Below are 63,047 nucleotides of genomic sequence, written 5' to 3'. Positions count from 1 at the left end.
ATATTAGAATATAGATTGCATATATTGCCCTCAGCCCTCCTGGCTGCTCCGTGCTCTCAGTGGGGGAGATGCTTGCATTGCCCCTGGGACCACCAGGCTCTGGGACCCCCAGCGCAGCCCCGTGTCACCCCTTCTCGGCCAGGTACCGGCTTTCTCCTGCTTTTTTCCACCATGGCTGCAGGGACAAGACCCTTCCCAGAATGGGGATGACACCATGTCCAAGAAAAACTACTTGAGGACCAGCCTGGGGGACAGAGGCATCCCCTTGGAGGACAGTGACCCATGAGGGATGTGCCCCAACTGGTCGGGGCTGGCAGCGGGGGGCTGCGGCGGTGAGGACCTCCCTCCTTCCCCCAGTGTTTCCCCCTTGGCCCCAGAGGCTGGGAACATCTTGCTGTGATTATTTTGGGGGGGTTGTGGGGCAGCTGGTCTCGGCCCATGAAGGGGCGAGGGCGGGAGGGGGGGATGGAGCAGCCCCAGCCCCATTTATAACCCTCTTCCTCCTCCTTGTTCGGGGCCAGACCTTATTCTTGAACTGTCTGGCTTTTCCAGGGGAGACGGCTTTCCCTCAGTTCACGGCATTAAATAATTAAATGGAGGGAATAATCGTCGGTGAAACCCCCTTGGGTTCGCACTTCCTCGGGCCCTGTGATTGCTGATATTTTTTTGGGTGAAATATGACCTTTTTTATGATCAAAGGGGATCAGAGTTCCAAAGGAAAGTTAAAAAAAAAAAAAAAAAAGGGAAAAAAAAGAAAAGAGGGCAAGCATTTTCTTTTTTCCCAATCCTAGCGGTCTGGTAAAGTTTCTTTAGACATGCAAAGATTTACACACCTTTCTGCAGGGTGCCTTAAATTACCCTCCGACTCTTTACACATTTCCATGAGCAGAGCAAGAACAGTAAGTCATTGAGAAATTAACTGGCCTTTCAGTAATATCCCCTGTCGGCCTTTCAGAAGGAGAATGTCTAATGACTTTTTTGAAGTAGAGGTCAGGGTTTGCTTTTTTTAAATAAAACAATCTGTATTAATGCAATTTCCTTTTTAGCTGTAGGATTTGCCTCTTTTTTTTTTCACCATCATTTTTTTTTTAACTCCGCCAGCCACACAAGGCATCTGAAGCGAGACCCAGTGTTTGAAACCCACCCTCCTGGCATTTCCTAATTCCCTTGTGCAAGCTCTTCTTTTTTTCTTTTTTTTGGTAAAAAGTGTGTTTTAAGTGATTAAAACTGGACCTCGCAGCTGGCAAGGTGACTCTTGGCCATGCTTAGGGCAAAGCACGGGTGGTTCGGAGACGAAGCCAAGCGGCTTTGCTTTGCCTGACACTGAGCGCCTGGGTTTTGCTGAGCAGGGTTTGTGCTCAAAGCCTGGCTTTGCTGAGCCAGAGCTGCTGGGCTGATGAACCAGAGCGGCACCGAACGGGCAGGACCATGCCAAGCTCCTTGGGGTGAGGGTCCGGCTGGCCAGAGCCTGCCAGGCTTGCAGTTTGCAGCCCTTGGGATGAATGTATTTATGTTTGCCAGTCCTTCCTCTTCCTCTCTTAAAAAAAAAAAAAAAAAAAAAAAAAGAAAAGATATTTTTTGGTTATCTTGCTTTGTGTCCTCCTAGGGGTTTCCTGATATTTCTCTCATGCTGTGATAACATCTCACGCTTCCACAGCGTTCACCACGGCACAGATCCGGACGTGCTTTGCCAGCCCCAGCCCTCCTCCTCGCCCCCGAAACAGCAGCGGCGGCTGGGGTGGGACGGTGCAGCATCCTTGGAGCACTGCTCGGGCTCGTGCCGCTCCCTTCGGTACCCGAGTGCTCGTTTTCCTTAATGTTTCCCAAATCTGGCCCTATGGATATTATCGTGCAGAGAAACTGGACCGCCTTACCCACATCCCCGATGGGTGGAAGGGGTTTTCTTACAATGGAGATGCACGTCACCCTAAGGAGGATGTACAGAGTAAAGAGATAGTAAGGCGTAGAGTATGGGAGATGGTGGGGGTTTGATGGTGCCTGACTGGCTCTCGCGGCGGGTGGCTGGGGGTCAGTGGTCCCGTGGTGCCGGGGAAGCAGGGCTGCCTGCCGCATCTGCTTAAATCGGAGCCGTGCCCAGCCCCGTGTCCTGCCTGGGGCTGGGGACCAGAACATCCCCATCCTGCCCCCCGCACCGAGGGCATCGGGACGGGCAGGGCTCAGGGCAGCGCTGCCCGCAGGGGTGACAGGCCGGTGACAGACCTGCTGGAGGAGCCCCCCCATGCCCTGTCCTGAGGGTCCCGGCTAGGAATGGTATTTCTCTATCCGCTGAGCAATTCCTCCTTCTCCCTCCATCCCTGCCAGACCCCCGAAAGCACAGCGTGCCCTGGGCTAGCTCCTTTCCTCCTCCTCTCCCTCCAGCTCTCACAACTCCCCCCGTTCCCTCCTAGCTCCTTGTCTCTGCAGTCGGTGGCATTATAAAACACCCCAGCCAGGCCCTTGGTGAAGGTTTTTTTCTCCCAGCTTTCTTATTCCTTCTGTTTCTGCCTCTTTCTCTTGCTCTTTCTTTCTCTCCCTCTCTTTCTTTCCCTGCCAGGAATCCCAGTCCCAGATGAACCAATACTCCGTGGCTCTGCTATTTCCCTTTTATTCCCCCCCTCCTTCAACAGCGAGATGGGAAAAGAGTGAACTAAAAAAAAAAAAAAAAAAAAGAAAGAAAGAAAGAAAGAAAAAAATCAAAGCTGCACATATTGGATCCAGATGTGCTTACAGCCCTTTCCAGCAATTTAATTAAATTCCCCCAGACAGCCAGGAGGATTTCTTAATGATCAAATTTCCCTGGCTTTCCTCCTAAAATGCCCCTCTTTCTTCGGCTGGCTGTTGCTCTGTCTCCCTGATGGATAGCCAACTCGCATTCTTCCTAGTCCGCCCCGCCAAGGCGATGGGGAGGAAGGGGGCAGATCCCGACGCTGTTATTTTAGCCGGGCACTGGAGCACCCCGGCCGACCGCACCAACGATGTCCCTATTTGCAAACCAGATTTTTTCACCCGAAAAATGTGGGGATGGGGAGTCACCTCCCCGGAGGCCGTGGCTCCTGGCACAGCCATGACAGGACCAGGGCAGGGATGCTCCGGGGAAGGGCTCCCATGTGCCCAGCCCCTCACCTTTCCCTCACCCTCCCACGCTGATGGCCAGGGAAGGGTTTCAGCCCTTGGCTCTCTGGGATTGACACCTCCCAGGGCTGGTTTTGAGCCGGATTTGGCCCCACACTGCACCCCCAAAGCCTCCTTTGCAGCCGGGGGGGTATTGGGATGGGGGCTCACGGGGGTACGGCTGGACTGGTGGGGCTCTTTGGGGTCACCTCTCATCCCCAGGGCCAACACGGCTGGGCTCAGAGGTGGCAATGGGGTGACCCACGCTCACCAGCCCTCCTTTCCCAGTCAAGGGTGGGGACTGCAGGGGGTTTTCCCCCCAAAACGGTGTCTGATGGAGGGTGGGACCCTGCACGGTCCCCACCAGTGCCACGCAGCTGGAGACAGTGACTGCACCCACTGCTGCCACCCCAGCTGCGGAGGATCCAGGGTTTTTACTGGACCACGGAGGGTTTGGGCTTTACCCAGACCGGGAGGGTCCAGGGTTTGCCCAGGCGCCAGCAGCAGCGAGGAGGCACTCAGGACCAGAGTGAGGGTCTCGGCTGCCCAGCCCATCCGATGTGGGGTCCGCCTGGCCGAGCTGCGCTGGTTTGAAGCCAGCTCATATGGGTATAAAGCATCCTCCGTGCGGAGGGAGAAATCCTCACTCCCTTTTGCTCCTCCTGCTGCTTTTCCCCTCCGTTCCCTGACCAGGGCACTTGGATGGGATTATTTCCACTCCCACTCAGGATGGTACCAGGATGATGCCCCCCCAAACCCCACCCACGGGGGCTACTGGCCTGCAAGGGGGGTCCACGCCAGCTGCCCAGCAAGGTGCCACCGCATGGCACCAGTTCCCCGTGGCACCAGAGCCAGCAGCCACTCTGCAAAGGACTTGGGACCCACTGCCCGGCCACGAAGGCAGGCTTGGGGCCTGGGGGCTGCGGGCATTGGGGTCCCCCGCCATGACACCCCACTTTGTGTGGGGACGGGAAGGGTTGGGAAGAGGGGGAAGTGTGACAGCATGTCAGAAAAATGCCCAGCCGGTATGGCAACCTCGCTCCCTCTGCCCCTGGGCCACGGCTGCCTGCTGAAATCTGGAAGCGCTCCACCAGAATAAAATAAATACGTAAATAGGAAACCCAAGGCAGCTTCAGTTATTGCCGGTTCTCCGGAGCTCCTTGCATCTGGAAATTCCACCAGAATAATCATAAAAATAATGATGATGATAATAATACCAATAAATTTTGGGCTAACGCTTCCTCCAGCAGCTCTTTTGGCAGGAGAGGGTCCGAGTGTGCTGCGGGCAGCAGCCCCCCGAGTCCCCCGAGTTCTGGGAGGGGGTCGCAGCCACTCGGTGGCACCTCCCCAGCACCCCCAGCCCCTCCTGGGTGAGTATCCCCAGTGGCAGTGGGTGCTCCCAGGAGGGCAGGGTGCTGGTTGGGGAACTGGGCTGGTGCATGAGGTTGCAGGAGCACATCACCCACCCACCCCCCACGAGTGGCAGAGCCGGAGCTGAAGCCATCACGGGCCTCGGGGGGGGGGAATGCAGCTACGTGCAGAGGTGTGCGTGCGTGCACACCTGGCCTGTGCACTTGCGTGGGTGCCTCCGTGTTTGCAGGTGTGCACGGCGCGCGTGCCAGCAGCTGTGCACATCTGGGGGGTGGGGAGGGTTTGGAGAAGTTGTGCACGGGTGGGTGCCCGGGGGGTGCCCGTGGACCTTGGGGGTGGGGGGGGTGGTGGGGGGTGGGTGTGCACCGGGGGGGCGGGGCCCGGGCCGGACCCGCCCACGCCGCCCCGCCACCATCGTTCCCGCCCACCTGCCGCGCGCGTTCCCGCCCCCGCGCGCTCCCGGCGCGCCGCTCCCGGACGCCTGCTGCCCCCTGCCGGCCGCGCGGCGCCCCGCCCCTCTAGTGTGACCCCGCCCCTCCGGTTTGATCCCGCCCCTCCAGTGTGACTCCGCCCCTCCGGTGAGGTCCCGCCCCTCCCAACGAGGCCCCCGCCCCTCCCGGCACAACCGGCGGCTTCCGCTTCCGGCGGCGGCGCCGGGGAAGGTGAGGGGTGGTGGGTCGTGGCGGTCTCAGCCCCGGGGCGGTTCCTGTGAGGGGAGGGTGGTTGCTGGGGTCTCCGGTTCCCCTTCCCGTGGAGTTTGGGGGTCCTGCGGGTACTCCCGGACCTCCGGGGATTCGCTCCGTGGGGTGCGGCGGGGTTAGGGGCTGCTGGGGCCATCCCGGCGGGGTCCTGGCCCCCCGCCCCGGGGGTACTGAGGGGTTTATAGGCCTCTGTGCTTGACCCCCGTGGGTCGCGGTGAGATTTAGGGGCTTCTCGGTCCCCTCCCCGGGGTTGCCGCCCTTTGTGCTGGAGGGGTTGGTGGCCCCCGTGCTGGCTGCTGGGGGTCGCGGGGGGTTACGGGGCCCCCGGCCTTGCGGGGGCTGCTCCAGCCCTGCCTTTCCCCCAGGCAGGGGTCTGCTGGTCACAGGCAACCCCGGAGCCCCTCTCCGCTCTGGCTGCCCTCCCCTTGGCACCCCCAGTGTGTGGGGTCTAGCGGCAGAGCCTTCGCAAAGGGGGTTTGCCCTGAGTCTGGGCTCCGCCTGGCGTGTTTTCTTCCTGCACCCAGATAACTCCAATTTGCGGCTCTGCGTGCAGGAGATAATTGGAATACACCTCCGTGGTGTGTGGGAGGAGAGCATTGCGCTGATCTTTGTTGTCTTTTAGAAATGCATAAGCAGGGAGGGAGGAAGGCTGCGGTTTTTTTCTAAGTGCAAAACTGCTAGAAAGGCTTGTTTGTTTTAAAAGGAAGGAAAAATCCTTTGGAAACCAGGCAGCGCCAGGGTCTGTCCACCAGAGTCCTGTGTGGGGGAAGACACCACTGCCATGCTGGAGGCCCCTGGACAGTCTGTGTGCAGAGCAGAGCACGATGCCTTTCCTGCACGGCTTCCGCAGGATCATCTTCGAGTATCAGCCCCTGGTAGACGAGATCTTGGGGTTGCTGGCGATACAGGATGCGGAACAGCAGAGCACCCTTGAGAGGTAACTGGACGGGGCTGTGAGCAGAGCTCTGGGGCTAAACGGCCACTTGGTGTTTTAGGGGGTGATGGCTGGAGCTCAGTGATACAGCCAAGGTCAGACACAGCACTGGCTGGGAGCAAACCCCAGCTCATCCCACAGACCTTCCTCTTGCTACTATTCTTTGGGAGCGTGGGGGCGGAGCAGAGCAAACACAGGGACTACGTGTGTTCCCCAGGAACAGCCCTTTCTGGCTGACCCATGGCAGTAAAACCTAAACTAGGGTTCAGCTGTGACCCTGACACTACTGCTTAACCCTACAGCCAACAGATTAGAGACCTGGTGATTATGTGACAAGAGGGGAGACTAGGGATTTTTCTTCTTTTCTGGTGCTACGCTGACCCTTGCACACCCCTGAGACATGTGCTGTTCAGCTGATTAACTGGTTGTTTTTGTGTGTCTTAAGCCCTGCCTGTCTGGGCAATGACAGGAGCCAGCTCTCGGCTGTGAGACGAGTCTTGGAGCGGGAGACTCACTCCCCGTTTTATCAGGAAGGTGTGAGCTATGCCTTGCTGAAGGTCACTGAGCTGGGGCTTGTCCCTGCCGCAGAAATCCTCCTGGAGTTTGGAGCTGATCTCAGCTTTGAAGGTAAGGCTGGTGGGAAGGGGTCTGGGCCTGGCCAGGAGGAACCAGCTGGTGAGAAGCTGCCCTGGGAGACAGTGATAGCTGGGGCAGAAAGAGAGGGTGCTGCCAGCTTAGATCCCCGCTCCTTGCTGGGATAGCATGGATCTGCCTTGTGGCAGCCCTTGTCCAGCCACAGCAATGGACTGGGGGATGGCCAGGGGCTTGGGGGCCAGTTTGCAGCTTTGAGAGCTTTTGCCAGAGATGGAGCCATTGCAAAAGCAGGACCTGGGGTGTCTGTGACAGTCTTGTTTTCATGGGCATCACGACATTCTCGGGGCCCTGCCCAGCTGCCTCTTTCTGCTTTTGGTGGGTATTGGGGCCGTTATGCGAAAGCCCTTAGTTCTCTCTGACTCTTGTGGTTTTGTCCTCAGATCCAGTCACCTACTACACCCCCCTGCACATCGCAGTGCTCCGCAACCAGCCGGATATGGTGGAGCTCCTGGTGCACCACGGGGCAGACATCAACCGGAGAGACCGGGTACGGATTTAGCTGCCTGGGCACAGCTAAGCTGCGCCCCATTGAGACTTAGCTGCAAGGGACTGGAGTGTGGGGTCAGCCCTCCACGCTCCCCACCTCCCACTGCTTCCCCTTGGCGACCTCTTGTGCCTGTTGCCTGTAGCGTTCTGATGCTGTGGCAGAAGTTCAGGGTGCCTTTGGCCGAGCAAACCTCCCTCTGCCATGGAGCGATAGGTGGGAGAAGCCTGGGGTAGACAAACCTTTCCCTGTGGGTACACCGGGGAAGGTTCACTTTGATTTTTGTGGGATGGGTTAAAATATGCTCTTATGCTGGCCATGATGAAGCCCCAGTAGCGACTCTCTGGAGGCACTCACAAATAGTCTTTAATACTTGTGGTTTTTTTCCTCTTGCTCTATGCAGATCCATGAGAGCAGTCCTCTCGACCTGGCCAGTGAGGAGCCCGAGCGGTTGCCATGCCTCCAGCGGCTGCTTCAGCTGGGGGCTGATGTCAACGCAGCTGACAAAAATGGTCTGTGTGCCCCGTCTGGCTCCCCCAGCCCAGGTTCTCCCAGCAGTTGGCCATTATGAGTGGGCTAGAGCAGGGCACGGGGTCCGGGTCTTTTTGTCTTGCTGCTGCAAGTGCTCTCTGGTTACAAACTGGTTTGGAATTTGGGTGCAGGCTGCAGAACCTCCCTGGTGCTCTGTGTTTTCTCTTTGTATGCTGGCTGTGTCAGGTGTAGAAAGGGGCTGAAACCAGCTCTGCACAGTCCCTGGGAAATGGGATGGGGCTGTGCCTCCATAGCCCCGTGGTGCCCATATGCTCTAAAACTCACTGTACCGTGGCACACGTGCCCTCTGGGGCCACCACCAGCCCTGCACATGTGGCCTGTGACCATGTCCCCACAGCTGTGCACCATCATGGGGACAGTGGAAGCCTGCCAGAAGTAGAAGGGTTGTCTCTTCCCATGTTTGGCCACCTGGTTGGTGGGGTGGATTGTTTTCCTTCCTGCTCTTTGGGGTGTCACCCTATTTTCATCTGACTGACTGATGGCTGCATTGCAGGAAAAACAGCACTGTTGCACGCCTTGGCCAGCAGTGACGGTGTCCAGATCCACAACACTGAGAGCATCCATCTCCTGTTGGAAGGAGGTGAGGGCAACCTTCTCCCCTCTCTGCACACAATCTCTCCAGGCCTAGCGCTGGCCGATTCTTTGTACGGCACTGGGCACTGCCCTCCCAACTCCTTTATGTTCCCACTTCAGCAAGAGTAAAGCCCAGCAGTGCCAGAGTTAGTGCTGTCCTGGTCTCATTGTCTGCAATGCCAGTTACATTCTTTGTCCCTTCCTCCAGGTGCAGACGTCAGGGCCACCACCAAAGATGGTGACACTGTCTTCACCTACGTTATCTTCCTGCTGGGAGAAATGGTGTGCAGCAGCACCGAGGAGGCACAGGTGATCAATCGCTTCTGCTTTCGTGTCACACAGCTGCTGCTGGCTCACGGTGCCAACCCCAGTGAGTGCCCGGCCCCTGAGTCCCTCACCCACCTCTGCTTCAAAAGCTTCAAACGCCACTTCCCACTGCTGCGTTTCTTGCTGGAGTCAGGTGCTGCCTACAACTGCTCCCTCCATGGTCCCTCGTGTTGGTCAGGCTTCCACATCGTCTTCGAGTGCCTCTGCTCACACCTCAGCGTCTCCGAAGATGACAGCTTGTCTACAGACCTTATCCAGAAGGGTCAGACTCTGCTGGAGCTCATGATGGCCAGTTCACAAGCCATCCAGCTGCCCAGCAACTTCGAGGTCAACACCAGCAGCTGTAGGTACCATGGGGAGAAGATCAGGACTCTCTTCTGCTCTCTGAAGCAGCTGGAGCGCTCCCCACAGGCATTGAAACATCTCTGCAGGGTGTTTATTCGGCAGCGCCTTAAACCGTGGCCAGTAGATGTTAAAATCAAGGCTCTACCTCTTCCAGACAGGTTGAAGTGGTACCTCCTCATTGACCACACTGCTGCTGGGCATGAGGACCTCTGAGCCTGACTAATGCCTCTCCGTGTCCTCCCTCCACAGTTGTGGTGCTCCTACAGCCACCACATCTCTGCTCTGGGCCAGTTTTCTCTGCTGCAAGAGGTGTTGCTGTCCACATGCCCATGGCTTGGCCGGTGCTGCCCACAGTGTCCCTCTCTGCTGTGTTTTGGGGGGTATGCTTTTTTGGGCATGATGCCACGTGCATGTCTGTGGAGGCCTCATTGCTCTGGGGCATGTTGTGGGGAGGCAGGCAGAGCCCTGTGGCTCCCTGGAGGTGAAGAAAGCCCTTGGACATCAGGGACCCAGATACTTGGGCAGAAGGCTGGTTTGTGTGGATTTTAAGAAAAGTCCTGGTGGGCTGTGGGGCAGCTGGAGTGGTGTGACCGGACAGGCAGCTTGTCCCTTCTTTTTGCAGCCCTGCCAGGTCTGGGGTGGGTGAAGCAGTGCCTTAGGCGACTGGCGGAGTTGTAAGATGCCTTGGGGTGCTGGGAGAAGAGGTGTTCCCTGTGCTAGGAGAGTGCTGGCATCAGTGTCCTGGTTTCCTGCCTCTTGTCCTGGTGGTGGGAGCAGCTGTGGTGGAGGCAGGTCCAGCATCTCCCTGTGGATGTGGATGCCTTCCTTGCTCACGCAAGCTTCTGAAACCAGGGGCGAGGGTGAAGGAGAGCAGGGCTGGCAGTGGTGGCTGGTTGCTCTGCACCCTCTGAGTTTCTGCTGGAAGAGCCCCATCCTCCCGGCACGGAGGACTGTCCAAGGACATCTCGGAGGTGCTGGGCTCTAAAACAGACAAATGGATGTTTCTTAGCTTTGTGGTGCTTTCCCTGTGCAAGGATGAGGAGCAGGCAGTTAACTCTGCTGAGAGCCTTGTGCCTCCCTCCCTGTTCCTTTGCTATTTCCCTTGCTGACTGTTCCCAGGACGTTGGTCTCCAGTGCCTCCTTCCCAGGAACAAGAAGTTGCAGCAGGACTTGGGGGTTTTCTTTCCAAACTGCTACTGGAAGCTCCAAACTCTGGAGGTCCCGTGTCCCAGCCTTGCCACAGCTGTCTGTCTCCCCTTCTAGGCATCTGCTTCCTCGTGACATGCCAAAGACTGGCCACGGAGCTGAGCCCCCCACGTTTTTGTTGTTTTGGGTTTTGTTTGTCATGGGGGACAGATGCAGAAGAAGATGAAAAGAGGAAAAAAACCCTATTCCGAGTAGGTACAGTTTATAGCAGGTGGATCTGGGATTCACTGGCAGTTTAGCTGCAGAAGGGTTCTCTCCCCCCATTGCCTTCCTGGCAGCATCTGAGTTTTACCTTCTCCCACCCTGTGGAACTGGAGCTATACATCTTGATGAATTGATGTTTAAAAATAATAATAATAATGTGATCAAATATTCCCCTGGTGTCTGGAATGGGAAATGAGCAATTAAATGAGGCCTTTTGTAATAATGACAAGGGGCTTGTTTCTTCTGCAGGAGCAATGGGGTGGAGGAGATGGCTCTGCAGGGATGGGTGGAATCACATGTGAGCCTGGCTGGAGGGACGGGCTGCAGTTGGGGTCTGCCTGTTGGCTCACCCACCTGGCAAACGGTTGTGCCAGTGTTGGCCAAGTCGTGTTGGGTTAGGTTGGCACAAGCCAGTGGCTGGAGTTGGGCAAAACGACATGGTTATGGCCAAGGGGGAGATGGGAGTGTTCAAAGCTGGGTGATGGTGTGGGGTGTTGGGAAAGCAGCTGTAGTGTCGCAGCATTTGAGTGGGAGGTGCTGGGCATCACATGAGTCTGTGGTAATGGGCGGGGGGGGGGGGGGCCGGGGGGCAGTTCAGAGCAGGTTCCCCATTAATGCCCAGAGCACACCAGCTCTCTCCCAGGGTTGCAGGGCTTTGTCTGAGTTACCCCTATCCCTGGAGGAGGATGTGAGGGACCCAGGATTGCATCCACCTCCCTTTTTTCTGCACATGTGGGAGACCTGCTCCTGGGTTTAAAGGAGAGGCCTGCATGAAGCCCCAGAACCTGCTGCTGCCTCCCCAACCCACCCTAAGGAAATGGCAGAGATTTCTCCCATTTGCCTTGCCCAGCTTGTTGCTATGAACAGCAGCAAGTTCAAGAGTGGGTAAAGGTGAAACACCCAAGCAGGGAAGGGAGCCCAGACCCTCATAGAGGTGCTCTGAGCTCTTGGTCACTAACAGGAGCCATGTGTAACTGCGGTCAGCAACCTGCTGGTGCCCACAGAGCAGGCCTTTTGCTCCTATACAGAGCCCCCAAAGGTGGCATCAAGCCAACGCTGCATCCGACAAAGCCCACGTGCGGAAGTGCAACAGCAGGAAAATGTATTTGGCAAACACCTCTTTTCACAAACAGCAGCAACTTGGAAGACAAAGCCCCATCCTTGCCACCAGCCCCGGAGAAAGGGAGTCGTGACACCCTCGCTGCTGTCCACCACCCCGCAGTGAAGGCACGGTCCTCACCCCTCCCGGCCCTGGCAGGAACCACCGTGCTGGCCCGTGCTCTGAGCTGGCCCTGGAGAGACTTTCTCCCACTGCCGGCTGCCTTCATCTCATGGCGAAGGTGTAGACGTGGTAGATCTCATCAGGGAAGTTCTCCTGGCGCTCCTCGGCCAGGAGGTGCAGCCCAGCTCGGCGGATGATCTTACGGACCACATCCAGGTCCCGGCAGACGCTGCTGTCCACATCGTCCATGATCACGCCCTCCTGAGCCATGTTGTCCTTGATGACCACGATGCCATTGGGCCGCAGGCCAGCACGGCAACGCTTCAGGAAGTCGGAGAGGTGGTTGTCGGTGAGATGTCCTGGAGGGGCAGAGCAGGGGAGTTAGAGGGCATGGGGTAACGGGCACAGGAGGAGGGGAGGACACTGGGAGGTTGCAGTTGGGATCGAGGCAGCCAAATACTGGAGCTGTTTGCAGGTGAAAGCTTTAGTTTGAGGTTTCCAACTTGTGTCCCACAGGCTCTATCCAACCCACAGCTCTGCCCTGGCCTCCAAGGGCTTGGGGGGAAAAGACCCCATAGTGCAATGCCCTTGTAGTGCCCACGGAGGGTAGGTCCCCAACTTGGCCTCCCACCCGTGCTGTGATGCTCATCTTCAATGCAGACCTCAAGCTCTCCTGCCCAAAGCTCTCCCCAGTGCGTGGGGCACGTGCCCCTTGGGGGAAGGTGGATGGAGGACAGGCTGGCGAGACCCCGCAAGCGAAGCAACCCTCACCAATGACCCACTGGATCCAGATGACATCATAGGAGTTTGGCTCGGGGCTGAAGTCCTGGAGGCCGCAGCAGAAGTAGTTGCGCACCCGCCTGCCCTCCTCTCCCAGGTAGCTCTTGGCCTTGGTGAGGAAATCCTCCGTCACGTCCACCATGTCCACCGTCTTGAAGAGGGGCAGCAGCAGCCGCTTGGTGATCCGGCCAATGCCCGCCCCGCAGTCCAGAGCACGGGTTGTCCCTGTCCGGTTGGGGCCATCCTGGAACAACAACCATGAGGGGCTAAATCCACTGTGAGGTACCCATAGAGGAGAAATGGGGCAACCATGTGGACAAGACTGGGGTATGGGGGACCCACTGCAGGGCAAAGCTTTCCCAGCACACACGCAACAGAGGATCCCATGGAGCAACTCGGAAGGAAGAGCCCAGCTCTGTGCTGGGAGAAGGATGGGCCTTTGGGAGCATGACAGACCGTGCCACCTACCCGCAGAAACCGCTGCAGGAACTTCCTGGAGCTGTTGATATCGATGCTGGAGATGTGGCCATAGCCTCCCAGCATGCCATCCACCGTGGCAGGCACATCCTTCCAGTACTTCTCTGCTTTGGAGTAAAACTCAAACTCATTCTCCACCACCTCGCTTGTCATGCTGGCTGAGGGGCACGTGCCCGCGCAGGACTCGCTGCTCCTCCAAGACAGGGGAGAAACCACCAGTCAGGTCTGAAAGAGCCGCAGGTACCACGTCCCCCCCAGTCAGGGAGGCAGGCGTCAGCTCTGTGAGTACCCCAATTTCTATTTATCACCCCTTCCCCCTCCCCAGGACTATTTCAAACCCTAAAAACCTTCAGCTGAGAGCAAGAAGGAACAAAGATCTAAATTCTGGTATTTTCTGGAGATCAACAAGCCCAAAATCCCTTCTTGGGCAGGAATGCCTCAGCCAGACCAGGCATCCCAGAGCCTTGCTCAGCAGTACACCCAGTTATATATTTAATTTTTTTTTAAGACTGACCCACCCTTTTCACCTATTCTGCCACTTCTTCCCCCGTCTTAACGTTTTACAGATTACATGTTTATCTGTGGCGACAGCCCCATCAGTCACCTCCAATTACATGTGGAGTTGCTAAAAGTTATCCTAAGCACCTACCTGAGGATTGTAAATCTCAGCCGTGACCATAAGTTAGATATTTGCAATATAATAAAGTCAAGGTATAATCAGCAATACAAGCTATAAATCCCCCCCAGACATCTCATAATTCAAGCCACTGTGGATTTGATTAACTGCGCTGGGGATTAGAAACTAGATTTAAGGTGGCCGAAGGGTAAATTCAAGGACTTCAAACACCTTTACAAATAAAGAAATATATAGTGTTCGTGGCTTGAATTTGCTGGCAAATATCCCATTAGACACAAAACCTTTTCTATGGCAGCTTAGGCAGTTTCGGTGGCCCCGCGTGGTCTTGAACAGCCCGGGGACGGAGCAGGGGGATGTGGCATCTCACCTTACAGATCACCGGTTGAAATCCAGTTTGGCTCAGTGAGGCTGGGAGCCAGTCTGCGCTGTGATCTAGGAGAAGAAAAGATGGGATTTTAGTCCCAAATCACTCCTCTGGTCCCGGAAGTGTGCAACAAGGCCTACTGCAGTCCCAGGGAGCTGGAGGTAAGAGCTGCACCAACCCTGCAGGCACCCTCCTGGGGCACTTGGGGGGCTGGAGCTGGTGCTGCCCCATAGCTCAGAAGAGTCGAGGCTGAGCCATGGGGGCAGCCAGTGCGTGGAGGGTTTTGGCCCCACTTTTAAGCAATGCTGCTGGCTGATCTCATGGGTTGGGACCCTGGTTCGCCCTCCTGGCAGTGATGACACCCTTTCCTTGCCCCCAGGTTCAGCTGGGTGACCCCCTGGTGATGTTTTTCAGGGTGTCATGGGCTCCTGGCACAGGTTGAGAGCACCCAGCAGGACGACCCTACCCACCAGTGTGGACCCCAGTACTGGCAGCTCCCCACTGCCATGAAAGGCCCCAAAATGTGGCAGCTCCTCAGCTGACGTGGGAGCAGGTGAAGGCAGGCGCTCGCCCCGCAGCCCCACTGCTGGGAGAAGGTCACACCAGCCCTCCCCTCTTTTGGGGGGTGTTTGGGGGGGTCACCCCAGTGTGGGGCCCATTCCCCAATCCCTCGGACTGTTTGGAGGTTGGGGGGGCAGCAGGGAAAGGGGGTGGGTGGGAGGAGGGTTCCCCAGGACGAGCCGGGGCGGGGTGTACCGCCACGGGGGGCAGTGGGGTCCCATCCCGGGGGCTGGGGGGGTGGGGGGTGCGAGGGGACGGTTCCTGGTTCAAGGCCTAAACCAACCATTTCCCCGGCACCCCCATCGGGGCTGGGGACCCCCCCTCCCTCCCGCGTTCGAGGGCTGCGGCGTGGGGAGCCCCGCAGGCCTCCGGCCCGCCGTGGGGGGGGGGGGCCGAATCCGACCCCGGCAGCTCCCCCGGCCTCTCCCAGCCCCCCCCACCCCACCGCTGCGGGTACGGAGCAGCCCCGGGGGCTGGGGGGCCCGGTCCCGTTCGCTCCCTCAGGCTGGGCAGCCGCGACCCCCGGCTTCGCCGCCCCCCTCCCCCGGTTACCTCAGCCGGCGGCCGCGCTCTGTCCCCCCCACCCCCCCTCCTCCCGCCCTCGCCGTGACGGGCGGCCGCGGGCACCAACCAGGCGGCGGCGCTCGCGGTGACGTCAGCGTGAGGTCACCTCGGGGGGCGGGCCCTCTCCCGCTCTCTTACCGGCTGTCCGCGGGAGGGCGCCCCGGTGGGGAGGGGGGGGGAGGTCCGCTGTGGGGCGGACTGGGACGAACTGGGATAAACTGGGGAGGAGCGCGGCGCGGTGCAGGGGGGCAGGAGGGCCCCGTCTCGCCGCGGTGCGGGGCTCGGCGCCCCCCTACCCCCCCCCCCACCTGTGTCCGTACCGTGTCACGGTGCGACCCCGGCGCTGCCCGCGGGCTCCAGCGGGACCCCGCCACGACCCTCAGACCTGGCACCGTGGGGCGGTCAGGAGCCCGGCGGCGGTGGCACCGGGATGGCGGGACCCGGGGCAGGGCGGCGGGGTCGGGGTGAGCAGGACAAGGCAGACGAGGGGGTGTCGGGGTCGGGCTGTGCCCGCTTGCCCCGTCCCCCGACCCCCGGCCCGGCCCTGGCTGCTGCTGCCCCGTCCCTATCCCGCCGTTGTCCTCGTCCCGTTGCCGGTCCCGTCCCGCCGCGGCCGCGCGGGGGCGCTGTTGTCCCGCCGTTTCGCCGCCGCCGCCGCGGGAAGTTCGCTGCGGGGGGGGGCGGGAACCGGGGGGGGAGAGCCGGAGCCGGCCCCGCACATACCCCTGCGCCCACCCCGGCACTGACACCCCACCCGCCCCGCACCGGGTTCCTACCCCCCCCAACCCGGTACTGACCCCTCACTTATCCATCGCCCACCCTGCGCCCCGGGGAACGGGGAGGCGGAGCGGGGGGGGGGGGCACCGGTCCCGCGGTTCCCAGGCGCTGGTTCCGATTCTCCCGTGTCCCGTCCGGCTCCGTCCTACCGCGCCGACACGGGGAGCTGAGGCCTGGCGGGCTCATCGCAGCTGTGACCCTCTCCGCATTGCCCGGGATGCGGCTGAGACCGTCCCCTTTGGGGGCAGCTGCCCCCCTCCCGCCCTCCCCTCTGGTGGTGGTCTCCGGTCGAGGAGCAACAGCCCACCCCGTTGTGTCCCGTCTGTACCCCCAAACGACACCCCCCCACCCCCCCCCCCGACTCCCGTGGATGGGGACCCGCGACGCCCGAGACCTTTGGAAAGGGATCGCAGTGGGGACAAGTGACAAAACTGGGTTGGCTGCAGCCACGTCCCTGGGGAAAAGAGGCCGGTGTGGATTCTCTGGTGTCTAATACAGGGTGAGTCCTTCCCTCACCTTCCCCCAGACCCGGACTTGCACAAAACCTGTAGGAATAAAAAATCTGCTTGAAATCACCCAAAGCGGTCAGAAGGTAGCAGCAACAGGGACAACGCTGCACGGGCACAGGGGAAGCAGGGGTTCGTTTCACCCCCAGCCAGCACCCGCTTATACCCCAAAATGCCCCAATGGCCCCAGCAAGGATTTGCTGTCTCCAAAACAGAGCTGCTCACCCCACGGCCATCCAAAAATTCATCACACAATCAGGATGTGGCCTCGGTGCCAGAGCCCCTCGCCATCCTTCCACAGTGCCTCTGCGGAAAGCGAAGGGAGACCCCCACCTTTGGGCAAGCAGCTGTCACTCTGGGACAGATTTTGGGCACCCAGGTGCCCCGAGTGCCTGTGAAAAGACCCAAGAGTGCCAGGGACGGCAGCGACCCAAGGCGGGGGGCTGATGGCAGGGGCTGGGAACACACGTTTGGTCGGCTGCGGAGCTGGGGATGCAGCGAGAGCATCTCTGAGCGCAGTAAGCGCTGCTTTTACCCCCTTTTGCTTTCCAGATTTTAAGGAAATGAGATGATCTGTCACTGCGTAGGGGACACTGAGCACAGGGCAGCAGTGCCTGGCTGCTCCCGGGATGGGGTGGTGTTTGGGGAGGTGCATGGGGGTGAGCGTCTCCCAGGCACAGGCACCTGAATGACCAAACCCCACCGGTGGCCGTTGCATCGCTCTGGTTGCCACCAGCGTTTTCAAGCAGGCCACGGGCATCCGCGTCCCATCCATGCCACCTATTTCCCATGGAAGGGTGCACTATTTGCTCCCCCTGCTTCTCCAAAAAAGACATTTTTCTCCTTTTTTTTTCACCGGACTGCACTGGGGCTCCTGAACATTGTTTCCACTGAGCTCCAGCCACCCCCTCCATCTTTCCCTGCTGCCAAGGCCTTTTGCAGTGGCAGAAAGGGGACCGTTCTTCTGTCCCGTCCCGTCCCATTCCCGGGGCTGGGCGTCCACGTCGGCCCCTCAGGTTACAATGAAACCTGCAGCAGTTGCCTTGAACCGGGGACCAATCTTCCTTGCGAATGTTCCCTTCGATTCTATATTATTATTATTATTATTAAGGCAACAGAGTGTGGCTGAAAATTAAGAGAGGAAAAAGAAATCGGTTGAGCGTCCCTCAGCTCACCACACTCCTGAGCCCAGCAAAGGGCTGGGGACAAAGGTGCCACCACTCTATTGAGTCCCACTTTCTGCCGGAGAAGGGTCCAGCCTTGGAGCCAGTTTGTGCAAAGCCAAGTCTGCAAAAACGTGGCAGCAGCAACAGCTCCAGCCACGCCGCAGAGCCACCCGCTCGCCTCCTCGGCTCAGCTGCCTCCCCGTGGTCGCTGCTGCCGGGAAATGCTTTTCCTCTGACCAGTTTCAATCTTGTCACTTGGTAATTCCCTCTGCGACGAGACAGAAAACACCCCCCAGACCCCCTTCTCCAGCCCATTTGTTTCCCTGCACACCCTCCTCCTGCTCCCGCTCACTCGCCGCCTTTCAAGGTAATCACCGGCGCTGCAATTGCTCTTCAGGAATACTTTTTTTTTCTTTTCCCCAGGTGCTTAATCACCCTTATTACCCTTTTCTGATTAATTAATTCTAATTAATTTTGCACTATCATTTTTGAGAAGAGGTGACCAGGACAGCGCATGTTGTTGCAGGTGATTTGCAAGGCAGGTCCTGCAGCGCCGGCACAGCCCTTCTCTCGGCAGCGTTTAACCCAGGTGCGGGTGGGCGCCTGCTGCCCCGTTTGCTGCCATTAATGGCAATTAATAGAGCAACGAAGCACTCCGAGGCCCTGGGAAGAACCCCGAGGTACTTTGCTGGGACCCACGAGGGATGTTCCCACCTCTTTTGCTCTGCTGAGGCAGTGGGGTTTGACCCCGGCCAAACCTGCCCCTGCGTCCACGGTTGCCCAGGTCCTTCAGCCATCTCCGCTGTGCCGTGGCAAAGACTTGGGAAGTCAGAATAAATCAGGTCAGGGCTTCTCCCCACTCACCAAGAGCAGCCAAGACACTCAGAGGGGTGGCAGAGACACGCGTCCCTTTGTGCCAGCCGTGCTCCATCATCTCTCATCTGCCAGCACTGGTGCCAGCCCTGCACCGGGTACCGGCGTCACCCTGGGGCCGTCAGAGCTGAAACCCAACATGGTTTGGGTGATCCTGCCCTTAAAATAAATACAGATGCCTGGGGGTCAGAGGTCATCCGTACCTCAGCCCCAGTGCCCGGCAAGGAGAGGGGATATGGGCTGGGAGGCTGCAGCCACACTTGTGCCCAGGAGGCTTGTCAGGGCTTCCCATGGCCCTGTCACCGGCCACTGGTCACTGTCCCCAAATGGAGCTGGTTGGGCACTTCTGCTGGCCCAGTGGCTACCCAGTGTGGCTTGGGGCTGGGACCATCCATCCCACCTCACTCCCTCAGCCACTGGCGCTCGCTGGGAGGCTGAAGCATCGCCATCAACACTGCTGAAACCCCCCAACAGCCCAAAATATCTAAAATGTGTTTATTGTATGTAGTGTAATACATGTGATATAATATAACTCTATGCTATACACTAGGTAATAGATAATAGATATTGAGTATATATTTACATAAAAATTCTATGAGCTGTGTATAATATTGTGAGTATAACTGTGTAAAAGAGTGTGTTTATATACACATGTACAGTGTAAATGGACCATTAATGCCTACATATACATACATGTATGTATACAGCATACCATATACACCATACTTATATACACATATATTTACACAACAGACAGACAGAGGTATACGGATATAGATATATGCACATGGACATATGCCTATATATGCACATGCACAAACATATATATAAAACCCATATTTTTTTATATATGTATGTATGGTGTACATGGTATGGTGGGGGGGAAGAGGGAGAGAGAGAGTACATACGTACGTACGTGTGTGTGTGTGTGTGTAGTGCACAGTGAAGCTGTCCTGGCTCTGTGGCCAGTGCGGGACAGCAGGGAGGAAGAGGAGGAAGAGGAAGAAGAGGAGGAAGAGGAGGGAGACATGGAGGAAAGCGCACGGCAGGGAGAAAGAGGGAGAATACAAACTGCTCTGAGTTACAAAAGCTCCCCTCTTTGATTAATTGTACTTTCTGGTTGATAAATGTTACTCATGAGTATAAAATATGCAAAGCACTTAGCAAGTTCACACTGTTTAAAGAACTCAACTAACTAAATTAAAATTCGATGATATGAACGGAGCTGCTGAAGAGCAGCGTGGCAGCGCGCTGTTCGGGGAGCCAGCCCGAGCAGGGAGCCTGCGCCACGGCCACGCATCCCGCCCGCGCATCCCTCCCCGGCAAACCGAACCACGCCGGCCCCAGCGCGGCGGCACCCAGCCCACGGGAAAAAGCACCTTGGGCCTGGCTGCAGTGGGTGGTTTTGGCAAGACCGTGGGTGGGGATTTCTTGTGTGGCCCCCAGCGCCCCGGCTGGGTCCCTGCGGGGTGGCGAGGGGCTGCGAGGGGCCAGCCCGGAGCGTCCTCACCCCGTGACTCGGTTCTGCGGTGCTGCCTGCCCGGGACCGTGCTGTGCAGGCAGAGGTGACCCTGGACCAGGGCTACCTGCCAGCTTGGATCGGGGGGGGGCGGGGGGGCGAATAATTTGCTGTAATTCACAAGCTCCCACCATTGCGGGTGGCAGCAGCCAAGCACCCAGCTTCGGTGACCAGGGTGGCTCCCCAGCGGGCCACCCAAACCCCCAGACAGGGGGTTTTCTGGCACTGCTGAGCCTCGATGCAGCACCCCAGCACCCCACCCTGTGACCCCCCTGCCCTGAACCACCGTGTCTCCCATCACACCCCGGTGAGGGTGACACCTCCCTGCACACCCGCAGCCCTGCATCCTTCCAGACCTTCGAAGAAAACCAACTCGGCTCTTTCCAGCTTTCCCAAAATGGCAGCTGAGCACCCTGGGGTGAAGGAGGAGAGCCCTCCTGGCATGGGAAGGATGGGGGACTCGGTCCCCCCCATGGGATGTCGGCAGTCCTGCCAGCTCCCACCCCTGCCCTAGCTCACGGGCCGGGGAACGCAGCGGCTCTGGGGAGGGTGCAGGCTGTGCACCGGGAGGGTGCACCGGGAGGGTGCTGCGAATGCAGCGTGTGCGCACCGGGACGACGCAGTGGGAGGATGCAGGAGGAGCACTGGGAGGATGCAGCAGTGCACATTGAGGCGTTTCCCCGGATCCCAGTGCGTGGCATGTGCCCAGCTTGCGCTGGCCACGCTCCTCGCCCTCCTGCCCGTCCCAGGTGAGCAGGGCTTGCTGGAGGCGGCTTTGAGCAGCAGCAGCTTGTCAGGCAGGTAGCAGCTCTCTCCTGCCTACATTGGAGAGGAGAAAGAACGAGGAAAACCTGGCCTGGATCCGGCCTGACTGGGCACCTGCCTCTCTGGAAAGATTTAAGAGCCCCGCTCGAGAGGTTTAAGCGTGGTCGCAGAGCTGCCCCTAAGCCCCTGGGTACCCCATTGGGACCCACAGGACCCCAAGTCACCCTCAGCCCGGCTCACAGCGCAGGGGTCACAGCCCACTGCAAACCCCCGACTTACCAAACCACCTGGCAGGCAGGATAAGTCCCCGTGTGCAGCCCCGCTCCCTCCTTCTCCCACCTGCTGCCCTGCGCCCCCAGCACCGGAGCCCGTGCCCCCCCCCACGGGCAGGAGGTCTCCAGCCCCCCGTGCCCTGGGCAAGTGCCACAGGCACCGGACCTTTGCATCCTAAAAACTCTATAGCCTAGGCACTGACGAAGCTTCAAGTTCATCATTTTTGTGACGCCAACAAATGCAACCAGCATGTCGGTGCTGATGGGCCAAAATTCTTCACACCTTACTGCCCAGGGGTATTTCTTCACCTCCTCATTCTCCCGAGCCTCCTCCCAACCCTTTGGCCAAGCCGAGCTCTCGGGGCAAGAAGTCACAGGCAGGGGACAGGCAGGCCAGGGGGACTTGACAAGGGGAAAAAGATTTTTTTTTCCAAACTTAGTCTTCACTGGGCTAATAAATCCTTCTGCAAGGCATGACCCTGCACCCACTCAGCCCCGACGGGGAGAGACTAAAATGACCCACACTTTGCAAAACCTCCTGGGAATTTTTGCCAGGGAGGGATGAGCCGGCATGGCATGGTGAGGCGCGGATGGGGACCCAGCCCCGAACCCAGCCCTGAGCCCCTGGCAAGGCCCTTAGCCCCCAGCACATCCTATTGTGGCACGGCCGATGCCGGACTCGGCGGTAGCAAGCCCGTTTATCCTTGCAGCAATCCTTGGGCAATGATTTAGCCCCTATGAACCCACCCGGCTGTAAATCCTGGCACAGACAAGTCTCAAACATTCGTTTCAGGCAACGCAGTTTGTGTCATCTCAGCATTAGCATTTACACTCTTATTAATTAATACTTGTTAAACTGAGACTAAAAATAAAGCGCTCAGCTCCTTGTCTCAGCTAACGCCTCTTTGCCCTCGCCCGGCAGCGCGGCTGGGCTGTGGCAGGCTCAGCACCCGGCTGCTCCTTTCTCCATAGCCAGAAAGCAGGGAAAAAAAAGGGCTGTGTTGAAGCAGGAATCCTGCTAAAGCAAAATTCAACCCTTTCTGCACAGCTTTGGTGGGATGAACTACCCGTCTCAGCTATTGCTAAGGTGTGTGGTAGCATGAGGCTCACCCTAACCTCCACTCCCGCCTGGGACAAGCTGTGGGGTGACGGGGACAGTAGTGCACGCAGGGTTTAACCTTTCTTTTCCGTTCCAGCTTCTGAACTTGTTTTTCTTTTGCTGCTTTTCTTCTTCCTGGGCTGGGCCGGCTTAGTTGCACTTCCCATTCGGAGCTGATTTCATTTCCCATGTGGGACACCCCAGGAGGGCTCGTGTCCAGGAAGGAAATGGTTAAGTGTAGTGGGCACAGGTGGGCTTTTGTGCCTGCACACAGGCAGGCGCTGCCAGCGCTGCCTTCGATTCAATCCAAAGGGCAGCAGTTGCTGCAAAAGTCCCTTTTCCCTCCACGAGGCTGCTGCCGCCCATCAGCATCCCTTTGGATGCAAAGGCGGTGGCTGCACGTGTGGGTTAGAGCTGCTGCTGGGGGAGCCGTGGAGGAGAGAAGGGCCTGAAATGGGGGTCAAAAAGGCTTTTGGGGAACCCCAGGGGTGAAACCCGGCTGGGTTTGGGCATGGGCAGTGGTGGTCCCCCTCCCACTCCAGCCAAGTGTTAAACCCACCAGGTTCCACGTTTCCTCCGTTCCCAATTGTCAGAGCTCTTGGGCCCTCCTTCAGATGTCAGCTAAGTAAAAAAAGCAAAGTCTCAGCACAGGCTGCTTCCCACATAGATTACATACATTGCACACGGATCTATAGCACACAGACCTATAGGGCATACAGAGCCGGAGCACATGGCTGGCACGGGGCCGGCTGGGTAAGGCTGTGCCCACTGTGGCTTCCCGCTGCTTTTGCTGGGGAAGACAGCCTGGTCTGCCATATTTAATAACTTTAAATACTAGTACTAATACCAATTTGTTAGTTAACCTTTATTAATGAAAACCCAAAGCCTGCAAATATACATGACTCCAGGAAAGCCCGGGATTACCAATCTGCATGACTTTAAACACCTTGCAAGACTTGGCCATGCCCTTGGCTTGGGTGCTCTTCCCAGAGCCCCTTGGCTTTCATTTTCTGGAAAAGTCCAAGCTTCAGCAGAGCAAAGGTGGAGGCCAGGTTCCCACCCTCCTTTGCCTGTGCCGGGGCAGCCCAGCATAGAGCCGGGGAGGCAGAGGGGCTCTCCCAGCCCGGGCTGTGGGATGGAGAAGCTGATGCCCAGGTCCCCTCTGAGCTGGGGTCGGGTACCGGAGCCAGCAGCACCGGCGGTGCTTGGCGATGCAGTGCGGCTCACATGCATTGGGAGTGAATGTTAATGGTGCCGAGCTCCTGGGAGAAATGATCAAATTCTCTGTATAAAGCGGGGAGGAGAGGAAGGGGAGGGGGAGGAAGGGAAAATAACTCCACAGATTAATTCTGCTGATGAAAATTAAAATCGGGCATCGCCAAACCAACCCCAGAATGAGCTGCTTTGGAGCCACAGCTCAGCCCCAGCCTGGCCGCAGCCACCCTCCGGGGTTGGGTCTGCCCCAGCTTTGCTCTTGCTTGTCCCCTGAAAGCCCCCAGATGTGTTAAGCCAGCAGCTCCCTGCATGGGTAAAAGTGCTGCAGCTTATGGGACAGGATCAGGCCCCGGGGCCGGGAGGGGATGGGCTAACCCTGCTGTGAGCATCCTGGCTCGAAGAGGCTTTATCTTAATCTCTGATGCCTTCCGCTTCCCCCAGCTCTACCTGCCCAGAGGGCAAATTGGAGTACCCAGAATTGTGAGATTTGTTTCAATGCCAAAAAATTAAATGTTGAGGGCTTTTTTTTATTATTATTTTTTATTAACTTCTTGGGTTTTGAGCCTTTAAAGACTTATTTTTCCCCTCTCTGTGCTCTCTGGCGAGGATGACTCCGAAGGTCCTCCTGGCCTGAAACGAAGGCAGAGACTCAGCAGTGATCACAGGACTCCAGGAGCTGCTGCTTTAAAAAGAAAACCAGCTTTAAAAAGAAAATAAGGTAAGAGTTTGGGAGTGGGCTGTGCCGTGAGCTGCTGCAGGATCCGACCCTCCAGGGTGGCAGCTCCCTCCTGCCCTGCTCCTGTAGGAGCTGGAAAATCTCCTGCAGAGCCTGGGATATCCCGTGGGAGAGACGTGACTCCAGCATTCCCGGGATGGCTCTGGGGGCACAAAGGGACTTTCCTTGGCTTGGAGCACTGTGGGCACGTTGGATGGCACCGAGGAGGGCACGAGGCTTTGTGCGGGGGGGGACACGGCAAAGCCTCGAGGGTTCATGCTGAGGTTGGGGCTGCAGCAATCCCAGGGGGGCACCCATGGGTGGGACCCCCTGCATGCCCTGCTCTGCTGCACCCCACCTTCCTGCTCCCCTCCGCTACTCCACCAGCCGTCCCCTCTCCCTGGCTGTGACTTCATTTTGATCTCGGGCTGCTTTCCTCCCTCCCTCCATCCCTCCTCCCTCGCTCGCCGCTGCCAAGTCCGCAGGTTCCCGCTGTGACCTTGAGCTGGTTTCTGGAGCTGGTTGTGGGTTTCTTAAAGGAGCCGTGGGGGCTCCCACCACCCCCCTCCTGCTCCCCCAAACCCCAGCCCAGCCACACACTAGGACCCCTGGGGACAGGGGGAATTGGGAGCCAGAGCAGGGGGGCCCCCAAGGACACAAAAATTGCCAGAGCGTGGAAGTGGCCAATTCTGCGGCCACGGGGCCACAGAGGTGTGGGGATGCTTGGGCTAGTGGGGTGCACCCATCTCCCAGCATGAAGGCAGGTCGGTGGCCCTCGCTGGCAGCGCGGTGGCCCTGAAAGCCCCACAGCCTCCTGCAGTGTCAGGGAGAGCTTGAAAGCAAAGGTGATGCCGGCTGTTCCCAGCTCCTCTCCAAAGCCAAGCCAAGAGGCAGAGGACAGCCCCCCCACCATGGAGACCTTCAGGGTAAAGCCCCTGGTTTCCTTGCTGGAGCACGTGTGTGTGCGCGCGCACGCGTGTGTGCAAACACAGCGTGGCTCACTGGGAAGCTGTCACTTATACCCAACAGTGGGTGCTGCACGTAAATCCCAAATCCCACGAGCATCCCCACGCCCCAAGGCGATGGTGAGCGGTGCCTGGAGTCTCAGCAGGGCAGAAATCCCCCCAAACTGCCCTCAACCCAATTCCTAAAGGCCCCTCAAACCCTCCCAGGAAAATCCTTCTCTGGGTTAAACCTTGCATGGATGTGGCATGATCTGGGGGGAACCAGCTCTTGGGCTGAGACTGAGAAGCCAGAAAACATCTCAAAGTGCCAACAGCTCCGGTGTGGACGTGCACATGGAGACCCCGCTCCCAGGAGCAGAGGTGTCGTGGAGGTTTTAAGCCACAGTTTAGCTAAGCTGGAGAGACTGAGATTTCTGCCTTGCTTGGCCAGCCCAGGCCATACTAAAATCTCCATCAGCTGGAGAGGACCCCAATCAATAAGTGCCTTCAAGGCAAGTAATAAAACTTTGAAATTATGCAGGCAGCGCTTGGCGCTCCGCAGCAAAGGCGGTGTTTAATTCATGGGGATGCTCTTGGGGAACCGGGGGGGGGTGTCTTAAATTAGGGAGAAAGGATGAGGGGCCACACTGCTGCCCTCTGCACTGGGTGTATTGTGCTTGGATGATCCTGCAGTGACAAACCTACTGCTGAGTCTTCCTCGCTGCAGTGCCCAAGCGCGGCAACTCGTCCAAAACCCACCAGAGGTATTGGAGAGATCCAAAGGTGCCCCAGTCTCTACCCTTGTCTGAGCATCTCTCGATCCCAGGGAGCTGCTGAGCGCACAGCATCGCTCTTTGCTGCCTTGTGGGTACATGGATCACAGGACCCCACAGATCAGCCTGGGGACCCCAAAACCAAGAGCTACTCTGTGACCTAGGAATGAGCAACACCTTCTGCTCCGGACACGGAGCCCACGGTGGCTCATAACGGCGTGGGAGGGAGCAGGAGGGGATGTTCTCAGCCCCATCTATTATAGATACATATGGGGAAAACTGCGGCATGGTGGGGTTACAGAAACAGAAGGGATAAAGGATAGTTATGGGAGAAACTCAGCAGGGCTCATGCCCTGGAGCAGACCAACCGCCCAGGAGATGAAAACCTAGAGATTTCCCTCTGTATCACTATAAAAATAAGGGGCACATTTGGACCACAAAAAGGCACCAAGAGACCACCAAAGGTCACAGCCCGGTGGCCAGGGCACCCTCAGGAGCCCCTGATCCCACCGAGGAGAGGAGAAACCGCTTCTCTGCCTCCTTCATCCAAGCTGCTGGGACCAGTGGTCTCTGCATGGAGGCAGGTCTGGCTCGCAGGTGACAGGGACCGAAGCGCTCAGCGCTGTTGAGGCAGCACAGGAGGCTCAGCCATTGCCCCCACTACCACGGGGACAGCTCGGGAAAGCCCGAGCCCGTATCCCACCCAGCGTGGGGACACAGTCCAGCACCATGCTGGGAGGAGGAGGGATGGAGCAGGAGGAGGTGGGAGAGAGGGAAGAAAAGGAGAAAAATGAGTTTTCCTGCTGCCCCAGCGGTGTGGCGATTGATCGGGCGCAGGCTGGTGTGGAGCGGTGCTGAGAGCCTCATTCCCCACCGCCGGCTCACAATTATTGGAAAAAAACCAGCGCTGCTGCTGCAGTGAAATTAGTTATTGATCTCTTGTCTGGGTGACAAGCGCGGCGCTCGGCTGCGGGGCTGCTTTCCCCACCGGCCGGCCCCGCAGCCTCCTCCGCTCGCCCCGCCGGGGCTCAGCATCCCCAGGGCTGTCTTGCGGGTGGAGGTGACACGCAGGCGACTGGAGGTCTCAGTGCTTGCCCCAGCCTCAAAGCTGCTCCCCAGGGAGGTTTCGCCCACCCCACTGCACGCAGTGAAGACCTCAGCAGGAGAAAAAGGGCTCTGCCCCACGCAGGATGGGACCCCCAAGTGCTGACAGCCCCTCGTTTTTGCCCTTTGCAAAGCTTTGCCCCCCACCCACAGCCATCCCCTGCCCCTGCCTGGGCTCCCAGGCCCACAGGGACTGGGGTCAGGGTGTCCTGAGGCCTTTTCCACCTCCTGATAACCTGGCCATCACGGAAGGAGATAAGGCAGAGGGAAATCAGGCAGCCTGAGCGCTTTTGTTGTCTGGAAAGGCTCTGCACAGCTCTGGCTGCAGCCGGCCAGAGAGGCTGGACCAGCATCGGCTGCCTGGCCCCGTGAGAACAGGGACTTGAAAGGACCAGCGAGGCTGGGGCAAATGGTTTCTGCCCATCCTACGGATACTTGCACAGTTTCAACAAAAAAAAAGGGTATTTTTTTTTTTCTTGTAATTCCTGGTGTGAGGCAGGAACAACAGGGGACATTTCAAACAATCCTGTTTTCCTCCAAACTTGGTCACCAGAGAAATGCTTCGCTCCAGGGCAAAGTTGGGGTTTGGTTTCCAGCAGCTTCATTTGGAGTCTCACCTTTGCTTTGAGTTAATTGAGGTGTTTCTTTTGCACAGAGCAAGGGTGTCTCTAGCAGGGACGGTTGTCTGAGGCTGGCACTGGAGTCTCCTCGGTCACATCGGGGTTGTTTGACTGTTCATAGGGGTTTTTTCCACTGTTCATAGGGGTTTTTTCCACGGACTTTTTGCCCCAGAAAGCAACTCCCTGAAGTGATCCCTCCCCGGGGGTGTAATTAAAGTGGCTTTTGGGATGTAAATGAAAAGCCCAGTGGTGATGGGTTCCTGGGGGCCAGAGGTCTCTGCAAAAACCCACGTAATTTTCGCTTGGGCTTCTTCTGTGGGGTCCCTGCAATGGGGACATGGCCGGTGCCCCTCTGCCTGGAGGGTCCCATGGGTGCTGGGTGTAGATTAGCATCTGGGGCTGTCCCCCACGGGGGATATGAGCTGGTGGCACTGCCCATGTGCAGAGTCTGCGGGCTGTGCTGGTGGCAGGGTGCCAGGAGGGGACAGGATGGACCAGGACCTGTCCCTCGAGTAGCTCTCAGGGATGGGCAAAAAGGGGCAGCGGGGTGACAGGCAAGGGGGACAGCGGCCGGAGGCCACTGAAGGCCACCAAGGTGGTACATGGAGTGTCCCCAAGCCCTGCGGCGAGGGGCACAGCCAGCTCTCGCCTCCTGCCTCCCTCTCAGCATCCCAGGCAGCGCAGGACCCTGTCGGCACTGGTGTCCCCAGGGAGGCAGGGGGGTCCTGGCCCCTTCCCAAGCCCTGGACAAAGCCCTGGGAACAAAAGCCTGTGGGATGGGGAGGCATCTCCTGGCCAGGGGTATTTGTTTAGCCCGGGAGGAGGTGGAGGGGGGAGAGGAAACCGCATTTCAAAGTGTTTCACCCTTTGTGAATCCTTCAAAGCCCCCCCAGTGCCTCCCGCATGGCTCCAGTTACAGCAGGGTCCCCACATGTCCCCTGTGAGGGCACTGGGTCCCCTCCGGCCAGCCTGGCCCCTTCCCTGCGGGTCACCGGGAGGGAAAAAGAGAGAAGATGAGGAAGGAAAAAAGGCCAGTACAGCCAGGAGGAGGGAGCAGATCGCAGCGGGAGCATTTCCCCAGCTCAGCCCCTCTCTAGGTGGGGAAGACAAGGATGCCCCAGCCCCAGGGACCGACTGCTGGGCTGAGAGTGAGCTTGGGAATTCATGTGTTTCTCCCCATTTTTCTCCATTCTCACAATTACACTGGGGGTGGGTTGGGGTTTTTTTTGAGGGGTGGTTATCCTGGGGATGGACCAAACCCAGTGCCTGGCCTCTCACCAGTCTGGCAGCACCCGGAGCAGAGCCACGGGCATGCAGGTCCCCTTGGAGAGGCCGTAGGAGGTTGGCAGATGCCGGCCGGGCAAAGCCCATCCCTCCCAGACCTGCCCAGGCTCCCCCAGGAAAGTGCCACCAACACTGGGAGGGCTCTGGCCGCCTGCGGTCATCCCCCAGCTGCTTTTGCAGGTCCCCTTGTCATATCCATCACCCAAAGCTGGGCACACTCCTGCACAGAGAAACCCTCGGTGCCTCCAGCCCCAGCTGCGACACCAGCCTGTGCTCCAGGGACTGCTCCATACATGAGGTCTCCTAGGGCTGTTTCGGTGTTTCACCACCCTAAAAGCACCCATTTACCCCCTGACTGGGCAGGGAGGTGCAGCACAAACAGCCACTGGCATGTTCTCTGCAGAAGCAGCTTCCCAGTTTGCAACTGGGCACTCTCCCAGTGAGTTAGCCTCACCCCAGCACTGGCACGGGAAGGCACCGTGTGAGCCAGCCAGAGCAGCCCCGAATCCCCCAAAGCCCAGCAAAGCTGGGATGTGGATCCTAACCATTCCTGACAGCCTCCGGAGCTTTGCACTCTGCGGGCACGGCTCAGAGATGAAGGGGGAGAAAGGCGCAGGCGATGGGGCTGACCCCATCCATCGGCTTTTCCTGCCTCCCCACTTCCCTCCGGCTCGCTGGCGGAAGCCGAGCCCACGCCGACGGCGGCGGCTGGGCAGATGGAAAGACCAAATGATGGCTTTGCAGGGGGCCTGGGATTTGTTTGAGCCATCGCTGTCTCAGTGAGTGACTTCGAATAACGGATACACTTGAGAAAATCGCCATCTGCTCCTGGACAATTCGCAACCAGAGGAAAAGGTGAAATAAATTCAACGACTGTATTATCTGCCCGTCCCCAGCTCCGACAGCAGGGTCAGGCTTTGTGCAGTGTCCTGAAAGCGATTTGGGAATAAGAGGACGGTTTGGGATGAGCAAAGAGCAGAAAGCGGGAAGTGGGTGGAAGAGTTGAGGCCCCGGGATCCTGCGCCTGCAGCGGGGCTCTCCCGGCATCCCAGGTTTGGTGAGTTTGGGAGGAAGCTGAAATCTCACCAGATCCGTTATTTTTTTCCATCTCTAAATTTTGAGTGCCTCCTGCTTCCAGCTGGGCTGGAAATACCACAAAAACAGATGCTACAATGCAGCACATTTAGTGCTTCGAAACTAGGAAGAAATCAGACATGAAAAATAAATGCAGGGGTTTGCAGTGCCGGCCCCACTGGGCTGGAGGAGCCCTCGCACCCGCAGCCCAGCCCACAGCAGGCTCAGCAGCTCCAAAAATCAAACCCCTCGTCCTCAGCAAAGCAAACCCAAGTCAGGAGGGGATAAAAGTGACCCCTGCATCTCATCTCTGCTCGGCCATGCCTGTGAGCCCAGAAATCCCACACAGCTTAGACAGCTGATTTTTATGCACTTGCAATTAGGAGGGGGATAAATCCTGCCCCCAAAGTCATGGCACTGTGTGGCAGTCCCTGGCCGGAGGGGCCCCTGGTGCTTCCGAGGGGACTTTGCTATGGGAGAAAAAGCCTCAGCGCTTGGTCATGCAGGGGCAGGAGGAGCTGGGGAGAAACCAGGCTGGATGTGACCATTTTCGGTGGCCTTTCACTCCTAGCAAGCCCAAAGTGAGGGTGCAGAGGTGCCCAACACCGGCACTGCCCCGCACTCCTGCACTGAAGAGAACCTGTTGCACGGGTGAAGGTGACGATGGGGTCTCTTCATCCGTCTTTTCCTCCTCGCTGGACTTTACCTGGACATGAGGGTGTTGTTGGCACCTGGGGAACATTACCCAAGCTGGCAACACCGGCCATCCCCTTGGCCAACGCGGCCACCCCAGCCTTCCCCGCCGGAGATGCCGTTCTCAGCTCAGCCAGCCCCTCTCCCTGGGGAGAGACTGGCAGGGCCGGCACATCCGAGATACGGTGCAGGGCCTTGGCGTGCTGCCGCGAGCTGCTGCGGCCCCACGGAGATGAGCCAGGGATAAACCCTCCCCGAGCGGCCGCTGGCGCTGGTGGGGATGCGCTGGTGTGCCCGGACAAAGCTGGGCACGAGCGGAGGAGAGCCCCTGCGACGTGTTCGCTGCCCACGCAGGAGATAAAAGCTCCCGTTTGTTTTTTATAGCAGGCTGGAGGTGGGCAAGGCGCTGCCTCAAAGCGCTGCTGTCATGGTCAAAGAGAGAGGAAAATTACTGCCACCCGGCAACGGGGGCACAGCCTAGACCGCGGCATCACGAGGAGTCCCCGGCCGGGTGACACTGCTGGGGGGACCCCGTACAAGGTCCTGGGGAGGGCTGGGGGCTCAGCAGCGAGCCCCCACCATAGCCACCCATGGGTCCCATCCGCCGGCACGGCATCCCCGCTGCTGGCCGGCAACGGACACGATGCTCCGGCGCGCGCTTCGCCGCGGCGCGGCTGCCGTCGCGTCCTGCGGCCGGTCCCCTCCTCGCGGGGATGCCGGGGGTGCCAGGTCCCCAACCGGCTTCACGCCAAGCGGCACGGGCAGCTCTCGCTCGGCACGGTGAGGGGAAGAGAGTGCCTGGGGGAGCGTTACCCCGGTCGGCGGCCTGAGGATGAGGATGGGGAGGACGAGGGTGAGGAGGATGAGGATGGGGAGGCAGGACGGCGTAGCTGAGCCGCAGCGAGCAGGAGCGGGAAGGCGAGGCTGAGCGGGCGAGGGAGAGGGAGCAGAAATCTGTTGCCCAGGATGTGTGCTTCGCTGTCAGCCGGCTCTGATTAACGGGCTGCCTTCCAGCTCCGCGCCGGCTGCGTTCCTGGCAGGAGCGGAGCCCCCCGGCTTCCTGCCGTAGGAGTGGCTCGCTGAAAGGTTACATTTGCACAATGTGCCGCTGGAAAAGCGGTGCCAGAGGTTGCAGGCGGGGGAGCCGGGCGAGCGGGCGAGCAGGCAGCTTCGCTCTGCTCTGCTCTGCCTGTGTAATGGAAAAAACCCTCTGGGGGACGCGCAGGAAAAATATCAAGTTACGCTCCCCCAGCACGGCGGAGCTGGGCCCGGCCGGCCGTGGATGGGGAGAGCGAGAGCGAGGGATGGGGCGATGGCGGCACGCACCTTCAGACCCTTAGCACCGCTCCGGATCTGCCCCAGCGTGGGGAGAAATAGGGCTCTGCACACCCATCACCATGGGCCGCAGGGCAGCGAACCCCTCCGTCGTGATACCGGCTCCCCAGTAAGGTTTTGCACTTGTCGTAATCGGGAGCCCGCGTCTCTGCCTCTTGGTGGGGAAAATTGAGGTTGTTGAGGGGAAATTTCCAAATCTGGCCAGGAAGAATTTCCTTCGATGGAGCTTCAGTCTGCACCACTGTGATTTATGGGGCTTGGCACAGCCAGGACTACATCCACACACACGCACACGTCTCATCCCCAGTTTTCCCAGCCCCGCTACCCCACAACTTTTGGCCTGGGAATATTATTTTGGTGTCTGGGAAGTCCAGCTCCTCGTGGGATTGCTGAGCCCACCATAGCTGCTCTCTGCCCCAAAGCATGCCCTAAAAACCTCTGCTCGCCTCCTCCGTCATCCCTCTTGGCACCAAAGCAGTCTCCTCCCGAGCGGCTCAGCACCCTCCGGGGAGAAGCCCTTCACCCCTCCCTGCACAAGACCCTTCCTTTCACCTTCTCATTTTTTTTTGTATCCCAATCTGGTCACCTTTTTGCTCCCCAGCCGCAGAGGAGAGGTCACGGCAGCAGGGGCAGCACCCACCCTCACCCCAGGGTGCTGGAGCCAGCTCGCTCTGCCTTGCAGGAGCTGACATTTTCCTTTTTGTCTCCCTCGTTTCCTTGGTTTCAAGGTTTTTCTTCCTCATTGAACCCCTAATTAAAAAAAAGCTCGGGAAGATTCCCAGATTTGGGGTGCTTGGAGGGAGACCGCAGCTGCCTCTCCAGGCTTGCCCTCCCCGGGCACAGGGGACCCAACGGTCTTGCCCTGGTTCCTTGGGTTTGCCCCAAAGCTTTTAAATCTCACCTCCCCCTGTGCCAGAGCCGGCCAGACTCCAAACCCCACCAGGTCCCCCTGCTCTGCATCGTCCAGTCCCGGTCCCCACCGCACTGGGGTGCGAGTCCTCCCCCTCTGCTGTCCCTGGCTTCCCTCTGTGTCTGTTTTCATTAGGATTTGGAGATAAGCTTCCAAATAAAGGCAGTGTTTTTAACCATTTGGCCTTATCAGCCAGCATCCAATGGCATTTGCCATCCACCCAGCAGCTGGGCTTGGAAGATGCTCCAAGGGAAAATGGGACCCCAAATATCCAGACCTCTCCTCTAAGATGCAAACCTGCCCCAAAGCCTGCAGTGTGGCTCCAGAGGGCACCGGTGGCTTTGGGAAACTACTTCTATAGTTAATGGCCCCTGCCCAGGGGCAGCAGCGTTAATGCAACCACGTGCGTGAAAACAACCCAAGGACCAGCTCGGCACACCTGGATTTTATTCTTGGTTCTGCCGCTGGCCCGGGGATGACCTTCGGCAAGTTGTTTTCCTTCCCCGTGCCTGTGTTTCTGCTTGCTCTCCCACTATCAGTCATTTCTAAGCCCAGTGATGCTCTGCCTGGCGAGATACGCCCCCAGCCCTAGGAGACTCCATCTGACTTCACATCACTCCCCCCAAAGGTGTGCAAACAGCAGCAGCTCTGAGTATCGACAGGTCCTACATCCTCCAAGCGCTTTCCAAAGCCCCCCACCACCGAGTCCCCTCCCCGCCAGGCCGTCCCATGGCTCATTTTTACAGTGTGTGTGCAAAGCCCTGAATATATGAACCAGCTGCCAGCAGCTTCCAGCCTTCAAGCTGGGGAAAAGCAGCTACTCACATGAGTCTCGCCACGGGGGTGTCCCCTGGGACAGGGCTGGAGATAGTCTCGCTCTCTTCCTCTAAGCCTTGGGGACCATGGTGGGGGGGGAAGTCCTCCAAGGAGAAGCATGGGGGAGTAACACCAATGATGACAGCAAACTTGCCCCCCTAAACATCCAGCTGCTTGGAGGCAGCAAACCAACCCAACCCCTCCAGGAAAGCCCTACTACTGTTGCCCAAAGAGCCCCCACGCTTCGGAGGGTCCCTGTTAGGGTTCAGCCCTGTTAGAGACCCATCACTGGTGGTGGATGAGCACTTCTACCTGAATGGCATGGAGAGGAACACAAAGAGCAGCCGTTTCTAGCCCTCACTGCCAGGATCTCGGTGCACTGGAGGCAGGCACTGCCCCAGGATGCAGGCAGGGAAGGCAGGAGGCAATGCATCAGAGCCTGGGCACAGCTCACACCGCAGCCTCGCTGAGCTCCCTCCCCGCACCCAGCAGAAGGTGCTGGGGGTCTGGGTGGGAGAGCGGTGTGGGGGGCACGCAGCCCTCCCCATCCCGGGGGAGGAGGGTGGTGGTGCAGCCTGGCAGCACCTCTCTTCCCAGCAAATCCAGCCCCGGGAGCATCACAGGAACCTGGGACTGGGGATGGCAGGGGCAAATGTGTCCTGTATTAAGTACCTCCAGTAAAGAGCAGATGTTGTGAAGAGCCTGGCTCCCAGAACCCTCGCTGCAAGCCCCGTTGCCAGAGCATGCAAAGAATCCCAACGCCAAAGCACGGCCAAGACACCCAGCTCTTTGGGGGAATCAGATCTGGCCCCAGCACTCGGCCTCTACAGATATGGACAGCATGGTGGCTTTTGGGGACAAGTGTCTCATGCCAGGAGCTGCTGGGTCCTCTGGCCTCCATCCTGCACTCGCTGTCTTCCTTGAGCCAGAGCCTGTCTCTCGGATGAGGTTGTTTCCTGCCCTTTTCCCAAACAAGGCCCCCAACCATACTGAAAAACCTCGAGTCCACCAAGCCTTCGCTTGTGGACAGCAGAGATCTGCCTGATTGTATGGGGTTGGCTTTCTTCCTCCTTTCCAGCTGTTAAATTGCATTATAGACAGTTAAAAATACATCGCATACTTTCCTAATGTGACTTTTCCGTGGTAAGCAAGCAGCACGGCCGTCACCGAGATGCTGGAGGTCGCGGGGAGAGCTGCTTGCTGTGCCCATGGACAGCCAAGCTAGCGGCTCTGCCAGCGTGCAAGTGCCTGGCCCCAAATTTGGGTCCCGCAGGGAGGAATCGCGTGGCCCCACGGCAGCTTTGGCTTTGGCAGACTGACCCAATGGACTCACTGCCTCTTGCCTCAGTTTCCCCACTTGTAAAAGCATTTACGGTCTGTCCTCTGTGATGAGATCTCACATTACCCCAAACTTGGCATTCTTTGTTGGGCTTTACAGAAAAAGGGTCTTTCGCACAGAGATCAGAGGTTAATAGAAGTCCAGGGTTGAGCTAGAAATGATCTGCTAATAGCATCATAGCGGAAAAGCCTAATTCCTGAGCGTGACTGGAACTGGCCGCGTGGCATCCCATCAAAATGCTGGTGGGACACAGCCCGGCCGGAGCCTGCAGCGGGCACAGGGCAGCGCCAGGGCAGCTGAGCTCAGCCCGAGGCAGCGGCATTGCTGCAAGCTATGTGTGAGCTCGGATGAATCTCTCCTTCTAGCAGCACGGCAAGCTCCGCTAAGGTCTGGTGTGGGTGGGTGGGTGGAAAAATCATCTCCTTTTGGTTTGCTACAGGGCTGGAAGGAGCAACCTACATCCCCAAGGCTGGGTTCCCGCGCGGCTGGGAGACATCCGTGGTGTGGGGAAGGCAAGGGGAGAGCAAAGGTGATCTCCGCGGGAGGTGGGAGAGGCAGCGCCTGCTGCAGAGCAAACCACCCTCCTCCTGCCCACGGCACCAGGGTGAACGTGGCCAGGGCAGCCCCAGCCCAATCTCCCATCTTGTGCTGAGTTCACTGGAGGGGACAATCCAAGATGAGCCCTGGGATGCTGGCAGCCCCCCTTGGCTCCCAGTGCCGGGAAAGAGGGTGCATCGGTCCCCTTCACCCCAACCGGGCTGCATCCAACCCAGCCCAACCCTGCCGGACACGTCCTCAACCTCTCGCAGGACCGATGCTCCAGCCCCAGCGTGGGCTTGGGCGGCAGAGAGGAGCCCAGCGCCCCAAAGCAGCCGAGCACCCCAGACCTCCGGCGAGGGGCTGGGATGGGGAGGAGAGCCTGCGAGAGGGCGAGGAAGGAGTTAAATCCCCAGCACTGCCAGCTCCCCCTCCTGCTTCTCTGCTAACTTTGGGAGGAAGGGAATAGCATAAAGGTAAGAGTGGAGGAAGGAGAGAGGAGACAGATGAGAGAAGGAGCAAGCGAGGGAGAGGGGGAGCGGGAGAGAGGAACAGACGGCAGAGAGGGAGAGCGTGGGGGGGAAGATGCTGACGCTTCTTCGCCATCTCGGCGAGAGGCAGATAGAGGGGAGCAAGGGGGGAAAAAGAAAAAAAAAAAAGAAGGCAAAGACCAAGGGAACATGGGAGAGGGAGAAGGAAAGAGCCGGAGCGAGGGAGCATGTGTGAAAGTCGCAGTGAGAGAAGGGGCCTCTTTGATTCCCCGTGCCTCATACCAGACAGTGTCTAGACTGCAGCAATTATTGTCAGCTCAGAACACCCAGGCATTGCCATTTCAGCTGAAAGGGAGCTTAACAAAGAGCGAGGAAGAAAAAAAAAAATACCCTGCCGGCAGAGAGCTGGTCTCCCTCCAGCACAAGGGGCTCTTCGGAGGGCCCTCCATCGCCCCGAGCCCCCGGCGAGCCCCAGCCCCAGGTGCCCTCGCAGCGGGGGGAGCAAAGAGTTTGCTGCGGAGCGAGGTGGCTGTGGGGTGTGAGCGGTTCCCGGTCCGGCGTTGGCGTCTTTGGCTGGTTTTGGGGTGCAGCCGCCGGGCTCAGCTCTCCCTGCGAGCCCAGGTTATGGGGCTCTGGGCAAGGGGTACAGGGGTGGGGGGAAAAGGCCCCCAGGGAGGTCGGAGGTGTCCCCACGGAGGGGCAGCTTCCCCAGCGGGCAGCATTTGGCTGTAAGGACCCACGGAGCTGCTCCCCGGGCCAACGGTGGACGGTCAGACGGACACCTTGGCCTCACTGCGGAGCCCAGGGGATGCGCACGCCTTGTCCAAGCAGCGGGGATGTGAACCACAGAGCTCGGCACCTTCACCCTGTTTGGGGACCCCAATGCACGCTGCTCTGGCTGCTTTTTATCCCCCTCGGAGTTAAGGAAATGATGGGAGGTCACTTGTGCAAAATCATGGGAATAAAAATCTCCCTTCTCTCCGCCATCCTGACTCCCCACCACCATCGGAGCAGTTACCCTTTCCCCTCTCAGGCCCTTTGCCCTCTGAGGGGCTTTTGTGCCTTCAGAGGTCTGGGATGTGGCCGAGCCTCCCAGGAGGGAATTAACGCCCAGAACTGGCTGAGAGTCAGGAATTCCTGCTGTCCACTGGAAACACCCACCTCGTGCCCACCCCAGCTCTCCGGTGAGAGCCAGCTCTGAATACCTCAGAGGGGAAGAGGTCAGAAGGAGAGCTTGTGTGCCCCGTCTCCACCAAGCCTGTGGTTTTGGGGGTGGTGATGATCCCACCCTACTGTCTGTGGGGCTGCCCTGCGGATGAGCCCCTTCGGGAGCATCCCCAGCTCCAGGGCTGTGCCAGCCGCCTTCAAAATTTGGGTGCAAAGAGCAGCATGGCCAAGTGACCTTCTTCATTGCTGGATGGCGCCAGGGACTGTCCCCACAGAGACTCACAGCTGGCCTGCTGGGAAAGGCGGCCGATCCCTCCAGATGCTGGAGCGCAGCTCAGGTTTAATTAGCACTTTTAATGCTCGGAAAGGAGACACGAGGGAATACCCAGCGGGTTGGACATGTTTTCCTCACTAGCGATCCGGCTGGCAACTGGGAAGCTCCCTGGCTCCAGCTTGCTCAGCTGGGGTGACATTGTCCTGGGGTCTAAAACATGGCAAATACCCTTGGCGAGGCCCAGCTGGACCCCTCAGAGCAGGGGCATCTCTGTCCAAAGGGGTTTTTGTAGAAAACCCAAACAGTCAGCATGCTCTGCCAGCACGGGATGCAGTTTGAGAGGTACCTGACCCAACACTAGCTCAGCTGAGCTGCCTGTCCTTGTCCCCTCTCTGCTTTTGGGGGACAAGATCCATTTTCTGGCCAGGTCTGGTCATGTCTACTTAATCAGGGATTTCTTCTCCCTTGGGTACATGGCACTGATGTTGCTGTGTGGATAAAATGCAGCCCCACTCGCTGCAGCTGACTGGAGGAGATGACAGCAGAAGTCCTACAAAGGACCAGGATGGCAAAACATGCCCAGGGAGGGACTTGTCCCCTCGGTTTACCTTGGCTGGCCATGGCGTGCTATGGAGATGATGCTGTTTCCCAGCACGAAGTTCCCTCAGCAAGAGTCAGAGGAAAGCGCCCACTTTGCCCATTGCTTACATCTCCCATCACCACCCCGTTGCAGCAGTGCCCTCGGCTCCCAACGCCGCAGTGCCAAGCTCCCTTGCACGCTGTTGCAGCCAGCATTGCTTCTGCATCTCGGGGACGGGGTCTCCAGCTCTGGCAAAGCCCTGCACCCAGGGCTTGTCACGCTCCAGCCATGGAGGACACTGAGCTTCCAGTAAGTGTGGGTGCTGCAGTGAAATAAATACCTGATATGAGCAATGGTAGGTCTTCACCTTGGGAGCTTGGGCCAGAAGGTGTTTGACCTTCACAGGGAACTTTTGGGCAGCCTGCCCTGACCCAGGACTGGACCACGAGGAGCCCAGACCTGCAACATGACATGTGGGCTTGGGCAAGTGTTTCCCTGAAGATCTGCCAGCTGCAGGGCTTCGAAACTACCACCCCAGGGCTTTGTACCGCAGACCAAACACAGCCACGCAATGCAGGGCGGACTGCCACTGAGGACTCTCTGCAGTTCTCTGATGCTGGACTCCCACCGAAGCGTGGTGAGGCAATGCAAGAAGAAAGGCCTTGCCTTCTCCTCCATGATACCTCCAGTGCCCTCCCTTGGGCAGCCTAACCTGCCTTCCAGAGCAATTTGGAGAGCTCCAGCTCCCCATGGTGCCCCTGTAAGACCCAGCCCTGCGGAGATCATGGAATGGTAGAATCATTTAACTTAGAAAAGACCTTTAAGATCATCGAGTCCAACCATCAACCACGTCCACTAAACCATGTCCTGAATGCGAGGTCCCACCAGCGGCCCCTGAAGCCACCAACACGTGCCCATTGTCAGGTTCCCCCCCATGGTCCCCTCCTTCCCCCCCAGCTCTCTGAAACAGCCACAGCCCCAAGCAGGAGGGGAAAGAAGGGATCCGGGAAGCCACAACCGCCGGCGTACGTGCCCTCTTTGTGTGTGAGCGGGTGGGTGGGAGAGAAACCGGCCACATCCCTCTCCCCCAGCACGCAGCCCAGCGGGCACCAACATCCGCCGGGAGAGGCCGGAGGCGGCGGAGGTGGCGAAGGCACGGGGCAGCCTGGGCTCTCCGGCTGTGGCGGGGGCACTGCCAGCCAGGGCTGGCACTGCTCTGCGTCCACTCCCCGCCACCGTGCCAGGGCTGTGCAGGGAGGCACGGGGGCAACCCCGGCAGCCCCACGCCACGACCCTCGCTCGCCTTCCCTCCCCTCAGCAAAGCCATCTGCAAATGCCAACTGCTTGTTTTCCAGTTCCTCCAGATTTACCCCCTCCTCTTTTAATTTTTTTTTTTTTTTTTGCCCCCCCCCTTCCTTCCTTTCTTCTTCCTGGGTTAAAAATAATCAAGTTTCTGGGAAGCAGCAACTCCTGCTGCGCCTGCCTCCCTGCACTCGCGCCCCGGAGAATAGCTCAGCTCTCGGCTCTCCGCTCCGGCCCCTCCTCGCTGCTCTCTCCTTCCTCCTCCCCACCCCCTACAGGGATCTGACTAATATGCTTGGGCTCTGCTTGCCAGCTCAGCTGGAAAGGAATTTAACCATTGCTTGGCCTGGAAGAAAGGAACGGAGAACCCAGATCTCCCCCCCCCCCCCCCCCCCCCCCCACACCCCCTGGGAGAGGGGCGACCCTTCCTCCATCACCCGGGAGCCCTGGGCTGGGTCCCTGCCCGGCCACGCTCCTTTGGGTGCTGGCCAGAGGGTGATGGAGGAGGAGGGATGCATGGTGTCAGCACCCCACGGCGAGCGGTGGTCCCAGCTCTGAGCCCCACGTGGGTGCAATAACCCTCGTGGGCGCAATAACCCTCGTGGGTGCAATAACCCTCTTGGGTGCAATAACCCTCGTGGGCTCCCTCCGAGGTGTCCTGCCTTCCCGTAAGCCAGGCGAGACGAAACGCAGCACCCCAGGTGCCGTGGTCCCCCATGGCTTGGCTCGTGGGAGCTCCTCATCCAGCCACGGGTGCTCCCTGGGCACCCGCACCCCCAGTTTGCAACTCGCCACAGGCCTCAGCGCCGGGTGAGGGTGGGAGCCGGGGTCCCACACGATGCCGCTCTGGGGGTCGCGGTGGGATGGGCAGCTCCTGCCCCAGAGCCCCGAGGTCTGTGCAGGGAAAGCCCTGGATGCGGGGAGCCGTCGCTCAGCCCTGCTGCAGTGCAGCTCTGGCAGGAGCCGGCAGCCCACCGCCGAGCGCCGGGACTCAGCCTCTCCTTCAACGCAGTGGGTAGGAAGCAACGAGCAAAGGCAATGTCACGCCTGGGTAAAAACCACACGGGGAGAAAGCTCCCCCATCCCCTGAGGCTAAACCCCGGTGCTAAAAACGCTGATGTTTGTGCAGACCCCCTCCGCTCTTCCCCTCCTTGCCAGCCAGGCTCTGAGCACAAGCAGATTTAGCAGCACAGAAGGAGTGGGAGCCGTGGCTCTGTTTTGCAGCAGGACAAGCAAAGCACAAAGCCTTGACCAAGGTTATCCCAGAAAGTCTGTGGCAGAGGTAAGAGCTGACTCCCCCCCCCTTCCAAGGCTCCAGCTTGCTGGTGTATTGCAGCATCTCCCTGCTGTGCCAAAAATTCCCCTTGAAATCTCCTGGCCATTGCAGAAGGACTTCAAGGCCAGAAATCCTAAGCCCAGCACCCCAGCGCTGAGCCGAGCCAAGAGGCAGCGGCTCGGCCGCTGCTAACCCCCCGCGCTGGCTGGCTCAGCCTGGCTGCTCCAGTGCCAGGGCACAAACCGTCCCGGAGGAGGACGGTACCTTTCCTGGAGCCCGCTGCTGGGCGAGCTGTAAGCACAGCCCCTCCGAAGATGGGGCTGGGGAGGAGGAAAGGGCACTGGGCACAAAGCAGGGACCCAGAGAGCGCAGGAAAACTGCAGCCAGAGGATGATCCTTTAGCTGCTGGGATGCTCCATAGAGCAGGGTCCAGCGTACGCCAGGGGAGGGGGGGGTTGCGCTGGCAAGAAGGAATCTGAGAGAGGAAGATGTCTCCTCTCCAATTCCTCCCTTAAATGGCAGTTCTGCTGTAAAATAGGGTAGGATGGAGCTCAGTGTTTGTTTTCTCTGCAGGACCTGAGCGTGGCTCAGCCTGGGACTGTAGAGTCAGGCTGGGCTCCTCACTGACACAGCCCCGCAGCGCTTTCTGCAGCCCCGGCTCGGCTCTCACAAACATCCCTGCGGAGCCATTGCCTGTTGCAGGGATCCGGGGCATGAGAGAGGAGGAGGAGGATAAGCATCCAGTTCACTCCCACCTTGGCTTTCTGCCCTGGCTGCTGGGGCTTGAGGCAGCAGGATGGATGCGTGGGGGACCTGCGAGCCCTCGCCGTGCACCAGGAGATGCACAGACAGAGCCCCTGTGGCCCCACACAGCCGATGGTCAGGGGATGAAGCAAGTGATGGCAGGACACGGGCAGGAGATGGAGCGGTGCCAGGCTCTGACCATCCCTGGGCGAGCAAGGTTACTCCCAGCTGCTCCCCCATCCTAAATTCCCTGATGCCTTGGGAGCTCCCCCCAGCCCTGCCTGCCCATGGGCCCCGCAGCAACCTTGGCAGCCAGGAAATGCTGGCGGGAGCGAAAAGGATTGAGAAACTGCAGGCAGCAGGATGAGACGCGAGCCAGCACAAGCAGGATATGACTCGGGGGTGACGGGGACCGCTGGAGGGGTGTCACCGGGATGTGGTACCTAGGGCCCATCCTGTACCCTCCCTCTCACGCTCCTCACGGCCAAGCCCCAGCCCAGCCTCTGCTCCCCGCACAAGTCACCAGGTCCCGTTTGTGTTTCACCACCTGAATTCTCTGTTAAGAGCACAGCGATGTCTTCTCCCTCCGTCCACCACAGGGTTTTGCACTCCCGTCCTCCCCAGGGCTGTCACCCAGGGCTGTCCGCTCCACCCAGGGCTGTCCCTGCCACCGCAGTGCCCCAGCCCCATCACCCCATCTGCATGGCAAACCTGATATTTCCCGAAGTTTTTCAGCACAGACTAGATGGCAGCGGTGGGAGGTTTGGGGCGAAGTGGGGCTCAGACACCAGCTAGACCTTCCTCTTGTCCTGTCTCCAAGGAGCTGTTGTAGCACTGCAGGAAAGGAGAAAGGAGAGGATGAAGGAGGAGAAGCAGAGAAAAAAAAAAAACTAGGAGGAGAAATAATTTTTTTCCCCACTAAACACCCAAAGCAGCTTTGCTTTGTTTTTCCACCAGCTCCCCTGGCTGAGGCCGGCTGATCCCAAGGTGGCCCCTTCCATGGGTGCTGTCTTCCCTGCAGCTCCCATCTCCTCATCCCTCACCTGCCTGTTCCCTCTGTGTGCCGTGGTCCCTGATGGGGACTCCAGCACACCCTCACATTTCATAGCTACAGCATGGCCAGGGAAAGCCAACTCAACAGCCACTCCTGCAAAATTGCCTGCTCAGGAGGAGAGACCCAACCCCAGGCACAAACCATAGTACCCAATCTATTAAAAGGCAAGAAGGGACAAGCAAAGAATCCCCCTGCCACCCCAAAATGCATTAACACCATTAAAACCCAAAGACCCTGATGGGCAAGACTGGACATATACTCACTAGCTTTGTGCCAGTTTACCCCACGTCAACCCCAGCTTTGGCTCACCCTGGTATAAGCATGGAGGAGTTGGGATTGTGCTGATCCCTCGAGCAAGGGGACCCATTTTGCACCCTCCAGCCAACCCCCTGTGTTCCGGGGGTTCCCAGGGCCACCCTGTGCTGCTGCAGGGCATGGGACAGCTTTGCAGAAGGGCTACGTCCCCGGGGAGGGGGTGGGAGGTGTCATCCCCCCTCTCCTTTGCAGGGGAATGGCTCACACAGGTGTCACAAAAAGCCAGATCTCAGCAAACGGCTTTAGCTGGGTTGGTGCCCTTCCAGCCAAGGAGTTCAGCTCAGTTCCCAACCCCTACCTGCACCTGAGCTAACCAGCCATCCCTCCACACGGGAAATCATTTGCTCCGGATGAGGAAAACCAGAACAACAAGGAGATGGATCCAGCAGCTGAATGCAGTAAAGCCCAAAGCTGGATCAGCAGCTTCTTTGCCGTGGAGCAGCACAACAGGGAGATGTCAGCCTGCCGGGGGGCAGGGCCCAGGACACCCAGCCCGCTGCACCCCCCAGTAGATTAGGGCATCCCACATCCCTGCAGAAAGACACATGATGGAAAAGACCCTGTTACACAAACAGCTCTGACCCTGGCCCACCAGACAACAAAATCTCAAGGGTTCCAGGATGCTGCAGCTCTCCTTTTCCAACCTTCTGTGCAGGCAGGTCAGCAAAGCACAAGGACACACTCCCAGGAGAGAGAAAGGTCCAAAGCTTGGGAGGGAGAAATGGGAGTGCAGTTTAGCCTGAAGGCCAGGAGATCCTCTTGGGACGCATCTCTGGACCCAGGAGGATGCAGGAGCAAAGAACCACGTTGCAACAACTCCCCTGAAACATCACAGTCATTCTCTGGGTAATGCAGTATCTCCAAGGTGGGGCAAATCCCTTATCCTCCATCCATGATCCAGGAGTGCCTCCATTGCCCAGAAAACATGGGGTGTCCTTCCATGGCCAGCTCCAACCCTGGTATGGAGGCACCAGCTGTGGAGCTGTAAGGGGACTTGTGCTGTGCCCTACTCACTTGGTCACTCTCATCTTTCTAAGAGCTGAGGGGGATTTTGCTTGGTTTTGGAGGAACAGTAGATTTACCAAAAATTTGAAGATTCAAAAAGGCTGAATCATCCTAAAACTCAGGGTGAAGCTGAAAAATTGTTTGGAATGAAAAAAAGAAATACCTGTGTTGGGCAGGGAAGAAGGCTTTGAAGATGTCAAACCATCTTCTTTCACTCTCATGATGAATTGTTGTATTTGGGCATTTTCTAAAAGAATCTTTTTGACTTTTTCATTCCAACAAATCTATTTTTTTTTCAGTTCAAAAAATGATTTCAATGTAAAAGAAGAGATCTAATTAAAATTAGGCAACCCCCAAACATAACAAAACAAAAACCTTCCAGGCCAAACCAAACATTCTGGCTTTACCTAAAACAACTATTTGCACTGGTATGGGTTTTTTTGTGGGTTCTTTTTTTTTCCTTCTACATTTTGCCAGAAATTGCCTCCTAAACCCCTGTTCTGGGTTGACACGGTCCAATTCCCACACCAGACACATTCCCTTTGGGCACCAATCAACACTCTTCATTCATTTTCCCAGCAACATGGTACTCCCTCAATGGACCACACCCACTGGAGTAACTATCTTCTCCAAGAAGGGTGAACACTTCTGTTCACCTTGCTCACAGTCCTCTAAGCCTGCCCTGTGCATCCTTCACAGGACCCTCACACAACCTCAAAACCCTGGTTATTGAAGGAGACTTAGGCCTCCTTAATGATAACTCAACAATCCAACAGCCACCTCTACTCTTACACTGGAGGAACCTCCTCTGGGGAGGGGAAACACAATCTCTTCTCAAGACACCTGCTTTCCAGCCCAACCCCACCCAACTCAACCCAATCCAACCCAACTCAACCCAACCCAATCCAACCCAACCCAACTCAACCCAACTCGACCCAACCCAACCTTCTCCCTGCCACCACCCATGGCCCCAACCTCCATCCGCCACCACCCAGACCAGGTGGCATCATGTCCAACTCCAAGCTCACCATACAGCCACGGCCAAGAAGAGGGATTTACCATCCAAAAAAGGCAGGTTTCCCTAAGGCTATTGCAGGGGAGGTTGGGGGGGGTGTTAGACAAAGAGATGCCGGGCTGCATTTCCAGCCCCCACGTCTGGCTGCAGAGGCAATTGGCAGCAGGGCTGTGCCCTCCGACCCCAGGCAAAGAGGTGAAACCCCAGGAAAGTAGCAAACAAGTCAAGGCGTAAATACAGCACGAATCCACGGCACTTCAGCGTGGTTCGTTATCTCCGCTTAGACTGGAGTCGGTGGAGCCGGGTTTGAGAAGAGCAGAAATATCAGCAATTAAAGATATGTCGTGTCAAAAAAACTCTAAACTGATTAAAGTTGAAGGCTCCGTTTTCTTCTTTTCATCAGAGAACGGAATCAAAACCTGCCTGGAAAGACGCGCTCCCCCCGTTCCCAGCGCTCCGAAGGCAGCGCCTGCATCCGTCCTGCTGTGTCCCTGCATTTTAATTACCACCTTATTAATATTCATGAGGCTAGGCACTCAAGGGGGATTGCAGTCTGTCATTCTCTCTCTTTCTCTCTCTCTCCCCCCCCCCCACCTCTCTCAGCTGAATCTGTGGGGTTTTTTTTTCCTTCTCCTTCCCAACAGTTGGTATGCTGCAGATCCATACGCGGCCGCGTGTGCATGCAGCCCCGAAGGCGCCGAGCGTGCAAGGGGCCGTGGCGCGGGGAGGGTGCCCGTGCTTGCCAGTGGCGGGTGGCACGACTTGGGGTGCGGGTGGGTGGGTGGGAGCAGGATTGCCCCCGCCATGCGTGGCAGCCCCGGCATCCGGAGACAAAACTTAGGGATGCCGAGCGGCGCTCCGGCTGGGAGCGAGCATGTGTGCGCGCATATGTGACTGCCACGCACTCGGGGCGTGATGCTGGCACATGAGCAGAGCGGCCCGTTGGGGAGCGGGAGAGCTGGCGCACGTGCGAGCGGGCGTGCAAGGAGCAGGTGCGGGGTTGGTTGGGGGGGGGGGGGGGGGCACGTCTGTGTGTGCTCACGCTCGCGTGCATAACTCCTGGCAACAGCATCACTTCTGAGTGCTGGGGTGATGGTGTAGGACCTGCACGAGAAGAGCGTGGCCGTGCAGAATGGCGCAGGGTGAACGCAGCTGCCCTCAGCCCCCACCCCACCGCCTCTCCTTGGGGACCGAGCGCCCTGCATCTCAGCTCATCCTGCACCCCGGCTGTCCACGCTCAGGCGAAAGCAGCCACTGCTGAAGCGGGCGAGAGCACCATGGCACAGCCAAGGGGCCACTGTGTCCTTGATGGAGCTACAGCCCTGGCCATCAGGGTGAAGTAGGACCCAGCAGGTCTTGCATATATCCAGCAAGGGGGTGACCCCCACCCGGCTGTGCCCTGTTTGCTGGTGCAGTTTGCTGGCTGGGCAAACTGGATCCCATTTGTTTTTTCAGGTCCACGGCGCTGGCATACCCTGGGAGGAGAGAGGGCAGAAAGCCTGGCTTGAGGGCAACACAGAGGGAATAGGCTGGTGATGGAGCTGGAGGTAAACTGAATTTCTCATTCCTCAGTTAAGCAATGTGGGGTTTGCCTGCTCCTCGCTGCCATGCAGCGTTTAACCCTTTCTATATTCATTACTGAAAACAGTGCCCACATGGGCAGCAGAGAGCTTGCCTGGCTTTGCAAACCCTGCTCCTCCCTTGCTGGAGGAAACCACAGGAGGGCCAGGCTGTCACCTCCCCAGGTCACCGTCCCCATCCCTCCCAAGGGACGGTGCTGGGGCGATGCAGAGCTTGTGCAGGTGCTCCCATCACCCCGTGCTGCTCAAAGCCGTTGGCAAAGGCGTGCAGGGAGCTGCCCCATCCCAACAACCACCAGTTGCAGGCTGGAGCTCACCTCCAGTTTCCAGGCAGCCGCAGCCAGACCACAGTCCCACCTTCCCCCAGCATCTTTCTCTTGGCTAATGACACCCAAAGCACCGTCAAGAGCCTGAAGCCCCTTTGGGGACAGATCCTGCAGCCCAGAGCGCTGCCTGCCCACCACCAACCACCTGCGAGCAACCTGTCGAGAGACACTCCAACTCAGCGGCTCCCCAACGCCCCACTTGCTCAGCTCCACAAATATTTGAATTAAGGTCCCCTGGGGAGCCGCAGTCACAGAGTAACTGATTTCTCCTCCTTCATTATATCTCTGTGTAATTTACCGAGGGACGGCGGCGTGTGCCTCCGTTCGAGCGAATTCCCAGCAGGACTCCCGAGAGCTCACAAATCAGGCAAAGGCAAGGCATTAGAATATGAAAGGTGAGGCTGGTCTCCCCACCAAGGCTCATCTCGCTCTTCCCCGACTCCGCCAGCCCCGAATTGTGTTTTATTTCCGCCTGCTGCCCCTTGTGCGAGCGGGGAGGTGATGGGTTGGGGACAGGCCACAGGGCTGTGTCCCCAGCTCTGTCCCCAGCTCCTGCTCCCTTCTGCGCAAGAAGAGGAAAAGGGTCCGCTCCCTCTTGGCAGCACCTCAAGAGATGCCAAGGAAGCCAATGCAGCAAAGGTTTCCAAGTGAAACCATGTCACCTGGCTTTCAAATCTGACTTCTTTTCACCTGGATGCCTGTGCCTCAGTTTCCACATCTACAGAAAAGAGTAGTCACTCTCTCCATTTACTAGTTTAAGACCCTCAGCACTTAGATGTTGGAGGTCTGTAAAAGACAACTGGCATTATGGATCCATCTGTGTTGCAGCTCCAGCAAGGAGGAGCTGGAGGACAAGTTTGCCAGCATAGCTCTATAGTTACCAGAAAGAGCTCAAAGAGTCGCCAAGGAGAAAGAGAAGAAAAGGGAGAAAATGAGGAACTGGACCAAGGATGCACAATTGAACTGCTTGGCTTTGTTACTTTGTGAAACATGAAGTGCGAGGAGGCTGGTTTTCAGCAGACGCGCCTCAGTCTGAACCCAACCCAACCAAACCTATGGCCAACCGCCATGTCTCAGCCCTGTGTTGAGGTGCCAGGGTGGGAGCAGGTCACCCCGAGAATGGGAGGCATTTGTTTGTGGTGGCGAACGGAGGATGACTGGACCTCTCACAGGTCTTTGCAGCATCTACGGGCTGGGTAGGAGTTGTCCTTCCCCAAAGCCCCTGGCCCTGGCCACCACCAAGGATGTGACACCGGAGCAAAAAGCTGGCCGGGCTCGGACGCAGCGAGCTCTCTGTTCCAGCTACGCTGCAAACAGCGGAGGGCAACATTTTGCTTCCTGGAAACCCAGAGAAAGAAGTATTTTTTCTGAAGAGCTGCAGCTCATAGGCAACCTGTAATGGAGATTTCAGAAAACTGGGTGTTCCCCCTTCCACCTCCTCTGTGAAGACAAAGACTTGGCAGATGGTGGTGGTGCTTTACAGGGCTTCTGCTAGGCTTTTCTTTGGGAGCGGGGTGCGCAAACCCTCACTCTCATGCTTCCCTTCAGAGGTATGAGCGATGTGAAATCTGCCCATCCCAAAATCTGCCCGTCCCTAGGCTATCTCAACTTCTCAGAGCTCTTCGAACAGGCTGACTTAAAGACCTGGGGCTGTTCAGCCTTTAACAAAGAGCTCCTTTCTCCCCAACATTTGCCAGTTGTTGGAGTTAAATAGGCTATGCTGAAACCAAACCAAACAAAGCCCCTGCAAAGAGGCTCCAAATCCCTGTCCCCTAGCCAGCGCTCTGAATTTCCCCCCTGAGCCCGGGCACGGTGCTCTCCAGCACGCTATGGCTCGCTCCCCACTCCGAAAGGTGGGCACGACGGGCTGAAACAGCGAGGTTGCGTTCGCTCCTGTGCTTCTTGCTACTGGGCATCCATGGGAGGAGATGAGGGGGTGTCTGGGGGGGGAAAGTGTGCCACAGAGCTGCTCCAGCCTCTGCCTGCAGTACCCCTGCTCCGTTGGATTTGCTTGGGACTCCAGCCACGTTGCTGCTGGTGTCACGAACCCCCCCAGCGTAGCGCAGGACCGGCCCTCGTGGGTGCCACATGGCTATCCCAGGTGTGGGGACCCTGGCGGGACCTTTCCAAACGTGCTGCCCGACCTCGCAGCCCCCACAGGGCACGTTCGCTCTCTCCCATTTTGGGGGGCAGCTCCCCATCACTGGGCACCGAGCCCTCCTCCTCCCGGCATCGCGGCTACCAATTTGCTGAAGCAGCTGCCTTCCCCGAGCAGGGAGGTGATGGCAGACGGGGGTCTCCATCAACCAGGGGGGGGATTTTTGGCAATGCCAGCCCCTGGAGGGGCTGCTGGCTCCCACGTCTCGGGCGTACGAAGCGTGGGGGTCCGGGGGCTCTCTGTGCAGGCAGCTTTGATCAAAGCGCCGAGCGCAGCCCAGGGCTGGGGGGAGGCAGGCGGCGTGAGATGAAACGGAGCAAAGTTCTCCGGGTTCGGACGCGGGAGTTGGAAAGGATTTGACGGCAGCTTGGAAAAGGAGGAGGAGAGGGCCGGGAGCAGCAGCGTTCAGCAGAAAGGAATGTCCTGATGGGACGGCAGCCTGAACGCCGGCCAGGACCCCCCCTTCCCAAGGCTGTTTAAAAGCCCCGGACCTCTCCAAGCCCTTTAATTGGCGCTTTAAAAAACTTCCTTGTTCCTTGACGCGGCGAGGTTTGCGTTTCATGCCCAAAATGACTCAATTCCCCCTCTCTCCCACCCCATGCAAAAAAAAAAAAAAAAAAAAAAAATCTCCTTTGAAAGGTTTGCTAGAAGCCAGCTCCGTCCCCTCCCCGCCAGCCCCGGTAGCCCCCAGCCCTCACCCCACCAGCCTCTTGTGTGTATTCTTGTTCTCCCCTAATAATCCACATCCCAGCTGCCTCCCTCTGCCTTCACCCTCCTCCTCCCTGCCTCTCTCGCTCCCTCTTTCTCTCTCCTCCCCCCTTCCTCCCCCTTTCCATAACTCAAAAGCTTGTCAGGCTGGTTCCAGACTGCTGGCGCCAGGCTTCACTCCAGGAAAAAAATAAAGCAAAAGAGAAAGGCATGCAAGGCAAAACAGCCCCGCCACATGAACACACATCAAACCAGCCCTTTATCTCCCCGGAATGCTCTCCCCGCTGCAGAGCTCCCTACCCCGGCCCAACAGACGCGCACTCCCCATCCCCGTAACCCTAATGCAGCACCGCCAGGCTGCAAGCGCACACGCCCCGGCAGAGAAAAGCGAAGGAGCAAATACAAGATCTATTATTTATCAGCGTTATCAATTATTTAGAGCCCCAGCGCGGGGAAGGGGTGGGGAGAGGAGGCCTTGGCGGAGGCGGCTTTTACCCCGGCAATTCAGGCGAGGAGCTTCTGACCGGACCCACCTCCCCGCTGCCCCCAGCTCCTGCCCACCAGCGGGATGATGGGGTGTCTCCCCCGCCGTCCCTTGCACTCCACCCCACCAGTATGGGGTTATTTCTTACCCCAATCCTTCCTGCCTTCAAAAGAGCAGGGCTTCCCCCCACAGCAAGCCCCAATACCCAGCTCCAGAAGCATCCCAGTCCCAGAGGTCTTGGACCCGGTGCCCAAGCGAGGGCTGCACCACCCCACGCGTGGAGTGGCCTCCCCAGGGCAAGGGCTCTCGCACGTGGGGACCCAGCACCCTGCCTCCTCACCCAGGGAACTGGTCAGCCCCCAACAACGTGAATTTTGTCATCAATATGCACTTTCTCAGGCAATTCCAACAGCAGTCTTCCATTCAGTGGTGCACGCCTCCATCCCAACTCTCCCCGCAGCCTGGAGGATGCACCACACTGCTCGTCACCACCCCAAACTGCAGCGGTGGCCGGTGCAGGGCTCTGGAGCCCCAAGACACCCCACATCCAGCCAGCCCTGAGGGAGCTGTGTCAGTGCAGGGCAGGAGAAAGAAGGTGTCCATGGCTCTCCACCTCCTGGGGGTTTCAGGTCAGGTCTTGATCCCAAAGGGTCAAAACCAACATCCCAAACCCAAGACCCAGCCCAGGCTGCAGGAAGAAGACTACACCAGACTACACAGCCCCTTTCAGCTCCGTTTTCTCTTGGATTTTGGAGCAAACCCCGGCCCACCATCTTTGCGGTGCCGCTGGCAAACAGCACCATTTACCAGGCAGGTGACACCGATGGGTAGGGGCTTGTCCATGGGCCATTGCCACAAGCTCGCAGATGGCTATCGCAGCCTCCCCACGAGGTAGCCGCCTTTCAGCAGCAGATCGCACTAAAGTAGCTACAGTGGGAACGTGTGATGAGGTGGGTGTGCTAAGAAGATTTTTTTTGGCAGACTTCGGGATGACTTTATTGCTCACAAGTTCTCGAGTCATGGCTGAGTAACACACTCATTGCATGTTTAAAACAAAAAAAAAAAAATCCCTTACCCCAGCACAAAATAAACAGCCTGGACAAAGCATGTTTGCTTTGCTCCTCTTCCCTGCTCCAGCTTTGCATGGCCGGGGGCTGCGAGGCTCCCACGTGGGCTGCAGGCAGCCGCTGCCTACGAGCCCTGATATTTCCCCTGCGATTTGGGAAGAGAGATGGGCAGTGGCTCCCACCAGATGTGCGCACGAGCACCAGCCCCCTCCCTAGACATCCCCCAGCGGGTCCCCTTCCCAGCCGATGGGTTGGGTACCTGAGGCAGAGCAGCATCCTCCACTCCAATGGGATCTAAGGGAAATTACTTTAATTTGGGTGGCTGAATCAGGGCCGCCAAGCCCAGAATTTCGCAGTGGAAGATGCGACCTCAGCCTGCCATGGCCTCAAGTGTTTTCTTCTAAGGACAAAGAGTTCTGCCCCGTGGTGCCGTGTCCCCGGCCGAGCTGTGTGAAGACCTTCAGGTGAGACCTTCAGATGCACCACAGAGGATAAATTTCTCCAATGCAGCTGCTGGTTTGGATGCTTCTGGGTGCCAAAAGGGTGCAGAGCGCCATGTTGTCTAAGGACAGAAGCGTCCCCACCTCCGGTGCCTTCAACTCTAAGAAACCAGTAGCTGCTCTTGAAAAGCAACCAATGTATTTCTAACCTGGAAGGAAAACTACTGTCCTCTGCTCCAACCGAGTCAATGGTGGCTGATCAAATCCCTGCGGCAACTCAGAGCGATCAGAAGATATTAACTACCTGCCTAAGCCCACGGGTGCAAAGAAAGTGCTCTCCTCTTTCCCAGGTAGGGAAATGAAGGTGAAGAGGGACAAAGTGACTTCTCCAAGGTCACCTGGGCAATGCTGCTGGAGAGCTGGGAACAGACCCCAGGAACTAAGGTTTCTGCTGTCTGGCTCCAAAGTTCTCATATCCACCCTGAACTACCTCTGGGTCAAGCCCAGCCTTCCCACAGCCCCATGGACCGCACAGAGCCCTGATGATGACTTCTGAACGTCCCTCCACTGGAGAGAGAAGGTCGGGAGCATGAATCCCTCCAGATGTTGGCTTTTGGGTGCCAACAGCTTCACAAGCTCCTCTCCAGCCCCAAAGGAAGACCTCAACTGGGATGGAAAAATCCTTCCCTTGAGTAAAGAAAGAGTGGGACCTGCTTTCTGCCATTTACTGTCCAAGTTCTCCCACACCAAAGGCTAAAGACAGATGAAAACTAGCTGGAAGAAGGGGGAAACGACCAAAATTATTAATCCCATTCTATTTTAATGGGTTCAAAAGGGATGTTTTTGTAAATTCTCTACTACATGTTCTTTTTTTTTTTGATTTTGAAAAACAACATTCCAGAAAAAACAGCCCTTATAGTTGCTGTTCCTCCTCCTGAAAGAGCATATCTTGGGGAGAAAAACAGGGCAGCTTAGGGAAGGGAGAAATATCACTGAAGATTGAGGGGGAAAAAGCAGAAGGACAGGAGGAACCCTTCATTTAGAAATGTCACCAGCAGTTTTGCAAAGAAGAGAAAAATCCTGTTATGTTGAGAATTTTTCATGAAAACTTTGTGTGCATTTGTTTTTTAAAGGCTGGGTTTTTTCCAGCTAAAAATAAAACTCCACATGAAAAAAAAAAAAAAATGTCAGCCGTCCCTGGGCACAGCCGAGAGCACTTGAAGGGACAGCAGCTACCCTGGGACGGCTTGTGCCGCTTCTCGACAGGCGGCCCTGATCGTGGTGACACCGCCGGCTCTCGCTGCTTGCCGGGGAAGGTTGGAAGGACGTGATCTGCCCCGCGCCGCCTTTAAACAAACCCGGGGACCCAGGTTGGCAGTGCACCGTGGCGGATCTGCAGTGGGCCGGAGCTGACGATCACCAGATTGGGGCCACTTTCTTGCAGCCAGCTCCTGGCACAAGGGGATGCGGATGCCCGAGAACATCCCTGGTCACACGTGGCTGTTGGTGGCTCCTGGCCGAGCTCCCAAGCTGCCCTGCTGGGTCCATTTGCTGCAATTCCCAGGGGGCACCTCTGGGAGCCCTGGTCTGCTGGGGGCTAGCCCTGAGCCGCCCCATTCCTCCAGCCCATCCCGGGGAAAAGTGGGAAGCAGCAACACCATTGGGGCAGAGCACACGGGTGCCGTGGCTGGTCCCAGCTGTATCCTTTTCCCATTTCCCTTCCATGCGTGCAGCCGGGCTTCCCGCCCTGCTGAGGTCAGCTCCGGCTATTCTCTCCTCTGTTTCCCCTGCTCCTGCCATGCACTTCCCGTCTCCCTTTGATATTTCACCTTTGCTGCGTCATTCCCCGTGGGCCGTTTTGGGGCTTGGGTTCACGTGGACGTGCTGTTCCCGGCTGTTGTTACAGAGCCGAGCCAGGGCTGAGCCTTGCCGTCAGGGACCGCTCGTGCTGGGCAGCACACGAAATAACCCGGCTCGCACAGATAAGCGTTCAGCTGAACAAGCACGAGCCCGAAAGCTGAGCTTGCACCAACAGCCTTGAGCGGCACAAGAGTAACAAGGGGAAACGCCATGAAAAATAACGAGGAGCTGGGAGGAAACAAAGGCTGGGCAAAACAGGGAGCATTTCCAGCAGGCAAAGATGGCCAAATCTGGCAATCTGCTCACAATGCTGGGCTTAACCAAAGCTGAACAGGACTTGGACCTGGCCCGGGTTGGGCAGAGGAGCCATCTCGTGTTGGCCACCCAATGCCCTACTGCTGCTGAATCAAGGGAAACCCCATCTCGAGTGGGGGGCAGATCTCTCCTGGGCCTTACAGATGGGACACCTGAGCACCCACTCAGCTGACACCGGGAGCAGCAATCTGCTGCAGCACAAGCAAAATCCCCAGGAGGGTTTGGGAGCAAGCACCTTCCTCATGCTCCCACAAAGACCCAGGGAATTCGATGCCGAAGAGAGCAGCCGGCTTCCTCCGCAGGAGGAGCGACCGCTGCGCTCGTACGTGTCCCATTTCGGCCAACCGTCCTTTCCACCAAGGAGCCACAATGTTGAACAAAAAAATGTCCCCGCTGGCCTCTAGCACTGCCTGCCCGCGCTCCCCATGTGGCACCGGGCCAAACCCGTTAACAAATGACGACTGAAAGGAGAGCACGCATTAACTCCATGGTGGATTTCCCTCAACGGACCCCAGCGAGGAGCATTGTCTACTCCACCACGGCAGAGCCCGGGCCGGCAGCGCCGGCAGCACGTGGCACTCACCCATCAGAGCAGCCGCGGTGACGGGTCACTTTGAGCTGCCTGGACCCGCGGCGTCCCCAGGACACCACTCCAGCTCTTTGCCACCGACAGCCGACATCTGCCGGCGACCTCCCAGTACGGGCTACAGCCGAGCCGCGACAGCCAGATGAGATGCTGCGCGCGGGGGCTGCTCCCTGCAGTTTTTAGGGAGGAGGTGGGGGGAATCTCATGACATGAGAGCCCGGAAAAGGGGCCTGACCCCACGTTATAGATTTTTGCCCGTTTCAATGGGAATCACTGAAAATGCTCCACCAGTACATTTCTTTGGAGGAACACAAGCTTACTGAGATGAATGCTGAGGGAAGGGCTGCGTGCCTTCTCCCCTGCGCTCTCCTGCCCAGCTGCTCCTTTCAGCAGAGGCTCAGCCCAGCCTAGGTCACATCCCGCCCTGCTCCGGGGCTGCTCTGCAGCCAGGGATCACAAACAGTCCCATCCTGCTCTGCAGGTGGGTCCCAATGAAGAGTGGTGCCTCTGGGACATGGGTAAGACCTCAAGCGCTTACTTTGCCAAAAGCTTCCCCATCCCCTTGGACTGCGTCACCTCTGCCACTGCCCAAGGAGGGACTAGGATGTCCCCAAGCTCTCCCCTCCTATGTCCTTTCCAAGCAGTAAGCTCTCACATGGTCATGGATGTGCTCCCAAACAATCACAGACAGCACTCATCCCTTGAAGTCTCTGTTGGATATCATCCATAGGGGAAAACCCCTCAATGTCCTCTCCACCCTTCTTTTAGCTCACTGATGCTCAGGACAAGGTTGATCCCTTCAAACACCAGCACAACATCTCTCAATCTGGACCTTGGGGGTCCTTCAGGAGTGAGGAGGGGGCTGAGAGGAGAGATGTAGAAGAAAATAGTCCACCATGGGAGTCCACAATGGCTTGTGGACTTAGCAGCCCCAACTCTGGATGGTGATGGTCTCCTAGCCCATTGCAAGGGGCAGCAGGGATCAGACACCATTTTGTGTTTTCAGGCTCAAAAATAGAGTGTTTGAGTGAGTCACAGGGATTTTTGTCCCTCTCCTGGAGGCCTTACATTCATTCATTCTTCCTTTCTTTTGTCATTTGCGATAACATGAAATATTAGTCGGCTGGACTGAATCTGCAGGTTTTACTCACCATCTCCAAAGGAAAATACGACAAAAAAATACACTGGAACAGTATGGCCAATCCTGAGCATCCAAAGCTCCTAAAGATTTCCAGACTCTGGAAAAATCAGGGAACAGCCTTTAAAATAGTGAGATTTGCAAGAGAAAAAAAAAAAAAAAAAAAAGGAGACCAGTTGGCTTGCTTTTATTTCCTTGCTGATTTTTGAGCCTGTAGGCCACTCTGACGTCATGCTGCTAAGCTTGTCTCTGCAGCCATGATGTAAGAAACCCTTAAACCAGCAACCCCCCCTGCCAGCACTCTGCAATCACATGGCTTCAAAAAAAAAAGAAAGAAAGAAGGAAACACTGGGAGCCAAGAGAAACCTCAAGAAGTTTGGAGGACCTCTCAGAGGACTGAGAGGAGCATCAGTGGGCAATGCAGAGTGAGCGGTGCCCTCAAAAGCCCCTCTCTACCTGTGGGGTAATGGACAGCTGGGGACATGGGTTTTTGGAGCAGGGCTGCGAACATCGCCGAGCGGCAGCGTGGCCGTGGTGCGTGGCTGGCTCGCTCTTGGCAATCAAGGACAGTCCCAGGAAAGTGAAAAGACTTCCAGCACATCTCAGCAATTTCTCTCTGCTCCCAAAGGAAGCGTGTTTATTGGAAGCCATTTTCTGCATACATAGCCCTTTCCTGCTGTTTCCCACAAACTCAGACTAAAATAATTTCCTAGGCTTGAGGACGCCAACCCACAGCTTCCTAGATGGATGTGCAGAGCTCAACCTTGAGCAAGAGACCAAAGACATCCCCGAAATCCTGCCCAGAGCTCACCCAGCTCTCCTAAAGTGGAGAGAGTACATCCCCTCCCCAGCAGCACTTGTACCAATTTCCAGCCACTTCGGTGCATTACTCCTCCCCCGTGCTTTCCTCTGGGGGTCTCAAAGCCCTCTTCAACCTCAGGCCCATTCACCCTCCACACACACCCCAGAAAGAAACATGACCCCAAATCACTGCCTAACACGCAAAGAGCAAAGAGCAGTTTGCTCAAAGACCCAGGCAGTGCAAGCTGGCAGATAAACCAGTCTTCAGGCCCTAAAAGGACTGGTGTGCAAGGGGAACAGCAGAGATGGAGACAGTCAAGTGGCAGGGGTCTCCCAGCCCACACCAGCACCGGGCTGATATCTGCCCCAGAGCAGGAAGCTGATGATGGGAACAGGTCCCTGTTCACACCAGAAGGACATGGAGGTCCCCATGCAGCAGCGCTTTGGGGGCTGCAGGGGAGAGCTGCTGTGCTGCAAAACCAGCACTGCCCAGGGCAAGGACTGAGGTGGGGTCCACCCTCCCCAGTTCTGCAGCCCAGCACCAGGTCCCACCAGCCAAGAGATGGCCGGAGGGGTCCCTGCCTGCACCCCTGCTAGCTCTGCTGCCAGCCTTCCTCAGCCACATCGTCTAGGCTGGAACTTGGCTGGGACAGGCTGAGCCCACACAGCATGGTCCCCAGTCCGCATCCAGCAGCCTCAGCGACAAAGCCACTTGAAGACCATGACCATGATGGTGAAAACCACCATGCGTGTGGCCTGACCATCCCCAGAAGAGCCCTTGCCCTGTACTCCGAGGCCAAGCAGCCCATGGATGTTGCACGCTAAGCTGCTGTCCTCGAGTTTAGGGCAGGGAGGAAAGAAGGAGAATTTGGAAGAGTCTGCGTTTGAAGCTGCTTGGGGAATGAAGGCAAGGGACTGCAGCGCTCTGGAACTGGAAATGGGCAGGACACAGTTAACGCCTGGGTCTTCGTGCAGGATCAAGAGGAACTTGGCTTCATATTTCACGTGTGGGATGTTGCAAGAGGACAAGGAGCCCTGAACCCCAGCGGCATGCGTTCCCCCCCAGGCTCGGCTGCAGGGACAAAACCACGACATGTCCGGCTCCACGGCCGCTCCGCCGAGGGCAGGAGCCTCCTTCCCGGTGCAGAGGGCACCGCTGGCAAAGGACGTTACCACCACGCCAAGAGACGCCGAAGAAACGCCAAGGCCGTACCGACTGCACGGTTGGCATCGAGATGCCGGCAATTTAATAACGCACAGCCGAGCGGTTGGGGGCTGCTGGTGGAAGGGTCCCACTCATGGCGTGGAGCTGGGGCCTTCGTACCGCCTGGCTCCCCGGCTCTTGAAAGCAAATACAAAGGCTGGGCTCCCCCAGCCCTGGCTGATGCTCGACCTCTCCGTTGTCCTCGCTGCACGCCTGTCCCAGTTCCAGCAGCCGGTTGCTACAGCAACTGAGCTCTGACTAATCATTTGCGCAATGACCTTTTTTCCCCCCAGAGAGAGGGAGGGAGGGAGATGGAGAGGAGGGAGGGAGGGAGGGGAGGAGAGGCAAAGCAAGCAGAGGTTAGCAAGAAAAAGCTGCCAGGGAGAATGGGGGGTTTTTATGGCGATGCAAGATTTTGAGGCAGGGGGGATGCGGAGAGGAAAGCGGGTGTTGAGTGGGTCCCCCACTTCCCAGCTCTGTGCTTGAGAAAGGATGGATGGGGGCAAAGCTGGTGGCTAGCGGGCAAAGCGCCTCTCTGGGACTGTTTCCACAGGCGAGGGGGTGGGGGGGCTCCAAACGGGGCTGACACTGCAGCCTTCCTCCTCCTCCTCCTCCCTGCCCCACGCTGACCCCAGCTGCCGCCGAAGGGCCAGAAGTCAAGAATTTGGCTCTGCCTCACCATCGAGCGCCTGTAAAGGGCTGGCCAGCCCTGGCTCAGCCTGGCTCGAGTGCCCTGAGCACAAAACCTCACGGGCGGGTGGTGTTTGGGGAAGCTACACCAGGGCTGAGCTGAGCTAAAAAGTCCCGTGTCAGCGTTACACCAAGTAGGAGCACAGCCGGACTCTGCTGAGCCATGAGAACCAGCCTGGGAAGAAACCTGAGCCCAGCTCCAGTGGCTCCGATGGTGTTACTGGGAGGGCTTCGCTCCTACCTCTACTGCCTTCAGCTGAGCAAAGACCAGGGTCAGGTCTGGCTCCAGCTCCAAAACAGAGTAAATAATGCAAAAGCCTCTTCCTGCACAGCCCTGAGGAGCACACGTGAGATCATATCTTACTGACTTGGTAGAAGAAAACAGTTTAGAGGTTGCACATTGCTCCTCACTCCAGTTGGCACTTAGAAAACAGAAGCTGGTGAAACCAAAAAAAGCAGTGGCAAAGAGGTCCTCCTCACCAAGGGGTGGATGGTTGTGCCGCCAGTCCCAAGTTTTCATGGCAAAAGGATTTGGGCTTTTCTCCAGTTGGATCAGAAAACAGTCACATCTGACCTTGACCAACCACAAAGTACTAAGCCAGCTGAGATGGACAATAACGGAGATCCCTGGTGACCCAGAGCAGAAATCTATGGAGAGTCACAGAAGAATGGGTTGGCCATTTGTAAAGAAATGGAAGTTTGAAGAAAACAAAATGTTTTTGTGGACAGATATTCCACAACAGAGCCTGACAAATTGCAGTTCTGTTGTGTGAATTGGAGGAGAAGGAGAAGGAGAACTTGGTATGACTAACAAGCAAGCCAAAGAAGAATGAGCTATATCCTGAACGGTGCTGAGCGTACACTCCCCACATGCAACTCCTGCTGACACATGCTGGAGCTCAGGACAGGGAGTTCTCATTGCGTAAGATAGAATCTCATTCAAAGAGGTATTATGGTGGCCTTGGCTGCTCTGTCCTTGCCCTGTCTTTCTGCACCAAAGACAGACCCTTTCCTTAACACAAGTCAGACAAAATCCTTGCTCCAAACACCTCCAAAAGGTCCTGGAGCCAACCCTCCTCTTTCAGCTTACCACACTTCCCTCTGCCCATCAAAATAATGCAAAGGACAGAATATTCCTAGCAGGCATTCCCCAGCTAGTTTGTACAGCTAGAAAATGTAAAGCAAGACTCGCAAAATCATCTGCGATTTATTTAAGGCACATAAAGGAGAGGCCAGGTTGTGAGGAATACTCTACATGCGGTGCGCATCCAACATATTTCCCTTATCAGCACGACTTGGCACCTACAAAAATTCCCACTGCAGCACCTGATCCCAAACTTGGAGAAACCAACAGGAGGGTTTGCACCGAGCCTGTACTGGTGCCTATGCTACGTGGGGCATTGCAGGCAGCCACAGCTTGCTCTGCTTGAGCTTGAACAGATCAAAGCCATGTCAAACCCAACATAATAAGTGCTGCTGAATGGCAAGATACGTTAACTCAGGCTTGGAACTACATGGCCACGGTCACAGGGCTTGCAGATCCAGCCTGAGCTTGCTCCTGCCTCCGATCCAGCTTGTAGATGAACCTGGGGCTGCAGTGAGTCTGAAACACAGCATGTAGAAATAAAACTCCTTTCCACCTCTTTTCGGTTAAATCGCTCTGAAGCTTGCAGAGCTCCACCAAGGACAATTATTTCCAGCATGTGCCGTGCATGAATGCTGCAAGCAAGACAGAGCTGGAGTTTCATCATAGCCCAGCTTTGTGTGCAGAGCGAAGAAGGAGGAAAAAAAAAATAGAGAGAAAAAAAAAAAGGAACTTGGAACTGGAGGCCCCCCCAGCCTCACCCTGATCCCGAGGAGGCTCCGCTCTGCTCTTGCTCAACCCGACACCGAGAATGAGGAAGCGGAGGAGACAGGCGGGGGAGGCGGAGGAACGGTCAAGCTGAAGACAAACAGCCTCTGAGCTGGGCAGCTTGGAAAGCTTCACAAGCGAGAGGGCATGGGAGCAAAAAGCAGGCTGTGTCCTGCGCTGGAGATGCCTCCCCATCCCCATCCGGACTGGGGGGCTCTGTGACCATCACCCTGGAGGATGCTCAGGGTTTTGATAACACAAGTCCAGGTCTTAAAGGAGATGGTCTCCAGCATGGAGATCTGCCAAGCCCTGCTGCGTTGGCAGCCCAGATCTTGTGTACCCAGGCTGCGGCTGGCGACGACCGAGCACCCACCCACCCACCCACCACGCAGCCCTGGCCAGGTGCCTCTGCACCGCACAGGGACAGCAGAGCCCTCGGCGGGCAGAGCCATGCCATGCCGTGCTAGCCGCAGCCAGCCGGCTCTCCCCCTTGCTCGGTTAGAGCCAGCTTTCCGCACAGTCGGCAGCTCAGCAGCTCGCCTCCGCACTCTGCAATACCAGGAACCGCAACGTCACATTCGCTGCAAACAGGAGTTCGCATAAAATATTAAACCCCAGCCAGGGGCGAGATACTCCACGAGGCTCCACGTGCCCAGGACTGGTCTCCTCTCATCCCAACATCCCAATGCCCCACACCTCGCCGCTCCAGGAACCATGCACCTTACCTCCCCTTGTCCTATGTGCCAATGGCCGCTGTCACCTTCCTCGTCCTGCTATCCTCATCCATACACATGGGCTGGTCTCTCCTCATCTTGCCCTGGGGGAGGAAGAAATCCAGCTGAAGGGAGTCCAGTGTCTGCACAGCCCAGGTGGTGACAGAGTACCAAGACCCCAACATGATATTCTCCTGCTGATTTGCCCTTCTACCTTGGTATGCCAGTAAGGAGGTACCTTGACCCCATCCCTCTTCCAGCAAAGGCCAGCATAGCAGAGACATGAAGGGACATGCCCGAGGCCAAGGAGGCCAGAGAACCAGGCAGAGGAGTCGGTTGGACCCACTTGTTTAAAGTTCTTTACAACAAGCAATATTAACTGTACCCCAGCAGTGTTACTGCCCGCGAGGGGTGGTCAGACGACTGCGACCGATCAGTTCAGGATGACCCTACGGAGGAAGGAGGCTGCCCAGCCCTCAGGTAGGACTGTCCCCAAGCATCAACAGGGATGCAGACACCGTGCGTCTTCCCGGCCGGCCAGCCCAGGATCCCACCCAGCTTGTAACCTTCCCTCCATGCAACACAGTCAGTCCACAAGGCGCAAGGACCTGGGAAGAAACACAGCTTATGTGGAAAGAAGAAACACAGCTTATGTGGAAAGAAGTGAACACATAAGGTTGAGGGGGGATGCATCAGTTTAATTTCTGTTAAAACCACACCTTGAATTCACCCAGCACAGGGCATGTGTGGAATATCCCTAGAGAGGTTCACATTACCGTAATTCAGAGGAAGATCAGAAACGATGGCCCGTAAGGTAAACCCCACACCCCGTCTCAAATCTCTCTGGGTACACCAGCAAACGAGAATCAAGACACTGAGATGCATCAGCTCCATTGCCCGGTTCCTGGAGGTTCACACCAGTGGTTGCCCACAGGGATGGAGCAGTTTGGGGGTCACCACATTCTCCTGAACATGTGCTACCCCAGCTGCCCACCTCCCCGGCACACTGAGGTGAGGGGTGCTATGGCAGGAGGGAAATGAGAGGTTCCCTTCTCAGGATGGGGCCTTGATGATGAAACCCATCCCAAGGGAAAGGGTTTGCTGTTTCCCAAGAGAAGTGGCAAATCCCAAGGGAGGGAGAGCTGGACCAGCCCTTCAGGAGTGCCAGGGGGGCAACCAAACCTAGAGAGGGACCAGAGAGGAGAAGGAAAAAACAGCAAACCTTGGGGAAAATTGAGTTTTATTTCCCTTCTGCGAGGCCATCACAAGGCAGGAGCTGGGGCGAGGAAGCCTTTACCCCCCTGCCCAGGCCAGGCAGCAGCAGAGCCCGCCAGAGGAGATGCCATGGGAAGACGGGTGAGCGCCGGGCCCTGTGCAATTGCCTATAGCGAGTGGTAATTCCAGTAAGTTTACACCCGGCTTGCATTCAGTCCCAGAGGCGTTTCACATTGAGAGCATCCCTGGAAGGGAAGATTCAGTGCCAAAAAACCGAAAGCTCCGCCTGCCTGGATTTTGGAGGGGAAGACAGGTTTGTTTGCATTTCCAATTTGGCTGGAAAACTGGAAAAATACAGACCTGAGAAGCCAATTCCCCCCAGCCCATCACCTCCCCCTAAATCCACCGGTCTCCAACACAGAGGGTTGCTGGACCAGCACCAGTGGGGACCAGTGCTCCGTGGAGGGAGGCTGGGGACCTGTGGACACATGACTGTGGCTCTGCAGTGGTCAGGGACCAGGAGGAGCTTTTGGAAATGGGGCTGGGGGAAGAGCAAAGATGCCAGGATGGGGCCTGGGGGCACCAGTCCGGCATCTCTGTCTACCTTTGAGTCATCCATGGGACCCAGTGAAGAGCGAGCCCCTCAGAGCAATAGCGCTGGGTTTAAATAAATAAATACAAATCTGCTGAAAGGGGAAAAGAAAAAAAAAAACACCAACCAGAATAAAGGATGTGCCTCTCCAGTGCCTCCTCCCCTCCCAGAAACCTGTGTGCGATGCAAATATATGCAAATCAGACATGGAAGGGGGGATGAAACTGGCGCTCTAAACCAGCGTGGTTTTAGACTGGGAAGCGTTGGAGGCAGCTTGCTGGAAAGTTGAGGCAGAAATAGCTGCACCATGAGAGGAGTGAGCAATGACAACTGGAGGGTACATGTCCCAAAACGCCTTTGGTGGCAGGATCGGCTCCCACAGCACCAGCAAAATACAGCACCAAATCTCACTTTTGACACCCCAGTTCAGCAGCCAGTATCATCCCCCTTCCCTCTAGCCCAGGGCTGGGGTGGGGGGAAAGGGGGAGAAAACTTGCTTTGCTGCTGTTTCTGATTCCCCCCCACGATTCCTGGGAAGGGATGGCAAAAAGCACCGCAGTGCATGGAAACCCAGGCAGCTCAGTCCAAAGCAGGAGACGGCCAACACAGGCAGCCTGGGGTGATGCTCCCCAGGGTGGGCACTTTCCCCAGGGACTGCTTAAGGAGTGACATCTTTCTTACATGAAGAATGG

General features: G+C 57.5%; 2 protein-coding genes and 1 long non-coding RNA gene across 5 annotated transcripts; 1 reads left to right on the top strand and 2 right to left on the bottom strand.

Annotated features, from left to right (window-relative positions):
• The first annotated feature begins 5,092 nt into the window (after positions 1 to 5,092).
• ASB6 (ankyrin repeat and SOCS box containing 6) lies at positions 5,093 to 11,163 on the top strand. 2 transcript variants are annotated; one of them, XM_049832463.1, is made up of 7 exons: positions 5,093 to 5,144; positions 5,887 to 6,120; positions 6,563 to 6,744; positions 7,152 to 7,258; positions 7,659 to 7,767; positions 8,301 to 8,387; positions 8,589 to 11,162. In XM_049832463.1, exons 2-7 carry the CDS (start codon positions 6,008 to 6,010, stop codon positions 9,263 to 9,265), a joined length of 1,275 nt encoding a protein of 424 aa, XP_049688420.1. In that variant the 5' UTR covers positions 5,093 to 5,144; positions 5,887 to 6,007; the 3' UTR covers positions 9,266 to 11,162. The 2 variants fall into 2 exon arrangements, with proteins under 2 accessions (XP_049688420.1, XP_049688421.1); XM_049832464.1 differs by lacking the exon at positions 5,093 to 5,144 and having other exon boundaries at positions 5,175 to 6,120; positions 8,589 to 8,750; positions 8,841 to 11,163.
• A 379-nt stretch (positions 11,164 to 11,542) lies between these two features.
• Positions 11,543 to 15,145, bottom strand: NTMT1 (N-terminal Xaa-Pro-Lys N-methyltransferase 1). Its single transcript, XM_049832465.1, has 5 exons — positions 15,056 to 15,145; positions 13,946 to 14,010; positions 12,933 to 13,128; positions 12,456 to 12,708; positions 11,543 to 12,043 (listed from the first exon to the last, which is right to left on the bottom strand). The coding sequence occupies exons 3-5, from the start codon at positions 13,092 to 13,094 to the stop codon at positions 11,787 to 11,789; spliced, it is 672 nt and encodes a 223-aa protein (XP_049688422.1). The 5' UTR covers positions 13,095 to 13,128; positions 13,946 to 14,010; positions 15,056 to 15,145; the 3' UTR covers positions 11,543 to 11,786.
• An 8,669-nt stretch (positions 15,146 to 23,814) lies between these two features.
• Positions 23,815 to 60,640, bottom strand: LOC126052464 (uncharacterized). Of its 2 annotated transcripts, none has more exons than XR_007510047.1 (3): positions 60,561 to 60,640; positions 41,949 to 42,071; positions 23,815 to 23,938 (listed from the first exon to the last, which is right to left on the bottom strand). It is a non-coding gene; the product is annotated as an uncharacterized LOC126052464 (long non-coding RNA). The 2 variants fall into 2 exon arrangements; XR_007510048.1 differs by lacking the exon at positions 60,561 to 60,640 and adding an exon at positions 42,905 to 43,005.
• Between the last annotated feature and the right edge of the window lie 2,407 nt (positions 60,641 to 63,047).

The sequence above is a fragment of the Accipiter gentilis genome, chromosome 29, assembly GCF_929443795.1.
Source record: "Accipiter gentilis chromosome 29, bAccGen1.1, whole genome shotgun sequence".
Lineage (NCBI taxonomy): Eukaryota > Metazoa > Chordata > Aves > Accipitriformes > Accipitridae > Astur > Astur gentilis.
This window is presented reverse-complemented; position numbering and strand designations above follow the sequence as displayed.

Coding starts and splice junctions, on each gene's coding strand:
- ASB6 (XM_049832463.1), top strand. CDS start 6,008: ATGCCTTTCCTGCACGGCTTCCGCAGGATCATCTTCGAGTATCAGCCC. Junction 6,121..6,562: donor CAGCAGAGCACCCTTGAGAG/GTAACTGGACGG, acceptor GTGTGTCTTAAG/CCCTGCCTGTCTGGGCAATG. Junction 7,259..7,658: donor ACATCAACCGGAGAGACCGG/GTACGGATTTAG, acceptor TGCTCTATGCAG/ATCCATGAGAGCAGTCCTCT.
- NTMT1 (XM_049832465.1), bottom strand. CDS start 13,094: ATGACAAGCGAGGTGGTGGAGAATGAGTTTGAGTTTTACTCCAAAGCA. Junction 12,709..12,932: donor TCCTGCAGCGGTTTCTGCGG/GTAGGTGGCACG, acceptor TTGTTGTTCCAG/GATGGCCCCAACCGGACAGG. Junction 12,044..12,455: donor CTGGATCCAGTGGGTCATTG/GTGAGGGTTGCT, acceptor CTGCCCCTCCAG/GACATCTCACCGACAACCAC.